This window comes from Parambassis ranga, chromosome 20, assembly GCF_900634625.1.
Source record: "Parambassis ranga chromosome 20, fParRan2.1, whole genome shotgun sequence".
NCBI classification, from domain to species: Eukaryota; Metazoa; Chordata; class Actinopteri; family Ambassidae; genus Parambassis; species Parambassis ranga.
Window position 1 is genome coordinate 11701464 of NC_041040.1, and position 56893 is coordinate 11758356.

A 56893-nucleotide genomic window follows, 5' to 3' on the forward strand; every position below is an offset into this window, starting at 1 on the left:
CAAATGTTTAAAACATAACCAAAGCACAGTCCAGACAAATAACAGAGAAAACATCAAACACATCTGATATTGTGGCAGTGAAATAATTTTACTGACTCCTGTATGTATACAGAGCAATGTGGAAACTGTTGTAATTTCTCTTTTTTTGTTGCAGTACTTCAGCTTCCCAGCTCCCGTAGCTCCATACAAATGTTCCGTCCTGCCTCTGAGCCAAAACCAGGAATTCGTGCCCTTCGTGAAGGAGTTATGTAAGTAACCACATAATGATATGTTCCATCACTGTCTTATTTCTGTGAAGGTACTAATCTGTCCTTGTTCTTTTTTTTCAGCTGAGGCATTGACCAAAAATGGGGTGTCTCACAAAGTGGATGATTCCTCAGGCTCCATTGGGAGGCGCTATGCCAGGACAGATGAGATTGGAGTGGCGTTTGGTATCACCATCGACTTTGACACTGTGAACAAGACTCCTCACACGGCCACGCTGAGAGACCGTGACACAATGACGCAAATCAGGGCCGAGGTATGGTACCAGTTCTCCTCCTGTAGCGTTTTTAAATCAGTCCATCCACACAAGGATTTTACTACTGAGTGTAATGCTGCAGGAGTACTGTAGAGGGCGCAGCTCTATAAATAACTACAAATAGTGAAGGGAAGTTAGCAGGAATGAGACTCAATTTTACAATCAAATTTTTGTAAATACAGCAGCCACAGCAGCGTTCATGTTTCATTTTAAAAACACCTCGGTGTCTGTTAAGGCTTAATGTATTCCTGTTTGATGCCAACAACTACCAACAGTACTACTGCTTCTCATCAAGCCTATAAACTGGCCATTACCAACTAATAAGCCAAAGTCACATATTAAATCCAGGACTGACACATAGTTCCATTTTTATAATCCTAACCTGCTCGGAAACCTTGCTGAGTACATCTGAAGTGCCAATTTCACACAGTGTCATCTTAAGTAAACACTCCTCTCTGTCTGCAGGTCAGCGAGCTGCCTGTGATCATCCGGGATCTGGCTAACGGCATGCTGACCTGGGCAGAAGTGGAGAGCAAGTACCCCGTCTTTGAAGGACAGGAGACCAGCAAGAAGGACACGGCTGAAGAGTAAAACTCACTCGGCTGCCAGTCGCTTCATTCAAGTCCACAGACTCATTACGAATGCACCACCAGGAAGAATACAGCAACTGTTTGGTGATAAGCTGCACAGTGGTGCACTGTGCCCTCCTTGTGTTGGACACCACTGCAATCACAAAAAAGTCATGTGTTTCTCATATCTAACAGTTGTGGAAAAGCTTGCACAGGATTGTTGTGTCTTTGATGAGCAACACTTCATCCATGTATGACCATGTCAGTGTGTTTTAAAAGGGAGAACTTGTAATCAGGTTGTTGTGAGTGGAAGGAGGCTTCCACCATTCCAGGTTTCAGATTGGATTAAGATATTTAACAGTTTAAATAAAAACAGCCAGCACTTACTGGACACAGGCATACAGCTGCAGCATGTTATTCCAGCATTAAGCTCCTTTGCTTAAATCGAATGCAAATACATTTAACAAGAAGAAATACTCAATGTCTTGCATGAAAAGTACAACATCAGTAAAATTAAGTATGAGTATGTTTTCAATTAAACCAAAAGTACTGTTTGGGGGCTTCTGACCTATGTAACATCAGATTATTAAAGTGAAGCTACATTATACACAGGTTTGTATACGAGAACAGCAGCTAAATATTCAGGGGTATCGGCTGATTATAGAAAAGAAAAAATAATTATGAGACATGTTGATTAAGTTTCTCAGTCATCCGGGTCATAATACGTAGAGAAGATAGAAGCAAGGCATCTGGACCAGTCCAGTGCAGTGAGGAATGCTCTGATCTGTACATTGGAGAAACTAAACAACCACTCCACAGAAGAATGGCTCAGCACAGGAGAGCCACCTCCTCAGGACAAGACTCAGCTGTTCACCTTCACCTCAAAGAGAAAGGACACTCCTTTGAGGACAACAATGGTCACATTCTAGACAGAGAGGAAAGGTGGTTTGAAAGAGGAGTCAAGGAAGCCATCTATGTTAAGCTGGAAAAACCTTCCCTTAACAGAGGTGGTGGCCTCAGACATCATCTTTCTACCACATACAATGCAGTGATTCCATCCATTCCCAGGAAGTTTGCACATACTCACAGCAAGAACAAAGGGCTGTCAACCAGTCCCCCTCCGGCAGTTTCATAGTCATTAGCCAGTCGTTAGACTCACCTGGCCCAGTCAGCCAGATCATCACAGGTAATTATGGAAACATTTAGTGCAATTGTTTGTAAGTTTTACCCAGACCCACCCACTGAGGTCCTCAACCACATATAAACCATGTTTCCCCATAAACAGAACTGATGAAGCTGCTTGGATGAGCAGCGAAACGTCTTCAAGAAAACTCTACAAGTCCAGACGCCTCTCTTCAACCTTCTCTACGTAATTATGATACACACATTTGTTTTATGATTTTTGGACTTTTGCTAAAACCAGAAGAGAGGTTTAAAGGTAAATCCCACTATTATGGATCTGAAATTTGAACCTGACACTGCTGTTTTACACAAGGTTTTATTAATCATTTTCTATAATTACTAAATCTGGTAAACAGGGCATGAACTAGCTCCCTTATTTATTCAAAAATTACTAAATTGTGCTCCCCTGATTTTTTTCTTTCAAAACATAAATGTATTACCACATATACACCAAAATCATATGATTATAATAAGCAGCCTAAAGCCAAATGATAAGAAACTGATATTAACACACACACACACACACACACACACACACACACACACACATACATACATACATATTTATATATATATATATAAAAAGCCAGAGAATACCAGCTGTCAGTCAATCAACCAGTACAGACTGGCCACAAAGAAAAGCTTTTAGTATACTTTTTAGGATTTTATACAAATGGATGGATGTAGAGTACACAGGGCTGCTAACATACTCCAGTGTCTCTATATTGGCAGCAAATAAGTAGGACTCTAAATCATGATTCCTTTATGAGTACGACGTATTAGGGCCATTGTAAGAAAACAGTTCTGAGATTAATCTCAGAAACTGACCCTGACTCACGTTGCAAAGACGTCATCATCATTGAATCCCACTGGCTGGTCAGTGCATTAGACAGCATACTGTCTAACGGACCTCATACTCCACCTGAATGTCCAGAGCCCTGCCTCTGTCCAGTCTGCAGCAGCTCGTGGTAGCCTACACTTCATTTACATCGGTGTGGCTTTTCTCTTTAACAATCCCAGGTTCTTGCAGTGTATTTTCAAAGTCCGGCAGCTGAGGGCGACATCATGAATCTGGTCTAAGCAACAAGTGTCTCCTCATTGATAAACCCAGGTAAAAAGTCGCTTGTTAAGTTCTTCCACTGCGACCTTGACAGCAAGAAACTTCTCTCCAGATTTGCGACTTTATAATGTCAGAGAATTTTCTGGCAAAATGGCTACTTTAATCTCAGAAATTCAGAGATTTTTCTCGGAATATTATCTCCTTCTCTTCCGGGTCAGTATTTAATTTTTTAAAATTTTATTTACAATGGCCCTAATCCGCCGTCCTACAGCAGCACAGGTCTATAACCTGTCTGACAGGGACAGGGTACGTAAAGCAACACTGTGGAGGAGTTATTCTGATGAACGCTACAACTGTTTTTCCTACACGCACATTTGTTGACTAGCAGCTAAGGACACCTGCAAACTCCTCTGAAGCTGGAGCTGAGTGACCAAACATGTTCAGAACTATGTCAATCACCTAGCATGTTAGCTTCTAGCTAGCAATCAACTTTACTTACTGGTCCAGCACTAACAGCATCACTCCGGCATCTCGCCTGGTCTTTCAGCTCTGGCCGGGCCGAGATGAATCCTTGCTGGAGCTTCCTTTTCTTTACTTCGTCTCCTCAGACATCAGCTTTACTCTTTGTGGATCATCCGAGTGAATGTTTGTGTTCGCGCTGTGCGTGAACACGGTACCTACAGGTGTGCGCATGCTCAGGAGTCCGTCGTTCTGTCTCCGTGGTAAATTTCAGAGCGTTGCATGGGCAGACATGTTATTAGGAAAGGCCCATTTTAAGGGAAAGGAAAGTTACTTTACAGATAAATTGTGTCATGTTTGTCTTTAAGATTTGTGTCTAAATTGTGAAACACCCACACTGGACAGTTGTGTAGTGATATTTTGAGCCATCATGCTGCAGCTTTGTGCTCTTTCAGTCTGGGATATAGACTGAGACTAGAACACATTGAAAAAAATACAATTAGAATTCTATTTATAAGCAGCTTTTAGCTTTTTAAATCATGTTTTTCTTTCTTTCTTTCTTGATGTTGCATGATAAATGTTCGGCAGAGAAGGCGAGCGCGATGGAGGATGTCTTCACCCAGGTGTGAGTCCTTCTCCCAGACACACACAGAAACACTGACACATTGGTCACATTAATGCTCTGATGTGGTTCTCGTTCAGATGGATAACTACACTCAGCAGGAACTCGCTGGATCACCCTGTTTATCAATGAATGTAGTTTGTAACTTGGTGTTTGTGTCTGCAGGGAGTTCAGCTCTGAGACAGAAAGTAAAACCTCCACCCTCACCAAAGACATGGTCAGTGTGAAGAGGCTCCAGAAAACCCTGCATGGTAAGAGGTGACGTCAAACCAGCTTTGTAATGAGCAGAACAGTGTTTTTTGTCCTGGTTTGGAAAAACAGCCGTCTCTGTTTTCTTCTGCCACAGTGGAGGAGCTTGTTCCCAGTGTAATCGAGCCCTGCTTTGGCATCGGTAGAATCATGTACTCTATCTTCTAGCACTCATTCCGGATCCGGCAGGGGGGGCAAACAAAGGACGGTAAGAAGGCTTCAAAACAGGAAGCAGATCTGAGAGTGATTGATTTAACTGATTCCAGTATTTCAGCTTCCCTGCTACTGTAGCTCCATACAAATGCTGCACCCTGCCTCTGAGCCAGGACCAGGAGTCTGTGCCATTTGTCCAACAGTTATGTGAGCATGATACTAATATCTAGATAGGGGAAATACTGCAATGTAGACTGTAATGTAATTATATGGCCATAAAGTCTGCTGAGGCCCTTTATGTCCTTTCAGCTGAGGCAATGACCGGAAACAGGGTGGACGACTCTTCAGGATCCACTGGGAGGCGCTGTGCGAGGTCAGACGAGATCGGCTTGGCGTTTGGCATCATCATCGCCTTGGAGGTGGAGAGCCAGTACCGCATCTTGCTCAGCACCTTCAAACTGTTTCTTTGAACAACATGTTTTGTGATTATATAATGGATTTATATAAAGAAAAATGCAGGACAGTCAAGGTCGTATAGATCAGATTAATGGTGCATAGAGCTGACATTTTGTCAGATTGTACCATTACATCCATACAAATAAATAACATGTATGTGGAGTAACTGCATGAGGGGATTCAAATGTGTCACACAGACTGAAAGCTGCAGCTGCAGCCACACAGCTGAACGCTGCTGTATTGTATTTTCAGACACTGTCACTGTACTCGTCGCTGCATGCTGTTTCAGTTAGTTGTAGAATCTGAGACATGAATGATTGGCTACAGTTCAGAATCGCAACAGGATTAGACGTTCCTAAAACAGACCTGACACCCAGGAATATGGAAACTAGCAACAGCAGATAAAACACATGAACAGTGTTGTTTTAACAGAGAATAAAAATAACTACAACAACTCCTGAACTGAGTGCAAATTATAATTTACTGATGTCAAACCTGCTGCATCATCAATACCCTGGAAGGAAGGAAGGAAGGGAAAGAAACAAGGATGGATGGAATGTAGGACAGAAAGAAGGGAAAGAAGGAAGAAAGAAAGGAGACTCCTCTAGACATGTTTCTGATCATGGTTGATTGTTATGAAACAATTCACTTTCTCTCTCTCTCTCTCTCACACACACACACACACACACTGAAATGTGGGAGTTGTTATTTCCACGCATTAAAAGTCTGCAGGTCAATGACTGGGAACGTCTATAGGACCTGTCAGACCTGTCAAACACGCACTGCACCTGTCCTACCTCAGGTCGTCATGTTAGACATTTACAAATAATAATTTGACAGCAGTGTTACATACATGACGCATTTTTTTGTTGTTGTTTCAAAAGACGCTAACTTAATATCCAACAAAGCTTTACATTTTACTCACGTTCTCTAACCTGATGGGATGAACCCTCTCACAGTGATTAAACAGCTCCTGATCCGCCCCCCGTGTGTCAGTGGTCCATGTATAAATACATCTCGTCACCTTCGGCCGGTGGCAGCTCCCTCTCAGGGAGTCAGAGGGACCCGCAGCGCGCCCCGCGCTCCGTGGACGCTCCGTGGACGCTCAGCAGATGTTACACTTGTCTCTCATGTTTTCTCCCTTTTTTATGTGACGTTAGATTTGGTGTTTTTCTAGCTTTTGAACACACTGTAAAGGTTTGTTGAACAACTTCTTCGGGCTCGCAACTGCTGCATTCAAGGTCAGTATCACAACAGGTGGTGCGGAGGACAAACTAAAGAGCGTGACCGTGTGGCATTTCCACGGCAGGCATCTCACCCAGAAAAAAAAACAAAAAAAAAAAACAATGAGAGATTCATTTACGTTTGTTTCATTCGGCGTGAAAACAAACAAAGAAAATGGTTTAATGGTTTAAATGTCTGTGTTAAAAAGCAGCCTACTCACAGAGGGCTGAATAAATTCAGTGGAGAGAGTTTAGTTAAAAATAGCTTTGTTGATATCTTCACCTCTGTGGATTCTCATCAGACCAGCTGTCCTCTGTTCTCTGCATGATAAAAGACAAAAGTGTCCAATAAACCATCAGATAAAAGTCCTCACTGATCAGACATTATTCAGTAGTAGTAGTGGAAAAAAATAGCTCAAGTACTAAGTACACTTCTGGTGCTGTATTGTATTATATAAATATAAAATAAAATAAAATCGATAACTTTATGTTGGGTCAAACTATCCATTGACGAGCTACAATAAAGTCTGATAGAACCTCATCTCATAGATGTTTGTGTGGATATTTCTGAATCCAAGTCCACCATTTTCTTCTTCTTTTACCATTAAAGCAGCAGCTGGGGAGGCTGAAACTTAACGAAGAAGAAGAAGAAGTTTAGGTGGCACACTGTCCTCTTACAAATAAAACTACTCACCAGTTTACAAATGGACCGGAATACTAGCACAAGTACTTGGGGAAGGATATAAAATGATTTAGTTTTTACACTACAACATTTTCACTTAAAGAAAAGCGTTAACATTTTAACATGTGGGTCTAAGTAGACTGACTCACTTTTGGAGCCAGCCTCAAGTGGCCACTTGAGGAACTACAGCTTTTGTACTGTCTTCATTTGACCTTGATCATCTGACTTTATTTTGAATATTTCTGCAAAATCAGCATGTCCATCAAACAAATCTAATAAAATATGAATGCAGTCAGAACACAGTAAAAGTGTCATGGCTGTTTACAACATCACAGGAAATGCACGTCTCTCTTTACTTTCCACCTCCGACAATGTCACATGCAGCAGGAGCAGATGTTCGCGCCTGGCCGTTTCCTAAATTAAGAAAGGCCACGTTGAGAAGTCTATTTTAGTTTAGGAATAATGGAAGACATGTCTCTCATATAAACATAGCTGCTGGTTCAGGACACAGTTTAATAGTCCTCCTTTCCTGGGGTGATACATTTTAAAGACACCCTGTGGCCCAGCTGCTGTCGGTGCAGACACCTGCAGATGAGGCATGGGCCGCTCTAACTTGTGGTTTTCTTGTCTGCATCAGCATGGGGATCAAAGCTGCTCTTCCCAAGTATGAGATCTACTTCTACAACACAGTGCTGTGTCTGGCCATGTTCTGGGCAGCCAGCTGGATCTTTGAGGTGTCCTGCAGTGAGTATGCAAACACACACACACACAAAGATACATGCTGGAATCTATAAAGTTTCTATAAACTACAATCAAACTGCTCCTCACATCAATTTCCTCACTGGCTGCATCCCACTTTGCTATGTTTGTTGTCTTTGTTATTAATGCATTTAAAAAAAAACGGTTATTTTGGGGTTCCATGTAAGTTTAGATATCATAGAGACAGCACAATGTGCAGTATATAGCCACAGTGTCACTGTGTGAGGGTGAAGACTCGGAGTTATGCAGACCATGCTGAGGAGATCAGGTGTCAGTATTAATACCACGGAGCACAGGAAGAAAATAGGTCCTAACAAAGGTTTGAATTCAAAGAGAGTTTTTTTGTGTATGTCACCATTTTTCAGGCAATGCGAACAGAAAGACCTTTAAAACCAGCGTGAAGCCTGGATGGTACTACTTTGGGAGGAAAATGGTAAACAGAGAGAGCTCACAGTTCATCAACACGTTCATCACAAATGTAGAAATGTCTTATGTTTTTTATTTACTCACGGCTCTGCAGGATACGGCTGACTTTGAGTGGATGATGTGGTTTTCCACCTTCAGGGAGCACATCCTGTTTGCTCTCTCTGGTCATGTGCTGTTTGCAAAGATCTGCTCCATGCTGGCTCCACAGGTGAGAATAATGATGGATTAACAGTTTAAATTCTAACCTGGTCCTGTTGATTACATGTAGTCAATAAATTAAACATTAAACAAAAAAATATGGCTGCAGGATTAGGAGGAGAGATAACAGCTGAGGGTTTCTTGATCTTTTGTGCTGTCTCGCACACAACTTACGACAAGCCCGTCACCGAGACCTGGTCCCTGCAGTTCTCCAAAAGACACACAGATGATCCAGCTGCTGTCATGCTGGTTGGTTGTTGGATGACATCAGTGTCTATAGACACAAACACAACCAAAAAGCATGAGAAATGAACATTAACCCTTCCCAGAAATGAGTTAAATTGACATTAGGTTAAAGTTTCTCCCACCGTGGGGTGTCAAGTATTTAGTGCCATTTTAAACCTTCTTTGTTGCAGTTTATTATAACAACATTGCACAGCAGCTTTTTATGACGCTAAACAGCGGATGATGAACAGGACCAGGGGGACCGACACAAGCTTCATCCCTTGTCTTGGTAACCTGCAGCCTCACTGTGTGGTTTGTGTCCCCTCCCACAGTACAGGTCCTTGGTGTACATGGTGTATGGTCTGCTGGCTGTCTGGACCAGTATGGGGTGGACCTACGTCACCCTCATCCTGTCACACTGCATCCTGCTCTACAGCATCTCCTTGGTGAAAATCCGCTGGCTCTGCTTCGTCACTGGTCTCTGCACCCTCGCCACGTTCAAATGTGAACCCTTTGTGTCCTGGCAGGTAATCACCAGGCGAAATGCCACACGTGTCGCTCTCACTGTGCGGGTTTGTAACCGTTTCCTCTGCACATATATAGGCAGGTTTTGTGGAGGGCGACTTTGAGCTGCGTCACATCCTCTTCTATGGAGGTTGTGGGTTTACAATCATGCGCTGTATGAGCTTTGCTCTGGAGAACTGTGAGAGGAAAGATGGGAATTACAACATCCTGGAGCTGCTCAAGTACAACTTCTACCTCCCGTTCTTCTATTTCGGTCCCATCATGACCTTTGACAAATTTTATCTTCAGGTGAGTTAATCAACAGCAGGCTGTGGAGAGCAGCCTGGCTCTGTCTGGCCCTCTCTGTGTGTTGAGACATGCGTCTGCTGCCCTCTGCAGGTTAACAAGTCCGACCTGACCAGGAAAGAGTGGGAGGTGTGGAACATCAACCTGCAGGCTGTGATCTACCTGGGAGTCATCATCGTAGTGGATGTCCTCTTCCACTTCATGTACATCCTCAGCATCCCCACCGACATGAAGCTGCTGAAGCACCTCTCTGACTGGGCTCTAGGTGGGAACATCAAAGATATGCTGCTTTATTTACACCCTGGAAGCATTAAGGGAGCTATTTATTCACGTATGTGTACTTGTGTTGTTTCCAGTGGGCCTGGCTTACTTTAATCTGGTGTATGACTGGGTAAAAGCTGCTGTTATGTTCGGAGTCATCAACACCGTGTCCAGACTGGACCATCTGGAACCGCCCAGTCCACCAAAATGCATCACGCTGCTCTACGTGTTCTCTGAAACGTGAGTGGTCACATCTGGAGCAAAGCCATGTTTTAAACGTGTGATGCTAACCCTGGTGTTATTTTGCTTGTAGCCACTTTGACAGAGGGATAAATGACTGGCTGTGCAAGTAAGTGTCAACACAGCTTAATGTTCTGAGTAAAACACAGAGGTTCTGATGGAGCGTTCATCCACAGGTATGTGTACAATCACCTAGGAGGAAAGCATGAGAACATGGTGGAGGAGCTGGTGGCGACACTGTGCACCTTCGGCGTCACCATCCTCTGGCTGGGTCCCTGTCAGGTGGTTCTGCTCTGGGCTTTCTTCAACTGTTTTGGTCTAAACTTTGAGTTGTGGACGGCCAAGTTTTTCTCCATGGAGCCATTTGCCACTTTTGAGGTTTGTTGGTGGAGCTTTGTTTTTACAGTCCAATAAAGATGTTCATGTGTTTGTAGAATAATAATTATCTGTTTACAGATGGCCATGTCTGAGGCAATGTCCCGCCGGATCAGAGCCGTCTTCAACACTTTTAACTTCTGGTGCATCGTGCTCTACAACGTTCTGGCCTTGAACAGTTTGGACTTTGCCAAGCTGGTCACCAAGCGGCTGCTTCTCAAAGGTACTCATCTACATTTGTCTTTTTAAAGAATTGAATTTCTGTTAACAACAAATGAACATCTGTCACAGGCTTTCCCTTTACTACCATCATGGTCATGTTCGTGACATACTGCTTGGTCCAAGTGATCAAGGAGCGAGAGAGAAGACAGGCCCTTATTGATGATCCTGATCCTCTCCCTCCTCCTCCACCTCCAAGTGCTGCCACCGCATCCACCACCACCACCACCATCACAGCTACACCTTCACCGGCACCTGCTGCTTCACCTGTCACCGATCCCAGCAAGGAAAAAGCAGAGTAGATACATGATGGCTCAGTGTGAAGTAGTGCTGTAGAAAACCATATTTACTGTAAATAAATCTAACAGTATTTATACCTAAAGGAGGATTTGTACCTTAATAAAAAAACATACGTACCCATATACTGCAGGAAGAACACTGTAGGCGGACTGTGATTTTCCTGTTAATCTGATAATAAACAGCAAAGACTTTCTGAGCTCTTTGAATGTGACTGAATGTTTTTTTTTACACTACATGAGTCAGTCCTGCTGAGAGGTGTTTCTCTTGGGTTACATCAGCAGCTGGCCATTGAACTCCTGTTTAATCCTTCGACACTGGAAACACTTTTAAGACCGTCCAATGGAAGAATTTCACCTGTGGTGAATCCATACTCGAACCTAAATGGTACAATAAAAGGTATTTAGTGACATTAGAGGGCGGATTCACACACATATCTATATCTATGTGACTGTATATTTATAAAATAAAACAACTTTGGGTAAAATCCACACAAGCTTTTACAGGAATAAACAGCTTTTCACTTTCCAGTTTAGTTAAGGAGCGAGTAGTACATTAACATTAGCATTTAGCTTTAGCAAATGTGGGTGTGTATCATTCTCTAAGAAGGCTAGCATAAAATTGCTTGATTTACTTCAGATAAGCTGAAAAACTTTTATATTTACTTTCAAATGTTGGTCTATGTATAACAAAATTCACAACACCAATACCACAAGTAGGCCTTCCATTTATAATGTAAAAGTTACCATAGTTATTTCTATTTCTATATGTCATTGTCATTATTTTAGACATATGTGTTGTTGCAGTGTCACTGATGGAAATGACACACAGACCTCTGACTGTGCTGGCGCAGCATGTGTGGAGCAGGTTGCTGCCATGTTCATGTAGTAACACGACAAAATGGGAAATTGATCATGGTCACACTAAACATTCACCTCTACAGCTCACCGTGACTCATGCTGGACATTTTTCCCATGATGCAATGTGTCAGCTGTCTGAGAGTTAGGTGGGTAGGGGTGGGGTTGGAGGCGGGAAAAGGGGACAGAAGTGTGGATATTGCGTTTCAAGTTCCAGAATAAAGCCCTGCGCTCCACACTGAGTGTCCGGTCTATAAATAACCTTCCAGTTGGAGCTCAGTTGAAGGGTCAGGACAGCTGAGGAAGAGGGCTGTCCGGGGATTCAGCTGGTGAGCAGGCTGACTATGCGTCTAACTCCACCAGCCAGGCTAGAAAGCAGAACTACTTTGCTGTGAAGAAAATCAACTTTTGAAGATCCACTGAAAGGCTCCTCAGACTCCTCCTGCCCGGACCATGGCTCTGCCTATAAACCCCATGGACGAGCCCAGGATGTACCAGCAGACTCTGCTGCAGGACGGCCTGTACGACCTGCTGGAGAATGACAAGCTGGTCGACTGCGTGCTAAAGATCAAAGATAAGGAGTTCCCCTGCCACCGGCTGGTCCTGTGTGCCTGCAGCTCATACTTCCGCTCCATCTTTCTGTCTGACCTGGACGAGAGCAAAAAGAGGGAAATCGTCCTGGAGGATGTGGAGCCTGGTGTCATGGGTCTGATCCTGAAGTACTTGTACACTTCCAAAATCAATGTGACAGAGCAGAACGTCCAGGACATCTTTGCTGTGGCTAATGTGTACCAGATCCCTTCTATTTTCACTGTGTGTGTGTCTTTCCTTCAAAAGCGGCTGAGCCTCAGCAACTGTCTGGCCGTCTTCAGGCTCGGCTTGATGCTGGACTGTCCCAGGCTGGCCATCTCTGCCCGAAACTACGCCTGTGACCACTTTCAGCTCATCTCCAGAGATGAGGAATTCATCCAGCTGCTCCCCAGCGAGCTGGCGGCCATTTTAACTAATGACAATCTGAATGTTGAGACAGAGGAGTCAGTGTTTGAGGCTTTGATGAAGTGGGTGTCCCGGGACAAAGAGAGAGAGAAAGACCTGCCGGGTTTGCTGGACTGCATTCGCTTGCGTCTCATAAATGAGGATTATATGAAAGAAAATGTGGAGAAAAACAAGCTGATCTCGTCCAATCCAGAGCTGCAGCAGAAGCTCCAGCTGGTTAAGGATGCTCATGCTGGGAAGATGCCGGAAGTTAAAAAAAGTAAAAGCAAGAAGGAAGATAAAGGAGCAGAGAAAGAGGGGGGAGACAAGGAGGAGGAGGAGGAAGAGGAGGAGGAGGAAGGCCTTCTCCCAGGCATCCTGAATGATAACCTGCGATTTGGGATGTTCGTTAGGGACCTGATACTGATGGTGAACGACGCAGGCGCAGTGGCGTACGATCCAACAGGAAACGACTGCTTCTTAGCATCACTTTCAACACAGATTCCCAAGAACCACACCAGCCTGGTCACCAAGGAAAACCAGATCTTTGTGGCCGGAGGATTATTCTTTGACGAGCAGAACAAAGACGATCCGCTGTGCTCGTACTTCCTGCAGGTAGGAGACATGACGGAAAGAATGAACAGGCTCTCAGGCTGTTCTTAGATACTGCAGAGATGGTGTTGTGCACAGGTAGCATTACTATAGTACAAACAGTATAGTAAAGTATCTGGTGTAACCCATTCACAAACATGTGACCCCTGTGACCTCAGTACGACCCCGCCAGTGCCGACTGGCTTGGGATGCCCCCTGTCCCGTCTCCTCGCTTCCTGTTCGGACTGGCTGAGGCGGAGAACTCCATCTTCGTGTTGGGTGGGAGGGAGCTGAAGGAGCAGGAGCAAACACTGGATTCAGTTCTGGTCTATGACAGACAGTGGGTACAGTGATGATGCATATGTTGAAATGATTTGACCTGATAAACTAACCTCTTCCTCCTCTGATAGATCCTTTAAATGGGGCGAGTCAGAGCCACTTCCTTACCCGGTCTATGGACACACAACACTCTCACACAATAACATTGTGTATGTGATTGGAGGAAAAGGAGACAACCAGTGAGTAAAAGCTGCAACTGTTAATACTCATGTGTAAGAAGTGTGAGGATTAAACAGCTTATCTTCTCAGGAGCTGTCTGAAGAAGATGTGTGCTTACGACACCAGGAGGTTTGAATGGAAGGAGCTCGCTCCCATGGTGACTGCACGCTCCCTATTTGGAGCCACTGTCCATAAAGATAAAATATACGTGGCAGCAGGCGTGACCGACCACGGCCTGACAGACTCTGTGGAGGTTTACGACATCGCTGCCAACAAGTGAGTTCCTCAGAGTCAGTGAAGCCAACCGTACAACACGTCTTCATCTTTTTCACCATTTATTTGCACCATCGTAGGTGGTCAGACTTTGTGGAGTTCCCTCAGGAGCGGAGCTCCCTGAACCTGGTGTCTTTGGCCGGCTGTCTGTATGCTGTTGGAGGTTTTGCCATGATGCCTTTAGAGGACAGCGACGAGGCCGTTCCCAAAGAGATGAACGACATCTGGAGGTAGATGAGGACATGTTTACATTCACTCGGCACCACATGTTGTCATATTTAGTGAGTAAAGACTCCACTCTTATCTTTCATAACTAGTGTGTGTGTTCACCTCCTCAGGTATAATGAGGCGGAACGCGAGTGGATCGGGATCCTCAGGGAGATCAAATACGCCTCGGGGGCCACAGTTCTGGGGGTCCGACTCAACACCCTGCGTCTCACCAAGATGTAAAAAAAACAGCTCTGGTCCCTGTTTGTCAACAGAAATCTGAGGACAGATTCAGCGTCACAAACATCAAGATTCAGTGTGTTGTGTTTATTTTACACAAAGCTTTGGCTGTTCTAATTTTTGAATATGGCTTCATATCACAGAAATCTTTTGATTAATAACATTTTTATATGCGTTTCTGCAATTTTAACATGATTGAAACTCTAACAATCACTTGCCTCCTGATATTTTTTTGCACTGTATGAATGAAATAAAAAATTCACACCACCGACTATGAAGTGTCCTGACTGATGAAAAATGTGTGGATTTCCCAACAGATGGCAGCAAAGTCACAACAAAAACACAGCACACGGCTCCGTTTGCAATAATATATCTAGACTGTTTAATATTGAAATGGTTTCATTACGCTCTGCTGTGTTACAGACGGTAAACACTAGTCAATAATACAATAAAAGACAGAAAGTACAGTCTAATGTTATTAGCACCTCTAGACACTACTGTCCTTGTACTGTTTTTAGTATTTTTATAGCTGAATGTGACGACTACTGCCTATACATGGGCTTTGTACACCAGAGTTAACTAAGACATCGTGTTTACATTAGAAAGAATCAGTAAATAAGAGTACACGTTATGATTTCTTGAACACAGCTGCAGTGTGAGTACGTATGGGAAATGCACTGTAGGATAATATGCATTTTGACAAAGGCGTTTGGCGCCTTCTGTGTGGTTACAATCACATATTTTTGCCCAGAAAAAAACAGGGAAAGTAGTTATTAAACAAATGTATGAAAACAGTTGACTGAAGTTTCAAACTCAGAATGATTAGTGCTTGTTTTCTAATGTTTCTTTAGCTTCTGAGCCCCAAAAGTAACAAAAACTGCTCGAAATCTGAACGTAACAGGAAGGTTTAACACATGTATGGCGTTAGTGGAGCCATTTACGACATTGTGTAGTGAGCCTGACCTCACTGGGTTTACTGACAACACTGATGGTATCACCATCAACATCTACAGGCTTTACCCAGAGAACTTTGGGTCATTTTGAAAAGATAAACACAGACTCCAAACATCTTAGAGCTTAATAAATACTGCAGCCCTAGTTTTTACTGTTTCTAACCTTGTCAGTTTTGAGGCTCCAGAGTTTTTCTAAAACCAGGTAATACAAAAATCATTTAAAAAAACATAAACTTTGAGTTAAATTCTTCTTCTTAGTAGCTGTTTCTAAAACGTGACAGTAATATTCCCAACACTTTTTTCTTGAAGGTGAAGGCCACAGAATCAAATTCTTTTGGATACACACTTCATTTTTAGCAGCTAAACCCCCTAAAAAACCTGCACATCCCATCAGAGACCTTAACTTCCCGCTCTCTGCTCTGCACCTTTCTCAAAGCTTCATTATGCAATGCAGAATGCACTGTCACTGTGGAGTCCAGGCACCCACTTAATCACTGACAAACCCTCCTTTAAGGACAAGGGCAGGTCCACCTTATGCCTAATCTAATACAAGCCTTTGGCTGCTAGCCTTAGTAAAGGAGAATTTGGCTAATTAGAAGACGTACAGTCTACCTATAGGACTACTGTGCAAAGGTTCTCTCCTCAGCGGTTTGAAGTTCACGGACTTTAAACTGCAAAACAATGAATTATACAAGAACAGCTAGTTTTATTCCTTTTCAGGATGAGGGGATTAATAACAAATAAATATTTCCTCTCACAGCTCGATGACGTGCCGCTATGAAGCCGGCACAGGCGGGTTTGTCTTATAGCAGCTGGATTTAGGGAAGACTACGTAATCCAAGACAAAGGGTTAAGATTCTAGAGAGGATTCAGACTTTTATTGCCAGATTCTACAGGTACTGTGTGCTGCACTACGTGCACAGTATAGTGCGTAAAGAGGGACGTTTTTAAGTGACACTGTAGCATTCGTCTGTATTTACAGATGTGTTGGACAGCTTTCCATATGTCTGTGGATGCTCTCATTCATCCAGGTCATAGTCATGTCCAAGAGTTTAAAGGCAACTTTAACTAATTTGAATTTCCTCTTGGACGTAGCTTTTCATATACTCAGTGACAGGATGCAGTTAAGATTGATTCATTTACCACTACACAGGTCTGGAGACCCTAATTCTACACAGATTTCTTAATCTGACTTAAAGCAGGTACCTACATGTGGAATTATGTTTACAGGATCTGATCAAACATTAATTATTAAGTATTCTTTTATTTCCCTTTTATTTAAATATTTCAACACCTGCTCAGGAAACTGCATGTTTGCTTTGATCATTTGCCAAGAAAGAATTTAATGAAAACCTGTATCCGGCTTTGATCCACACCAGCTTACTGTAGGTATGATTGATAAGTCTGTGGCCTAAAATAAAAGCTTGTTTCTTGTTTTGTAATTTGTGCAGGGATGCACATTTGAACTCACCCAACAATATTCAGCTGATCAGACTAGCAGACGAGCTCAGTAGTCGCCATGCTGATGTATTCAAAGTGAAGGAGGGGATGACACTGAAAAAAGAAGCTTTCCTTAAAATGATCTCCTTCTACCCGAGGCCACACACTTATCAATCAGCCTGTGTATAAAGTGCTCTTACAATCAATATCCTTCTCATTTCTCAAAGTGGCAACTCTCTCTTTACAGTCTCATCTGAAACTCCTTCAGCCGGAGCAAACACCTTCAGGTAACCAATCAAACACTGACTGAACAGCTGCTGCACCCGCAGGGTGAGCGGGACACTGTGGACAACAGACTCCACCTGCAGGATGAACTACAGTATTCATTTTAGTACATTTTTTTAAAGTACAGGTTCAAAGGTTTGGACATAACTTCTCTGCTTTTCACCCTGTTTCTGAATACACAGCCCCACAAACAAATTGAAAGTGCATAAATCAGTAGTATTAACTACTTCCCTCCTGCTTTACCATCAGCTACTATCTCTATATTCAACACAAAACACATTCAGATCCCTCCATGTATAAGGCAAATACACAATCTGTAACCACAGTATCTCAGTATTGGCTGTTGAGTTAGTGCTTCTCCAAACAGGGAAAAACTTGGTGAGAACATTTTGAAGCTTTTTTTCTTTGCTTATTCAGTCATAGCTGAAAAGACACGCTGTGAATGATAATGTTTCCTTAGTGTGGGATTGCAAAGAACAGCAGTCCTTAATCAGCCATGATGAATGATTTAATCTTAAAATTGTGCAACTGTTGTCATTATATACTGTATATATGGACGTGTGTGTTGGCTTCATCTTTTCTGCAGGTTCAGCTAGGAGAAACATAATTATGTCCATCTCCTGGTTGTATGGTCATGAATGATAATAAAGTTCACTGTGACTTTGAAACCGTTGGCAATTACCTCCTAAAACTGCTCCAAATGACTAAATTCCAACTCATTCTCCGACCCCGGAGCTCGCTGTCCAGCTAAGGCTAAATTGGATTTAATCGCAGCCTGAATATAATTCTATTACAGTCAACAGCTTCTAGACTTTTCATTTAAAGGGCAGTCTTCAACCCTGTACAAAAAGCAGCAAACTAAATACAGAACATGTGTCTGACACATAAAGAAAAAAATGTACCGTTATTAAATAAGTTCTGACGTGGCCCTAACTGTTTGGCAGTTTAAGAAACACATGTTTCTGGGTTGAGCTTAGAAACAAGACAAAGTGAAGGTACTTCAGTCTGTCTTTTAAATAAAAACAATAAACAGCTTCATAACATTTACAAAAGCATATCCACAAACTCCAACTTTCTGTAGTACCAGCCAAGACACATGTGGGGGCACTTTCAACTGACTCTCCAAATGTAAACAAGAGGAATTAATCACAAGGAAGAAACACATCTTAACAGTATTTACAGGTTAATGCTGCACTACAAGTAGGCTATTTTAGATAAAGTGAGCAGGAGCATTGATAGTGCACAGAGACGCTTTTTCAATACAAAACTTTGAACTGTCAAATTCTTATTTGTCTTTATGCTGCGTGTGGAAGACTGACACCACTCATATGTCTGTTCAACACAAAAACCACTGCAAAACACTTGTTAGCAGGCTAGCTAACGTTAGCCCAGAGGTAACAAAAACTCCCATATAAACATAAAATAAAAATAACTTGTTACTTCCAGCTTGTTTAGTCCATACAAAACACAACAATGTGTGTTCATACACATACCGTGTTACATAAAGAACTTATGAGATGGTCGGTGGAGTTTTGCTGAACTTTGCCTAACTGATTTCGGTTCACAGGCATTTTGTAAACGATTCAGGTTTTATTAACAGTGGTATCCATTTCTGGGTTTGATTACAAAATTCTTTTAAAGGGGACCTAGTATGCTAATTTTTAACTTTATATTGTTATTCATAGATTTTGGAGTAGCTTTGCACAGCTAAAAAAAACACCTTATACTGTTTATGCAGCTGGTCATCCTCCACCTAACACAGGTGATGTGAGCACCTGTCTTGTTAAATAATACATTTCCAAAAATCCATTTTAGGCTGCTGTATATTTGTAAGTTCAAACTTTTGTTATAAAACTGGCTACAGCCATGTCTGTAGGTGCCTCCAGCAGCTATAACATCCAGCTAACATTAGCTAATATGATGTTGTTAGATCAGGACCAAACCAAACATCATGTCAGCGTGCATTAAAGAGATGAATTTATATGAGGCTTTTACATCATTTTTTACACCTTATATATCTAATTTCATTTGATCATTTAATACTGTAACGTGTGACAGAAAATAAGAAAAAGCATAACAGGTCCACTTTGACAGTGATATACGAGTAATGAGCCCTTTTAGTGTTGAGCTCTGTTGTGCCAACTGTAATCATCAGTGCTCTTTAACAGATTTAGGCATTGGAACACATCGCAGCGTTTATCCTTTCACAACATAGATTACATCTTATTAAGATGAAATGTGCCCACTTAATTCAGCTACTGAAGCATGTCTCTATCCCTACACTCTTTAATATTCGGCGTACTAATTACACAGACCGGACTTAGTCGGGGAGTAAGCTGTACGTAACATTAACATTAAACCTACAAATATACAGTAGGTGTGAGTACATTAGGTTTTACTAACAAGTCACAGAAAAGTGCCGTATCGTCGTCATCGCAAAGCCAGAGAGGAACGCGCTTGCTTAATGTAAGCAAAACTCGTTAACTAATGACAGCCCCCCCCCCCTACCTGAACAGGGGAAGCTCGAGTGCTGAGGATTCTCAGCTCCGGTCTCTGCCCTGCATCACACACGCACACCATCACAAACACCACACACTGCATTGCACGGCCGACTCTCCACACTTCACGATTTCTCTTATGTCCTTTAGAAACTGACGTAACGTGCCACGAATCACACACTATCACAGTTATAAAAATGAAGACAGTTAGGAGTACATTTTAAATATCACTGGAGTTAAATGTAAGGTGCAAGGATCGATTATAAATGCTGTATAACATTACCTAAATATAGCAGGTGAGCTAACAGGGTTTGGTTACTGGTAATGCCATATACATGTATATGCTCAAAGACAAATCAGCATTTGGTTATTGCTGGGTCAGACCAGGCCCACTTGCTACATGTTGGTTGAGAAGGAAAAATAGATCTTCTCATCATAGTGTGGCTCTTGCTCAACTTATGACCCCCCCCCTCCCTATAAGATTCAGGAGACACTTCCTCCCATTTTGTAAAAAGACGCTACAATCAATGCATTGTGCAAGGCTCCGGAGAGACATGAGCAGAGAATATCTGATGAAACCAGGACAGAGCTGACGGAGTGAATGAGCAGAGGAGTGACATGTCCGACTGGACTCTGAGGTTTTCTTTTGTATTTAACAGAGTAAAAAAACTATTTCTCATTGTGGTAGGTGTGTGTGTGTGTGTGTGTTTCTCACGAGGCCTCCGTGTAGCCTTTTCTTCAGTTTTTCTCTGTGTAAATGTCAGTGAGGTGCTTCTCTCTCCCGCTGCAGGAGTCCTCTTAAAAGCTCGAAGAAAAACAATGAAACAAAAGTAACAAAGTGCTTTCAATGCTACAGATCTGTTAGTTGTTGGAGTTCATCCTACCAGCAGAGAACAGGGGAGGTGGCGGGGGTAAATGCGAGGTGGGAGGTAGCCCCCCCATGGAGTGCAGCAGGGGAAGAGACAGCTGGGTGCCGTGGAGTGGGTGGGGGCTGGAGGCAGCAGCGGGCGTGGTCACAGAGGTGGCGGGCAGTGCCGTCTCAATCTGGACCTGACTGGAAGAGTCCACAGCGGGCGAGGTCAGGGGCCGGTCAAGGCTGAGGGGGTCATTGCCGTCTGCGACCATGGGGTTGCTGACACGGAAGCATTTCTCCCGGTGGGCTTTGAGCATGTTGGAGAAGCGGAAGCGCTGGCCGCACACCTCACACGGGTAGGGCTTCTCTCCGGTGTGGGTGCGGCGGTGGCGCTTCATGTTGGGCCGGCTCGTGAAGCTCTTCCCACAGATCTCACAGATGTACGGCTTCTCTCCTGTAGGAGGGAGAAACACACCCACTCATACTCAACAGCCGTCATAAAATTTAATGCTTTTCCAATCAATATTTTTATATCAACTATACATCAAATGACTGCATCTGATGTGAACAGGGTTTCTAGTACAGACTGCTCTTACTTTTACTGTGATTGTAAAGAAGCATCATGCCGAAATAAAACACGCTGCTGTCATTCAGCACCAGCACAAAACTGAACTCACCAGTGTGTGTCTTCATGTGTTCATCGAAGTACTGTTTCATGTTGAAGTCCTTTCCACACCACTGGCACATAAACTGCTTGTGTCCGATGTGGATGCTCATGTGGGAGCGCAGCTGGTATTTGTACTGGAAGCGCTCGCTGCAGTTCTGAAACAGCAAACAGTCAACACTCTGACACAAAATCTTTTCATACGTTGAGGTCAGGAGTGCACTGGACTGGGTCTTATTACAGCCAGTCCAAAGGGAAATGGATCCATTAACAGAACACAATGAATTATAATCTTAGCTATAAAACACATTGTGACAGATTTCAGTAATAAAATTAAATATATTACCAGATAAAAACTGTGGTTTTAGGCCCTGCAGCGAAATTTAAAACTGTTTTATTACACACTGAAAATAATTACAATTTTATGACAGACAGGCAAACTGGAATTTCAAAACCTACAATGGCTCAAAGGTGCTCGAATAATCAGAACATTTTTGTCTGTCGTAAACAGGAAGATATTTACATAAGTATATTAATGCTTCGATTCTTAGCTTAGCCGTTAGCAAGATACTCTCACATATTGTCACATTTAGATCTGGATGGAAAATTTAAATGAACAAATATATGTATATATAAGTCCCAGTTTTGGGTGACACTCCTCGTGTTCATGAGGTGCAGTGGAGCAAAAAAGGAGCTCAAACCTCACACTTGAAGGGTTTCTCTCCTGAGTGCTGAAGAGAGTGAACCTTTAGGGACATGCTGCGCTTGAATGACTTCCCGCACGTCTCACAGGTGAATGGCATGTCCTTCGTATGAGCTACACACACACACACCCATGCAGAGACACACACACAGGGTCAAAGATTAGCTAGTGTGACATTTTTTTTGCTTAATTCAAATCTTCTGTTAAGTCTCCACATGACTTTACACAAGCAGTGAGGTAAGGCCTGTCTGGGAAATCAGATCTTTATCTTCCCCAAAAAGTGGAAAAGGAAAGTAACACCCAAAACAAATCCGGCATAACAATCAGAGGGAATTGAAGGAGGGTTTTACTGCCACTCACCGACCATGTGCTTCCTCACATGAGCCATGGTGTAAAACTTCTTCTCGCAAATCTCACAGGAGAACTTCTTCTCAGCGTAGCCATGGACGATCTTGTTGTGCTCGTGTAGAGACCACAACTTCTTGAAGGCCTTGCCACATGTCACACACTTAAAAAAAAATGATGACGTGATGATTACTAGAATTATTAGCTCTGGAACAAATATAATCCAGGTGTGTGTGTGTGTTTACACAGACACTTGAACATGCACTGTAGCAAAGAAAAGCAATTAGAGGCAGCAGATTAAAGCGGCAAATGATCTTCAAAACCACAGCAGGCGTCCAGCTGCTCCGTGCAGAGGGGGTAATAGTGGAGGCAGTGAGACATGTCACAATCATTACCGACTAATCTTAAACAGTGGTGTTGTGATCGTACCTGGATGCTCTTCTCACAGTCGGTCTGCTGGTGCAGCAGCAGCTCGCTCTCCATCAGGAAGCGTTTTCCACAGTTATTACAGATCTGCATGCGGTTGTGTGTGACGTTCATGTGTTTCTCCAGGTACCAGCGGTTGTTGAAGATCCGCGGGCACTTCTTACACGGGAAGTGTTGTTTCTCCTCCAGCCTCACCTTCTGGCCCAGGCCCTCAGCGTCCAACGTCCTCTTCCCGCTCTGGCGCTGGTTGGCCAGCGTGGCCTCAGCAAGTGTCTGCCGCATGGACGCCGCCGTGCCTGCCATGGCCAAAGCTCTGGTGCCCCGCCGAGGTCGATCTATTATGACTGGCTGCTCCAAGCCTGGAATGTTAAGGGTGTTCTCCTCCTCTTCTTCATCTTCCTCCTCTTCTTCCTCTTCACTGCTTTGCCCCAGTAGGTCTCCCCTCTTCAGGTCGTCATCATCCTCTTCTCCAACCGTGTCATCGTTCTCCACGTCTTTCTCCTCATCGTCCTCTGAGTCTTGCTCGTTGTCATGGCAACGACCAAACATGGTGGCGGTCTCTGAGGCTGCAGCTGATTTGCCCTCTGATCCCTTAGACACATTAAGTGTCTGGTTGTTGAGGTTCACTTCGACAATGATCTGGTCTCTGTTGAAGGAGGCGTGGCCATCTGCTGCCTTTGACTCCTCGCCGTTGCTCTCCACTTTACACAAAGCAGCCACACTGGTGACGCCACTGCTTCCTGAACCTTCGTCCTTCTGGAAGTACTGCTTAGTCTGAGAAGCCACCTTGCCCACCTCCTCCACTCTGACAGAGAAGGGGCTGCTGCCCTCTCTCGTGTACACCCTTCCCAGCTCTGACTCCTGTTTGATCTCCCGGTACAGCTGGCTGGGGGGCATCGCCACAGTCGTGGGGTCGCTGCTGCCAAGCCCTTCCTGATTGGCCATATCTACGCAGGTGGTTCTCAGCGAGTGGCTGCTGATGAGGTCACGGCAGGAAGCTGCAATGTCACTCATCTGAAGCAGGGTAGCGGCGTTGAGCACGTCACGGACAGTGCGGCTGCTCACCAGCAGTTTGGAGGTGTAAATGAAGTTGAGGATTTGCTGCAGGCCCTGAGAGGTCAGAGCATCCAGTGACAGGTCCACCCGCCGCAGCTGTTTGCTTTGGGCAAACAGAGAGTGGAAGAAAGGGCTGTAGGCTGCCAGCACACCCTTGTGGGCCGGGAAGGTGCTGTGCTGACGCACCAGAACGATGTCAACGTCACACAGGTCAGGCTGGAAGAGGCGCTGCTCGTTCAGCCTGTCCATCAAACAGGTGAAGTGCAGAGCCACATCCTCCACCAGAGAGAACTCAGCAGAGGGGAAGTCTGTGGTCTTCTCCACTATGAGCTGAAGAAAGGAGAGAAAAAATCAAAAGGGTGGAGATTAATAAGCATTCAGTGGCTGTTTTGAAACTTTCTGACATGCAGCAGCTAGTGGAGTAATTATTTATTTATTGACACATTTTCAAGCAAATTCTGTAAAAACACAAACAAGCAAACACTATGTCACTGTGTAGCTGGGTAAGCTAGCTGCTACCTATTAAGTTTATAGCTCAATTAGCAATCATCCTGCTGCTAATGTGTTATTCAGTGACATGGAGAAACCCTTTGAAGTAACTCAGGGGGCCTAAATGGGGATTTGTGTTTTTATAAAACCTCCTTTGGAGATGTTTTCTTTGTTTAGGGGATCGATACGTGCAGCTCGTCACCCACAGAACTCAAAATCGATAATCAGTGAGCTCATTTAAGACTCAAGGTGAGACAGCGTTCAGAAAAGCTATAGGTCAGAAGCGACCATCCAGTGCAAACAAGCTAAATGCTGTGGTTATTTGGCTTTGGTTTGGTTTTAAACGTAAACATTAAAGCAATTTACTCATCCACTGTGCCTGCATGTGCACAGATTTTATTACTGGTACTTTCAGCTAGTCAAATAAACTGCAAATCTTCTACCATACTAAAAACATAAACAAAGCCTTTCAGCACTTTATATTGTGTTGCTAAGTGCACTGCACAAAGTCACAGGCTGCATGCAGGCTCCATGATACAAGTCAGTGAAAAATCAAAAGGTGTAACACTCAGCGCTCTGTGCAAGGTCCTCAACTTCCCAAGGTGGGTTTATTTTAGCACAGGAAGGGCAAGGTTTCGATCCAGACGGGATGTGAGTGGGGACAGAGCAGCAAACACACACACACATGCACACGTGATGTGCAATCATGCACAAAACACACACACACACACAGCAAACACAAACACAGTGTCTGGGCTCTCTGCAAGGACTGAGTAGACTGTGCATTGGTATTCAATGCCATTTCCCCCCTATTAGCCTTCTCTCTCCTCACACCCACTCACTACACTGTCCCTGAGGAATGACGAATTATGCACACGACAAAACACGTCCGGAGAAATAATTAGGGAAACCATGCTGAATAAATACTAACTAACCCTCCAAACAATTAATGGGAATTATAATTCAGGGAGTCTCTTTAAGGCTGAATTGATACAATCCTTGTTTATAGGGAACATAATACAGCTTTATTACATCTCTACACCTTCACATTGTTTTTGAGGTACGTGTGCAAATGTACGACAAAGCAAAAACAGAAAGTGATAAATTAATTTAGTTTTTAGACAATAATAATTATAGTATGCTTGTAGCTTAATGAGTATGAATCACTCAACAATGTCTGCTAATTGTTCTTTGAATTAAAAATATAAGTATGCTGTCTTTTCCTGCTGCCTCACATTCTCTCTTTAAGATGAATGAAAATGACTTTTCATTGTTCAGGCAGGAAAATGGATTTGCATTTGTGCCTAACCTTGAAAATGTGTTCTGTTTGAAGAATTCAATTATAGAGTGTTAGATTTATTCATAGTTTTGAGCTGCTAAATTGGACTTGGAGCTAGAGGAGTGGAGATCGGGTTATCTCTCTCCATGCAAGGCTACAGACATTGCCCAAGGGCAAAACGTGGCAGCCTTAATCAGATCGAGTATAAGTTGCAGACTGGAAGTTATGCTTCTTTTAGCGATAGCGATCTGTCTCTTCTTCGGTATTCATATAGGACAACGCAGTCAAAGATTAAATTCTGGAAGAGATTCAAAACATTCAGGGCTTAAAATAAACAGCATGTGATTTTAATTTGTGGTTTCAATTTTCAATAACGTAACTTGTGTCTGAGGCTTAATTTCACTGACTTTCCTTGCTCAGGCCCATCATTAGTGGATCTGTAAATTAATTCCCTGGGATTTGAACTGTATGATTTCTTATGCACCTATCAAACAGGACCCCAAATGAGTTCCCAAATGACTTCACTACTGTCTGAAAGACTCTCTATGCTGCACAGCTGGTAGATTTGTTGCCTTAATAACAAAAGAATGTGCAAACACAGAAAATATTTCTGCACACAGATTTATCTGATCCATGTGAGTGCGGTGTAAGTCCCTCTACCAGACGGTCTCTTAATTGCTTAGAACAAACACATCTTTATTTATGATTCCACCATATGGCTAACCAACTCTAGACTGCACAACAACACCAGCTTAGCCTGGAAGAACTCTCTTATGTCTTTATGCAGCTACTGTAAGCAGATTATTGTTTTAAATGCCCCTTTAAACAACTTCATATAAGACTTGGTTTAATCAAACAAGTAGTTTCAGTGTCTGTACCTTTAAATGCAAACAAGCTGCTGCTGAGCACGCCCCTTTCAGGAAGAGCTTTTCCACCCATGGCATGGACACTCTAAAGATTTTTATCTCCCTACGGTCATGTTGGCTTGTTTTTGAATAGTAATATTATATGGATACGTTCAACTCATTTAGTCATGCATGTGTCCATGACCAGTTATTAAGGACTGATGTAAAAGGTAAACATACCCAGTCACAGAAAATCTTGCATATTAGAAAGTTAAATGCTAAATACTAAAGACTAAAGTCATTTAACTATTAATGTTTATCTGGAGGTTTCTGAACTACAGAGGGATTTGAAGCTGTGGCTAATGACTTTATTTTCAACCAGACTGATGCCTCATAACACTTTATTCCAGTAGCAAATAGTTAGCATGCAGCTACTGGATTCACAAGATGCATCAAACACCAACTTGTCATATTTCATCATACTGCAGCCAAACAAATTGAGTGAGTACTTTGGTTTGAAAGACTAATCTGACTCCCCAGATCTCTGTCTGCCATTACCCCCCCCCCCCTTCTTCCTTGGAAATGTCACAGAGAGCGCTTGTTTGCTGTCATTAGAGGGAGCGCCACCTTTAACCAGCCTCTCAGTCAGATGTCTCCCAATACATTATTCATATGTGGCCTGACCTGTGACAAACACACCGCAGGGGGATTACTGACGTGCCCAACAAGAGGCGTCATTTAAACTATCTTCAATCAAAGCTGCGTGCACCCTTTACACACACACACACATCATTTTATCATTTGCCAAACACAACTACACTATGTAAGAGGATCCTGTTGCATCACAGAGACCTCGGAGTTTGTTTCACACGGCAGCTCTCAAGGCTCATTCAAAACATGATTCACTTTGCTGGAGAACATTTATGTAATCTTTACATCACTTAGAAAGGGGAAGGTGTTGTTATTGATCAGGGCAGCATTTGCTTTGAAACACTTAAATATTGATTTTGTGTCCTCCATTCCTTATCTAAATAGTTAATTTGGTTAATTGAGCGTAAAATCTTTATGCTGCTGCAATGCTCAAAGACATGCGGAGTAACTCTGGAACTCAGCGTGCCTCAGCACTCAAGAGTGTTTTCATAGAACCTCCATTGATAAGCCCATGCGGAAATCATAATCTCAAGATCATCTTTGCATTGCAGTGATCATCAGGCCAGACTTTATTAGTTGCACTTAAATTCTGTGCAGCTTCAGTGGACTGTTGTGAGGACATAGCAGCCACTTCCTGGTTGCTAGTTGAAGTAATTCTAAAAATGTATACCTAAAAAGTTGGAAACATAGATTTAAAAATAGAACATATTGAAGACGGTTGGCCTTATTCCTGCTAAACACTGGCATGATACTGTTTAAGTCAAAGCACCAGTGTGCCAGAAATCAGTACACAGCACAGCTAGCAGACTATTAGTTATACTTCCCCCCCATTCAAAATAATATTAATTGGCCTGATGGAGAGTCTGTAATTGAATGTCAAACTCTGAAAGGCAACAGCTCACAAAAATACAAATCCTGTTTTTATTTAACAGCTCTAATAGGCAGCTATGAGAGAGGAACAAACTCAAGGGTGTGTCAGATGTCAAATTTATCCAAATGTAGATAGATGGTGCATTTGGTAAGATAATGAGGCACTTAAAAAAAATCTGATGGCAATGCTTTCATTAAACTCTGACAAACTTTACCACTAATCTGTGTTTTTTTTTTTTTGAATCAGCTGTGATGAATGATACACAGGATAACAGCTTGGCCCAAGATTTTCGTAGTTGCTTCAGTTATCTTCAGAGTCTGATGTACAAGTCAAGCCCACAGTTAACCTGCCAGTCAAAGTGCTCAGCTCAGCCATGTCAGGGCAGACGGTATTCTCTTGGCACAGCCTCAACTCCTGGACCAGAGCCGAGCTTAAGGATGAAACCCCTTCTCTCTGATTTGACTTTCACTTGTGAGAATGCTCCTTCTCTCCCACACCTTTTCACTGCAACTAGATTTACAACTCTATAAAGTCTCCACTGCAGACTGTGGACGTGCTGTGACCTCTGCAGAGCTGCCATTTTAAAAGTCTGTTCAGTGTTATGTTAAAATGATGCAAGGCCTATTGCAGGTGTAGCACATGCACACAATCATTTTAACCTCTTCAATCTACAGTAATACAGTTACTATCTTGCACACATTTCATTGATCCAAACAGCATCTACCCTGGCTGTCTTGTTTGCCTGCTGACCAGTAAACAGACTGAGCCATTAACAGAGGCCAATGTCAGAGCACAGCACAAAGTCATGGACACATCAATAGTGTGAGGGAGGGCAGGTTGTATTCAGGCAGGAGGGAGTCCCATGGGGGAGACACTGCAGGGGGTTAAAGCTTTCTCTCTTTCTGCCTGTAGACTGCTTAGACTGAACTCGGTGTCCTCTTACATCAGCACCTCTATCTTTCTAAACTCAAACTCATTATCATCACGATGATATGAGTTTATACAAATAGATAAAACAAGTTTGAGTTCAGTGCTGCTGACTGTGATGGTACTTCCTCCATTTTAGGTCAATAATAACTACTTAAAATATTAATGCATTAAAAAAACCACTCATATCAGCGTTCTAAAAAACTAGCATGCCATATGTTATGGAAAAATTCCATAAAAATACTTTTAGGTTTCAGATGGGTTTGTGTCCCATCCACTAACACGGACCAGGTGAGGTCTATGACCTATAGTGCATCCAGCCACCGGGGGTAATCGAGGAGTTCTGGCCTCACTTTGGGGGAGTTGTCATGTCAGCCATCTTTAAGTACAGTTTATGGTCTGGACAGAAGCGGATGTTATATACAATCCTATAATTTAAACCTTCTGAAAACCTTAGTCTGCTGTAACTGATCAGCCTCAGGTGAAAGTAAGCTAAAAGACAAGCTGCTATTGAGGACCATCACCATCAGTTATTGCTACAGATTACACGGATGAATTAGACATGGATGAAACTGCAAAAGAAGATCCAAGAGTCATCAACTTGGGTTCATTGTTTTCCATGGAATAGTCTAGTTCCCATCTAAATGTGAGTCAAACCTTTTGAAAGCTTGTGAAGAAAAGGTAAATCAGGTGTACTTTCACCAAGTAGCTGGAGTGGATAAACTATGCTAGTTTTGCTGGAAGATGGCAGTATATATACCTATATATATACCTGCAACATGACTGTAAAAGACTGGAAGCAAATGCAACTCTCTACCATCCAAATACCAAACTGCCCACATGGTCACCTAAAAGTGAGCAATACAGAAGAGATCCACACACAGCCGTCCACACACATGATGAAGACAGTAACCTTATCGTGCCTGGACCCCCTTGTCACCTGCTGAGATGGTGTGGGGTAAAGTCGTGACATACTACATCCACCCACACAGCACTTCAACCTACAGTAAAAAGCACACTCAGCAGCCCTCTTCACAGTGAGGTCTCCTGCTGAGGATCCCAGCACAGGGCTCAATGTGACTGACACCCGGAGGAAGGAGAGTGGGCACCGTGTCAGCCCTCATCTCTTTCACTGGCATGGAAATGGTAGGAGAGCAGTGCCCACCCCTAAACACACACACAAACATCCCTGAGTCATCATCAGTGCAGTCAAGAGTGGAGCATGACAGGTTTGAACACAAACTCTCCACAAGGAGATCACCCAGTTACAGCAGCTAGTTTGGTCTCCCAGTAACATGTGAGTGCTGCGGTACGTGGCGGGAAATAGATCAGCTCACGCGTAAACAAAACCCAACAGAAGGGGACAAGGGCATGTCATTTCTGGCGGAGTCCAATCAGACAGCCATTAAAAAGTCATCAGGGTAATGACTGACACTGTGTCCTCTGTGTGCTCACCAGACCAGCCCCTGCTGCTGACGCCAAACGACAGGTTTAGTCCCTGAGATGCTGAGCCAGAGATGTGAATCCTGATTCTCTGGGTGAGAATCATTGCAGGACCTAATCCTCGGGTGTTATCTTGTCTAGGATACAGGCTGGGCAGGACTGGCATGGATGGAAAGTAGTGTGCCAGCTGCTTTCAGTGTCTGTGTCTCTTCATGGATAGATCCTGAATGGCCCTACCAGGCACTGGGGCCCAAGAGCTCAAAGGGGGGCTGCCCTGCCAGAGAGGCAAACAACTATAAGGACAAATAAAACAGTAAAACAATTATAAAGAAACTATTACAAAGATACATAAAAATCCACAAAATGACAGAAACACAAATCATCCACAAACAAGACACAAAACTACCACGAAATAACAACAAAGAGACATTAGTCCAGCATCAATAAACTACAAGTTCACACAAAACAAGCATGACGCTCTCATGCAAGAGTGATGAGGGCCTTTCACATGTCTGCACCCAGGGGCCCATTGTCTAAAGATGTCTCCTCTGTCTGTCTGCACTTCCTCCTCTGCTCACTAAATCCAATCAGCACAGAGACCCAGCACTGACCTTGAGGTATTAGAACATACAGTAACAGATGCACGAGCACATCCACCCAAACACCTCTGTGCATACACACTCATTTTGATCATGAATTTGTGAACATATTAGCAAACAGGAAATTCAGACATTCAGCATATGTGATGACACTGCTGATCCTCAGAGATGTATCTTCATCTGTGAGTGGATTCATATTAGCATCGTGTTGCTCTTAAACACAGTAGCCAGATTGGTAATAGCACATGTGACAAGGTCTCGCTTTTAACAAGCCCCATGGTAATCATTACAGCACTATGATAAAAAATGCTAATAAAAATCAATGACTAAAGGGGGAGCCACAGCAGCGGGTGGCAGCGCACTCACTGCTGAGGTCACACGCAGCACAGTCACATGCACAGCCCCATAATGTGGACTTTAATACTCACTGGGAAGGCACTGTTTATCGGATAATAATGGTATTAAGGCTGACATATACACCTTGTGATATTAAGCGATTGGATTAGAGAATCAGAAAGAACTAGAGGCACATGAGCTGCAGATGGAAAATAAACATGATCAGAGATGTACTGTAAAGTCTGAATTTTAAACACTTGGAGCTTACATGCTTGAAAAGAAATACAATAAGTTGTAGTTGCTTTAATCTTGAGAAAATCAAGCTGACAATATTTACTTTATTAAATCTAGCTTTGTGACACCAGACATCATCAGAAGATGGTGAAAACAAGCAGGTGCTCACATCCTGCAGAACTTTTTTCAGGTTTGATCTGCAGGTTATTGTGGCTAAAGGACATTCCACCAGCTTAAGGTAAAGACCTTAAGATAAATATTCACAACACTAAAGACTAAAAAGTCAGATGAACTCTTAGCTCAAATCTAAACTGCCTAAACACATGTAGACTGAATGACATTTCAGGCAACACGTACAACAAACCAAGAGGCAAATTACTTCCCAGTTTGCTGCTGGTTATTCTCTTCCCACCACTTTAGCCAATTATTTCATTCCCCTTAGCCTATTAAAACATTTAACTTGCTTAACCACACCATTCACTGCTGGCTGCAATTAATAAAGACAATATTATCAGCATTAGTGCTGTTCTAATCCGAGACATCCAATCTCAACCCTACACTGTAGGCTTTTCCCTGCTCTAATCTGGCAGTTTGGACTTGCCCCAGCCCAGCTCCAACAGCCTCCGCCATTAGATTTAAATACATTTCCATCTATATGTTAATGCAACCACAGGTGACAAGCCAATCTACAACTGATATGCGTTTACCCGAGCATGAAATTGGGGAGCACAAACAAAAATAAGGATGAGAACACAGCAGGAGCAGCATCTCAGAGACGTACAGTACATTAAAATTTGACAGGATTGCCTCAGCTGCAAAGATGTTTTTGTCACTTGTCACTTAAAAAAGCGGATGACAATGGTGTGTTTTTATCAGTTTGGCGAAGCTGAGGACAGTGTGTGTTTCAGTGATGCTGGCAGAAGACATCACTGTCTGGACTTGAGATGACGAGCGGTTGGATAATCAAAGAAACTGCCTAGAGGCGGAGGGGGCCAGCGATGAGGTTAGAGCGTCCGCACTGAAGCCCTGCCAGGAAGTTTGTGTCTGGGCCAATGAGCTGGGAGAGGAAGCGCTGAGTCAGGAAGCCTGGCCAAGAGAGAGGGGGCCTGTGGTGCTGGCATCTCCTTCTCACACACACACACACAACAATGCTTCACACACCACCACTCTGCTGGAGTCATAACACACTGTTCCCAAGCCAGCGCTACACACGCATGTGCACAACAGGGACACACAAACACACACCTGCTGTGCGTGCATTCATCAGTAAACACAGGGATACCTGTGGAGTGTGGAGTCGTGCAAACAGAGATATTTACGTTTCTTAAAAACAAACAACTGAAGTTTCACAAAAATAATTCTGAATGTGTCCACATAAATGATACAAAGAGTGAAAGAAACACCTGTGTGGTGATCTATTAGAGGCTGTGATGTGCAGCAGAGAGCAGGTGCAGACATACCCAAGGGCTATTACACAGGATGAAACTGTGATATCTTCATTATCCCTTTCATAGCTTGACACAAAGAAAAGAGGCTAACACAAGACTCCGAAGAGCTCCTTATCAGAGGAATCTCTTCAGTGTGTGTGTGTGTTTGTGTGTGTGCAGGCAGTTGATATGTTTGATGAGAAGGTCAGAAAGGACAGGGAGAGAAAAAAGGTAGAGGAGGAGCATCAGCTTTCTATAGTCGCAACCAATCAGTGGACAGCAGAGAAATGATGAATATGAGCTTAAAGGAATACTTCAGTATTTTCACAACAAATCACTTTGATAACTCTTGTTTACAGTGTGCAGCATGTTTGCCTAATCTAACACACAAACTGTACTAACACTGTCTATGTCTGCCTACAGCACCTCAGCAAGCTGCTGTCTTACAGTGTTACTTAACTTCCAACTGGTACGTCAACAAAACCGAGAAATCGGCCAATACACACAGCAAGGGACAGAAAAACAGGGATTATTTCAAGCCAATAAAGACCAATTAGCATGTAAAAGTGGTGAAGACACAAAACACAACTTCTCCTATAGGTATACAGTATGTCCCATCGTGTTAATTGATAAGATGTTAATTATCATTTATAAAATCATATAGATGTGTTAATACTGCAGGAACTCACAGCAGATGTAACACATGAGCCTTCATGTTTACACTGCAGAGAACCTTTGCATCCAAAACACTCCAAATCTGTCTGGACCTAACTGTTGGGATAATAAACAGGCACAGCATGTACCTTCTCAACAGCTCTCTTCTGCTCTCGCCTGTGTTAAAACATTTAGTCAGAAGGGATTACCAAGCTGCCACTGTGTAGTGGGTACAGTTGTCCTTTCTACCTAAAGATCTCCTACAGATGAGGTCCCAGCATCGGATGTCCCTAAAATGTCGTGCAAGTTCTTGATGTGGGAAAAACAAAGAGGCTGAAAAATGAAGCCAACCTAAGATGCCCAAATTGCAGTTCATCAAATAGCCACTAGAGGCTGGCTCTGAAAGAAGAGTCCATGTGTAACTCAGCATAAAAACCATGTTCACATCTTACACAGTGGTGATTTCTGTACCACTCACCTGTTAAGGCTTTAAGTTATGCATAACTAAGCCACTAACTATGCGCTTACCAGCGAGAAACTGCAAAATGACAGTGGATAGAGTTTCTACATTAAGCTTCAAATCTGAGGTTTTAAACTGAATTTATAAAGGTGTGGAGGTGGTGGGATGTTTTTTCTTCTGTGCATTTGTCTTTGTAACGTGTAACACTGATAAGCAGCTACAATGGATGATGATGTTATCCCTGTATAAAACCCAAACATTAATCTGCGCCTGTGACTAAATGTCAGACAAATATTTGTGATGACTATCAGATCAAGAATTCCTGCTTTACTGCTGAATAAGTCTGAAAACAGCATGAAAACTCATTTCCAGCTGCTTTAAAGCTCCTCCTAAGTCTCTCTCTCTCTCTCTCTGGCCTGAATTCAGCTAAAAGCTATAAGAACACTTTAGCTGGGCCCCTCTCTTAATATCTGCAAATGTCTGACAATGAAAGGCTAATAGAAATCCTCCTCTGAAAAGAAAAAGCTGTTTGATAAAAGTGCCTCAGGGTTAAACTACAGTAACTGTTTTCCTCAGATACAAAGACATGAGAAACAATAAAAACGTGGATTTATTCAGAGAGCCAACCTGAACTTTCTTCAAACAATCTCCTGCCATTTGAACCAGTAAGAACAAAAGAGACCTTACATAAGCACAGTGAGTTTGACCTTGCTGTGTGCACGGCCTTGTCCACTGTTCTTAATCTCAGAGGCATAAATTAGCAGCACCTACAGTACGGTCCGAGTTTCCAAGGAGAGTGGCCTCCTACCGGGGGCCCGAAGATGTCTGCTGGAGTTTGTTGCCCGGTCTCAGGATTGGCTGCACTTGTCACAAAGACTAAAGACAGTTTCCCCACTCAGCACCCAGAGACAGTGAAGCCTCAAAGTCAAGGGTGGGCAAGAATGCCCTGAATAGGCAGTTACGTAAAAACTCACAGCACCCTGAGAGGATAGAGAAGGAGCTGCTCAGGACCGCACAGAGCCCACTGAAACTGTATCACAGAAACAGCACAGTATAAACACCACAAGCAGATTCCCACTTACACAATTATTTACATACAGACCGAGAGCTTTTCATTTCAATAAGAGCACGAAGGATTATAAAGTAAACAGCCCCTGAGCACAGACAAGTAAAATCCCCAATTCATACATCAGAACAGCAAGAAAGATCCCTTTGTGAAAGTTTGTGGCTGCTCTGGTTCATATTGTATCATTTTGATTGTCTGTGGCTCTTTTTCTAATTTTAAGTCACGTTGTATTTCTTGGCTTCTCTGTACTCATGTTTACATAAATAATTACTCGGTGTGAGTAAATATTATATGTGGTCACTTTATATCTCCACTTACTCAATTTGTGGCCTTTTGCAGCTGCTTTTTTCCCTTGTTTTGTGTCAAGGCGTGCTTGTTTCATTGTTTTATTTTTGTTTTCAATTTTATGCCTTTAAAAAAAAAAGACCTGTTCAGTTATTTTTTTCATGAATGGAGCAGTATATGACACCGCCTGGCTATAAATGAAAAATAATAAGGACAACTGCTCTTGACATCTGCAAGTAAGTTCACAAATGATCTGGGTCATGTTCAGTAGTGGTATGTCTGATCAACTCTCCGCACTGTATTGTAGTTTGCGCTCTGGCACTTGCAAATAATAAAAAAAAAATTAATAAATAAAGAAAAACAGCCATAACCAAACCTCACTCTCTCTCCTACTCCCACCAGAAGCCACCCAGCAAGCACCAGGGCTAACCCTGCTGACCTGACCCAGATATTAACCCAAGCCTCCAGATGTGAACGCGCGCTGGGATTACTCCACCACTGCATCGAGCTCCACATGCTTTCCTAATGAGGCATCCTAAAATGACCCTGGAGACAGAGCGGGCTGTCTGCCTCACTATCTGCCTCGCTCTTTCTACAACTCCCCGTCACAGTCATATCTGCTAATGCAGGGGAATAAAAAAAAAAACAGGGTGAAAATACAAGTTATCTACAGTGACATGGGATGTTAGTCAGAAAACATGAATCAGACACTTCCCTAAAGCAACAGCAGCATATAAAACACACTATAAAATCTCCAACCATTACACCTCTTCTTGAGTACCAATAAGTAAAGTTTTGAGTGACATCTCTGCTGAAGCACACCGAGCTGATCCTCTGATGTATGCATGAAAGTCAAACTTGTCCTGTCTGGCTTGGGAGAGGAGTAAAAGAGGGGCCAGTTCAGTTAACTGTCCACATTAGCAGCAGTCATCTCTGGCAGAAGCGCCCTGATATGAAAGAATTTAACTCCTTCTCTGCATCAATGTAGCTATTGTAGCCATTGCATTCTTTCACAGCAGCTTCACATTTCCAACTTGTGCCATGTCGGCAAGTTACAAACTTCACTGCAAACCACACACACCAGCCAAACACCGAGCACACGTATGACAACCACAGGCGAGGAATCATGATGAGGCGCAAGTGTGTAGCAAGTTTCATCGGCCTGCTAAGTAGCTCAAATTTGCAAGAGATCAAGAAGGGACACACAAACACACACACACATACATACACACAAAAAAATAAACAAAAATGCAGCGCTGCTCAGTAGCCTACCATTTTGATCCAGCGTTTCGAGGCTCGAAGGAGTCCCAGAATAACTCCTTTCGCACCAGTTTTCCCTTCGCCATGAAAATGAGCGTTGAATTGTCACATTTCTTCAGCTTTTGCCTGATCCTCAGTCCTTTTCCCCCCGTGCTGCTGTAGCATTCAGACAGACAAAAATGCAGAGGCTGCTTTTGCAGGAGGAATTGGTGATTGGAGCTCGGGGATCATATGGGCTTTTTGTCAGACGTTTTTAAAGGGACACGCTACTGTTAAACGTGGAGTTGCGAGACAGGCGCATTTCTTTGTATACTGTACGTGAGTGTTTTGAAGTGAGGAGGAGGAGGAGGAGGAGGAGGACGGGGAAGGACACACGGACATATGGCGCAAACCTGCGTGCGCTCTTCCTCTCACTGTGCGCTCCTGCGCCACAGTGACGTCAGAGGGCAGACAGATGCGGAGGTCATGGAGTTCACTCATTTCCCACATTACTTCAATTACACGAAACATGGATTATTATCGGAAAATAGCAACATATTTACACCATTTATCCACTTTTAGAACCATATTTAGTTACAGGTACAAATTAAACATCAAATACAGTTGCTGTCTTAAAGCCAATTGAATGCTTAAATATTTTACTCACTTAAATTTTAAACCAGTTGTACTTTAGTTTAACATTTTTCTGGTTATACCATAATGCTTACTGACAGCAGGTCAAATTTAGCTGGTACCTAGCTAAGTAGGGATGAGACCAGCTAATTTATAGCATAAATACATATTTTTTGGCTAAATAAATAAAGTAGATGTATATGTAAATGTTACTGCGTGTTAAAACTGCATTATGAACACTGTAATTCAAAACTGGTTGTAGTTTAGCTGAACACTTGCTAGCCAAAGTGTTGCCTTAGCAGGTTACCGACTTGCTAATCTGCTAACTAACCGCAAATCAGCCTTTTAGCATATTAGCTAGCTAGCTACGCTGGTTTAGCTCAACACATAAACAGTGGAGAAAAACCTATTTATAATAAAAGACATTGTAACATATTTCTAGCAGTTATTCATATCCAGTAACATATGCACCTAACATGTCATGTAGAAACAAGGTGAGGAATAGGCCAAGAAAACACCAAATGTTCTCGGTTTTATGTTTTTCCCTCCAACTCGATGCTATGCTAACACCTCACCTTTACAGTGACTACTTTAACCTAACCGCCTGTTTACTGATTATTTTCATGATTACCAGATGAATTATTAGGTCTGTAAAACTGTGCTGTAACTACCAGTAAGTCTCAAATAACCAACTATTATTCTAAAACTAAGACTTATCTTAAAATTGATCCATTAACAGTTTGACAGGTTTGCTATAAAATGAAAGTTCTCTGATATTATGGGGCCCTGGGCTGTCCCAGCTGATAACTCAGTCCAGTCCTGCGGCCCCCACAGGACCTCAGTCACCACTCACTCTGCTGAGCAGAAGTCGATATGTTCATAACAAGGTGGGAAGAAAATAAAATGTGGAGCAGGTCTCATTTATCACTGCATGTCCTGCAGTGTGACAAACTTCAGTTACTGAGGCTCCTGTGTATGGAAGTGTAAACAGGTTTGTAGTCCGGAGTTTAGCTTTAAAGGTCTAATTCTGTTTAATATGGAGACACTAAAAAAAGAGGAAACCTGATGGGATGTGACAGCAGGGTAGTTATTTTGCAACAGCATGAGTGCAGCATCCACATTAAAAAAAAAAGAACCCAGACAAACAAAAAGAAAGTATTGATCCAGGAGAGATTGATTGATATCTATCAGTTGTGTTGATTATTATTAAGACATTTCTGTGGATGAGCCACAGTGCAGTTCTGAATTAAAAGCTAGATGGCGCCATTGTGGAGTGAGAAGATAAAAAAGAAAAACAATCTCAGGATGTGGTGGTGTTTATTAAGCGTAAACACATTTGTTTGAATAAAACATTTGGATACAGTTTAAACATTCATAGTAATGGAAATAAAAACGGTTACAGAAAACAGTCACTTTCATTCAGTGAGGACTTTTCTGTCAAGGAGGATCAGACCATTACACAGCAACAGTGTATAAAAGACAGAAGTAAAAAAGATACACAAATAGATAATAATCTATATTATTTATGGTTTATCTCACATTTTTATTGACTGTAGCATATATTTCTGTTTGACTGGTTGAGTTGTTCTAAGCTGTTTTTAGCCTATAGTGGTTGACTTATTTACATTCAGTAACATTCATTTCCTCAGGAGGACATCATCATCAACGAGGATCAGGATGGAATGCAACTCTCCCTTTTAGAGCGTTAGCTGCTGATCAGTGGGTATCTGTTATTGTGCAAGCACAGTGTCCAGACTGTGTGGCCGTGTTGTCTGCAAGCAGACATGAAGCCAGCAGGCCGCCTGAGGTGCAGCTCAACTGTACCGACTGCTGCGACTGTGACTCCTGCGTCTGGAAGAGCTGCGACTGGAGGAGCGGTACGACCTGCACACACACACACACACACACACACGTTGATGAAATATTGTAGCTTTTCAGGCACTGTATGAGATCATCATGTGCAAGATGTAGACAGCAGATATCTATTTTAGAGGCATTAGGTGGAGAAAAATGTATGTCAGTGAATATATTTGAATAGCTAATAGACAATAAGTGAATGAAGCGAGAGCCTTTTAAATGTGTCACTATAATCTAACACCGAAGCAGAGCAGGGTGACCTGCTGCGTTGTTGGTGTCCGTCAGTCTTACCAGGACCGACGGTCTGAGCTCCTGTAGCTGTCGCTCCTCCTGCGCCCTCGCCTCCTGCTCGCGCTCCGACTGCGACTGGAATAACTGTCAGAGGAGTCTGACCTGCAGTGACACACAGCCAGATGATCACAGAGATATTATTTAGGGAATGTCTTCTGAACGGTGTGATTATTACACCATACTGTTGATTTGTTTCTTGGTGACACAGCCCAGAATGACTTATTATATTCCTGGTGGTACACAACAATAAATCCTAATGACACACTTTATTAGATTAATGCTACCTGGACTGAGACCAGCAGCATTAAATGAACAAATGGATTCATCAATGCAAGGTGATTAAATCATTTAACCTTTACTTTAATTTCAGTCTTCAGGTGGATAATGTGTCACTGTCAACTAAACTGCTGCAGCTATTCCGTCTTTGCAGAATATTCTGTTTGTATTGATTTATATTATTTTCCTAGTTCGCCAATTATCCTTTTAATAGATTAATTTGTCAGTCCAACTGTCCAGGACATGGTACCTAGTTAACAGTCATAAAACATGTGAAGGCAACATCTAGTGATTTGTGACTGACAGACCTGGACCTCCTGCGGCGTTTATAGGAGCGACTCCTGGAATGACTTCTACTGTACGTCCGACTGATAGCAAGAAAAAAAACACACACAGGTTGGTTTTAAGATCATACATTCATGAAAATAAAACATCATGCATGGTCTTAGGAAGGTTGTGCACATTGTTAAAACAGCATGAATGTACTTCAGAATGAATAGTGTGAGTACAGGAGCAGCTTTTTACAGGTCGGTGTTTCATGGTGTACCTGTGACTCCTGTAGCTTCGGTACGTGCTGCTGCGGGACCGACTTCGCCCTCTCCCACGTCTCCTCTGACTCCTGCTACGACTCCTGCAGGAATGATGTTGTTATAAATTACATTTTACCCCAGCTAGAACAAAAGGGTGTGTGTTTCGGACATTTGGCTCCCACACTAAAGCTTCACATCCATCACCTTTATTACTTCACAACAATCTTGATGTACGTCCAAAAAGCCTGTCCAGCATTAGAAAAGATTTACTGACAGAGACCTGCTGCTCTTTTTATTTAATCAGTTACCTGGAGGAGTAGCTGGAGCTGTGGGATCTGCTTCTGGACCTGCTGTAGGAGCGGGACCACCCCCTAGAATGTGACCGGTGAGTGGAAATGGAGCGCGACTTCCTGGAGACAGACCTGGACTTCTTCGGGGACCGTGTCTTCCCCACAGAGGGGGATCTTTCCTCACTCGAGCTCTCCTGGTTTCTTGGCCTCTGGTTAAGCCGGGCGGTCTTACGGACCTCATCAAATAGAGATCCTGGTCTGACCCGACTTTTGCTTTTTATCTCCATCCTCACCCCCTGCGTGTTGACGGTCTGGCTCTCTTGACTTTGGACATTCTTCACAGTGACTGGTGGCACATTCACATTCTGCAGAGCTGTCATTCCTTTCAGGGGCTTCCACTTTAAATGAACAACAGTGGCAGCAGATTTGTTGGCGTTTGCTTTATCTTGCAGCTCACCAGCTGTTGTCATGGAATTAACAGCAGACTCTTCCTTGTTATGAGGTAAATCATTATCTGCGTTATTTGAGGACTTTGAGGTAGAAGCGTTGATGTGGGAGTCACATGTGTCTGTTGGTTCCATGATTTCAGCGTCATGCTCTGGGGTACAAATGTCCATATCATCTAATGACTCCTGTTCTTTCGTATTCGACATGTGAGAACTTGGTGCATCATTTCTGGTGGATGAGTCTTGATTAGTATCAGTGTGTTTTGAGGTTTTGTTGATACATTCTTTTGCCATCTGCTGCCCCCTCTCTTCTTCTTTAGTGGCATTCTCATTCAGATGGATTACATTTTTGTCTGGCGTCTCAACACCAGGATTTTCTTTACCTACTCTGCTCAGACTGCGTCTGTCCGTTTTGGAGTCATTCTCTTCCTCCTCCTCTCCAAACTCTAAAGGTGGCTGCCAGTGAAAAGTCTCTTTCTGCTTCTGATGTTTTCTCTTAGATTTCTTGGATTTGTCCTTACTGTGGTGTGATTTATTCTCACCCCTCCTCTTGTGTTTATGCTTGCGTTTGGTTTTCTTCTTACTCCTGTGCTTCTCTGGCTCTGCAGCTTTCTCTGGACTTTCTTCCACTAAAGCATTCACCGCCTCCGATGTCTTTCTGGAAGTCTCACAATCTGATTCTGAACTTGCCTCCCCTTCCTCCTTCTCAGATATGGCTAAAATCCTGGCTGTTGCGTTTTCAGAATCACTGTCTGAATTCCATCCAGTGAGAGCAGACTGCTTCTTGTCGAGGACCTTGCCGGCCTGAGCTGCTTGTTTCTGCCTTTTTAATGGGTTAGCGCTGTTACTTTGGCTCACTTTATCACTGTCACTATCCCATTCAGACTTGCTATTAAAGCTCTCGACTGGTTTTGTCTGCTTTGTCTCAGGATTCTGTGAGAGGCCTTTCTTTTTTATTTTCTCCACAGAGCCACTTGTGTCAGGACTACGCTCACTACCCACCCTATTCTCTGCATCCTGGCTGACTGTAAGGGAAATGTACTTGTCTAAATTTTTTATCTTCCTCAGAGAGCTATAATACTCCTTCCACTCGCTGTCTAATGAATTCTTCTTGTCGCTGCTTGTTTTTCGGGAGTGTTCGGAGTCTGACTGGCTAAAAGAAGGCGACCTGCTCTTGTAATGATGAGCGGATCTGGACCGGGACCTACTGTAACTTCTACTCCTTGAGCGGCTGTAGGACTTGCTTCTGGATGACCTGCTGCGTGAGTGGCGTGCAGGTTTATGTGCTTTGTTGCTTGTGGGGTCACCTGGCAGAGACTTTGGGATAACTGAAATCTGAGCTTTATCTGTGACACCATCAACTGCTTGTTCTGTGGCAAGAGTGTTACTGGGAGCTACTTTAGATTTAATCTCCTGAACGTGGATGTAGGAGGGCTTCCAGGGTTTCTGACCTGGTTTCCAGCGCGAGGGAGGAGGACTGTCACTCAGCGGGATCACAGGAGCACTTTCAGGAGCTGGGGCAGTTGGCAGTCTGGTGATGGTTGTGACCTTACTCTCTGAGGGCTTGTCCGTCACATGGATCATGCCATCTGCTTTAAGCTTGCTTGTTTTTCTCTTTCTTGGAGATCTGGAATAACTCCTTTTTCTAGAGGATGATAAAGATCTGTACCTGGATCTTGCTCTTGACCTTGCTCTTGACCTTGATCTTGACCTTGATCGTGAATAGGACTTAGATCTAGATCGAGACAATGATAGGCTTCTGGACTCAGAAGGGCTTCTGGATCTTGAGTAAGACCTTGACCTCCCTCGAGATCTGGACTGACTGGATGTGTAAGACCTTGAGTAGGATCGCGAGTCTCTTAAAGACCGCGAGGACCGCTGTCTCTTCCTGGCTGATGAATAACGGCGACTTGGAGGAGAACGAGTTGGAGAGTGGGACCGCTTGGACTCCCTTCCTGAAGACCATTCACCATCTGACTGGTGATCTTCTTGAGGTCTGTTCTTGGAGCTCTTCTTTTTGCTATGTTTGCGCCTCTTGGCCTTCTTCTTGCGTTTGGCTTTCTTCTTCTCTTTTTTCTGTTGGCGACGCTGGCTGGATCTCTCAGAGCTGTGGTCAGAGGAACGTTCCGCAGACCGGGACCATGCAGAGTCACTCCTGTCGTCCCATCTGCTTGAGGAATGGTCATTCAATCTGTTAAGTCAAAAGATGCATGATGGAAACGGAGGAAAATTCCTGTATTTTAATTTAGACAACAAAATATCAAACCATACTTGTCTCCTTTGCTCCACCTTTCTATGCTCGGGGGTTGATAAACTTTGGTTCTCTTCATTTCTTCCTTCCAGTGGGGTGGAGTTTCACTGCTTCCACGCTCCTCCACAGATGCTGAGCGTGATTTGGACCTTGTGGGAGTGTGATATCTCTGCAAAAGTGAAAAAGTAAATGGGTGATGTGCCACCAGAAGCTTTAGCCAAAGTTTTATTTTCATTGCAGTTAAAAAAAAAAAAAAAAATCCTACCATCGTCCCTCTGCCTTTGATTTTTCGCCCAGACTTTGACACTGCTGGTTTCTGGTCAGCTGAAAGAGTTATTTCTTCCTTCTCAACTCTGAAAACCAAAGATCAAACTTCAAAAAAGATCATCTTTTACTGTATTTACTTACTGGTGTCTATCATCAAAAAGCTGACATTTCTGTCTTATATTCCTGGGACGGCATGTCCCGCCGCAGCAGGAAGCGGTTCTCCGGCACAGGTGGTATTTCCTCTAGCCGAACAACAGGCTTCTCCCTCTTCCCACCCTGCTCTTCCACTTCATCCTCTCCTTCCAGCGTCTCTCTTGTCTTGGGACTGTGAGAGCAGAACAGACCATGCAAAATGTATTTTTTTATACAAAAAAAATAAACCTTTTAGCTTTCAGGTCCTCATGTCAGAACAAGAGGAGAAGTTTACCTTTGTTGGGAGGGAAGATCATCACAGCTCTTCTGATTCTTTGATTCTTTGATCCTTTTCTTTTTAGACCGTTTACTTTTTGTGCGCCTCTTGTGCTTGTGATGTTTGTGCTTTTCATCTGTTTCACTTTCAGCATCCATTGAAGTGGAGAACTGGGAGGATGAGTCATGGGAGCTGAGGGACGAGTCAGCAGAATGGGAGGATCTTTTCCGCTTGCCTTCAAGCACTGGAGGAAGAAAAACAGTGTATGTTATTAAGTGAACATATGCATTTTTATAAGAATAAAAACTGTTGTATTAAGTAAAAATAAGTCAAGAGGGAGTGCTCAAATGCCTGGAGTGGTATGACTCTGCTACAATAAAGGCTTTGTTTGATTCTTCCTGGTATGTTGGAGGCCAGCTGAACTCCACAGAGATCACCTCATTAAACAGAAGATCAGGTTACATGACCTACACTGATGCAAGGCAGGGGCAAGTGCTGGCATTCAAATGCCAGCCTCTTGCAGAATGGACAAAGGTACAGTTACAGGCAACAAATCATTCCTCACTGGAAACAAAAAACACAAGATGTCACCTTTACACTCTTTAAATTTCCATACAGTAGGTCAGAATTCAAAGGTTCTGTCAGGAGATAATCAAGTTTCTCCTCTAAACTGATCTTACAGAACAACAGCAAAATGTCTCGACAAGTTTTGTCAAATACGACTGTAAACTCTTTGCTGAAAATAGGCCTCACTCCTGTACTCACTCCTGTTTTGCGCTTGCATTTGCTAAAATCTAAAATACTCTGCTGTTTTAGAAAAGTCCTTAGGCCTTTTTTTAAGATGGACTTTGTTGTGACCCAATTTTCAAGAGTTAGGAGTGAATAAGGGGGCCTCCTTTTGGCCTTTTTTTTCTCTGTTTGTTGACAATGAACTAGATGAATGAACTAGAATATTTGGAAAAAAAAACAGATCCATTAGTGAACTCACCATCATTTGCAGACTTGGTGATCAGCTGTCCACAGTCCACCACTCTCACATCAGCGTAGGGTCTGCTGGCTGAATCAGTCTTCAGCCCTTCAATCTTCTTTATCACTTCAAAGCCGGAGATGACAAGACCAAAAACAACATGGACTCTGCACAGAGGCAGAAGACATTTCAAACTGCAGCAACAGCTACTGGATATTTAACCTAAACTTAATGCTTGATGCCAACTTAATGCATGGAAACTTTGTCTCCCCCCGCTGGTAGTGAGAATAGTTACACAAACACTGCTACCAGCCAAGTTTTTTGAGAGCACTTTTCTAATGCATTATGGTTCACCAGCACAAGCACATTAATTGTTTTCAACACATATACACAAGTATGATTTGCAGACCAGGTTAAGCAAACAAATGTTAGAGAATATACAGACAGAACTGAAGTCACTATAAAGTGTCAGCAGGTGTAAAATTTGGTCAAACATACCCATCAAGATGAGGTGCCGTCTTAGTTGTACTGTTTACATTTCATTCCATCAGTAAGCCAGGAAGGAGGCCAACCAGTAGTTGTAGTGGTGTCATGAAAAATGGAAAGAAATGGGAAAGAGAATGAGAACACAAACAGCCAGGACGAACTGTGGGTGCTACTGCACCACAGGAGAAATTCTCAAAAAAAGAATCTGTAAGCCCCACCCTTAAATTTGGAAAGCACTTAAAATTTTACACTTAAAATATTATTAATTATGTGATTGTAATCAATCAAATCAATTCACACAAATATTACACTTCCTTTATTCATGGAGGATGTTTTGAACTTGTTTCAGTTACCAAGGCAAATAACATGAGTCACCTCAAAGCCATTTGTGACATGTGTAAGCAAATCAAAACTGAACTGTGCAGAATGTTTGCAAATACAAACTACTCAATGATAATACAGTCAGGAGAGAGAAACACAGCCTTTGAGACACATTACCTTGGAAGAGCAGGATGCTAGAGTTTCTGCAAATTTTACACAAAAACGGCAAGAGAAAAAATGTAACACATTTGTAGGTAAAAAAGAACGAATCCAATGTTTCTCTGTACTTTGAAATCTAACTGCACACAGAGAGGGGACTGTTGATGGTCACACTCACTGACAACTACTCTACAGATTCAAAACAGAAAAAAGGGACAGAAAGCAAAAACTAAAACTGTATTCAGAGTGACAGTTAAATAGCTTTTAAACTGCAATTAAGTTACTCACATGAAGAACTGTGAACCGTTTGTGTGCTTCCCACGATTGGCCATCGACAGCAGGAAGGCTCTGTCGTGTTTGAGAGTGAAGTTCTCATCTGTCAGGAGCAGAGAAAGAGGGAAAGACGAGTCAGAGAGGAGAGAGAGAGATGGCTCGCCTTTTGGAGTCTGTGGAATTATTCAGGGGGAAACACTGATATTAATCCATCAAACCTTTCACTGTCCACCAACCTGCCCTTCCATTAAGCCAGCAGTTTGTAATGTTAATTCACACGTTTCAGGACCTTTATACTGAATACCACGTTGGTTTCTGTTCATTACATGTGAAATATGTTTATCAATGTAGCATTTCTGGTCTCTGTGCCATTGTTGGGCAGTCAAATGAACCATATAGGGAGTAAATATAAGGTCTGAGTCCTAAAACAGTAGGCGATAAATCACAGCAGTCTCACTCACCCACTATCTGGGTGAGAGTATAGTGGAGACTTCCTTTTGTTTTTTTAAACTGACTTCTTAAATTTGTACTCCTCTTGGACAAGAATTAAGGATGGTAATACTTAACCTATTGCAATACGATTTATTTTTGTGAAGTTCTGGAAAACTGGAAAAGTTAATGTGATTTAGAGTTGAATATTTTTAAAAGAATAACATATGTACTATATATTTTACAATAAGGTGGAGCTTCAGTCTAAAAACATACTATCTTAACTCTCAACTGCCTATGTTTCCATGGTAAACAACATTTACTTCTCATGGCGGTATCTTTATCTCACTGCGTCTACATCCATGCTGAAGTGTTGCTAATGAGCAAACACAACAGTCTGTTTCTCGCTTCACGTCATGGAGGTCATGTTTATGGTACTGTAGCTATAAATACTACAGATTTCACATAAAAAGTAATCTGAGCAGCCAAAGGCCATGGAGGGGGGCCGAATGAATGGAAACCCTTCAATGCAAATGTGCGTCTGCACTGCTGTCACTGACTGAGGAAGGTGGTAGGGACGATGTTGACATGGTGTTACTGAGCTGTGTACATATCTTACCTTCTCATTTTGCAATAGACCACTCTATAAATAAAAGAATATGTTGAAAATTTTAGGCAGGAAGATTGTAGCTTTCATTAAAGAGAATGCCTACTCTCCATGCTGACTTGATAAAGCCCACTAGTGTTACTAAAATAGGAGACAGCACTATATACAATGGAAAAGCAAAGGAGTTTAAACACAGGAAAACAGTAGACACATGCAATAATAAACTCATGCAAAGTATTTTAGTAACACACAGCTGTGACATATCAATATATAAAGGTTATTAGATGATTGTATATATCCAATACCTTCAAAGTAGCCACCATATATAGACTCTCCTCCTCTTCCATTTCCTGCAGAGATTAATAATACTAATGTCAATAAGCTTCTGTGTATTAAATTTAATTATATCTATGTGTCCACAAATCATGCATAATTATGGGACATGTTTGAATTAGCTGCCACACTAAACAACAAACAGCAGGTTTTCTGGATTCCTGCCATAAACACCAACAACAAAGCCATAGGGCATGGTGTTCACACTTTGATCACATGTTAGCAGCTTTTATCAACTTTCTGGCTTTTTAACTGTGGGTTATCATTAGTGTTGTTAGCTGTGAAGCCACGCAAAGCATCATCATTACTGAAAAACATTTTCTACCTAGACAGCATTAAATTCTTTTTATATATAACAAATTAGATACACAATCTTTTTCACAGCAGCAGTGTTTTGCTTTGTTGATTCTCACACTCAGAAAAACCAATATGTGAACACAGACCAATTAATTATAAACTTCAAAACAATCTAGATGGATAAATAGCACTGTGGGACACACATTTAATGTTAGGGTGAGCTTTCAAAGTAACTGATGCGATGTTACCTTCGGTGAAGTCGCCTCCCTGAATCATAAAGTTTTTTACGACTCTATGAAACGTGGAGCCTTTGTAGCACAGCTTTTTCCCTGTGATTTTCCCAGTTCCCTTCTCACCTGCAATGCAAACATATGCATGTTAACCATGGAGCTCTCATCTCACATAAAACGAGAGACTTAATTCCACACAGGCTGCTTTTGTGTGTATTAGATGTCCTGAGGGTGGGGTGGTGGGTTTCAGTAACTACATGCCTCTGGCCAGACATCCTGTTGTTAATACTGTGAAGAATTTATTAATAAGTCTTCACCTTAACTGATACTGCGTGAGTACAGAATATTAGAACAAACCTATTGCCCTCTGGATCACCTTTTTCTCTAGGGTGACTACAGACATGAAGGCAGAAATTTAATAATATGTGTTGATGTGTTTAAGGTTGCTTTCATCAAGGAGACGGTTGCCGGTTGGAATGGGCAGCTTAGGTTGCTAATCTTGCAGTATTTTGCTTCACTGGCTTCAGCATTGTTTCAGGGTTTGGTTTCTTATAGTGCGAGCTGATCCTGTCCTAAAAGGACACATTAGTGTGTGTGTGTGTGTGTGTGTGTGTGTGTGTGTTACTGTGCCATGTTGTGTTATCAGTGCATATGCACAGTCAGGGATACATTAAGCAGCCATCTCCCCTGTCTGCCCTAGCTATAGCATCACATTCTCATCAGCCAGGTGGGCTGAAAAATGAGAGGGAGGATCAATCTGCTGAGTGTTTGCAGATTTATGGGTATCTCTGGGCAGGACCACCGCCACTGCAGTACACTCCGTTCTGCGTCGTGGGATGAAATATCTCAGGAGGCGAGACCAGGACCCGTCTATCTATCTGGTGACTCCATCTGTCACTGAACCATTCACACTACAGCCACACCTTCTCCCCCCTCAAGATATTACAAGACCACAGCGGGAGCTGGAATGTGGCAGTGTCTCATTTTCACTCCTCGCTGTTCAATCACAATTAATAATTCATTAATTGATTGATTTGTGCCACGTGATGTGGTAAACAGAACATTTTTCAAAAAGGCTAAATGTTACAGAAGCATGACATTTGGGTGTAAATTAAACTTTACTCACCAGTACACAGACAGAGAAAGTTTTTGCTTGTCTTGGGACAAACATCTGAGAAAAGCTGAAAGACTATCCGCCCAACTACAAAACACAGAAACAAAAGAGAATCCAGTCAGGTTTGCATGTTTATATGGAGCCTCTGTGTTATTAAATCAATCCATGCAGAATAGTATTTAACAGGCAAGGGATACAATTAATAATTGCAATTAAGTCCGAGAGTTGCTGCACTGCACACTTGTAACTGGCTTCCTGCACGTGATTACAAGGATCCTGTGGTGAAGCTCAGACGTTATAGAAACTTTTCCATAGCTGGCACCATATCCGAAACCACTGTTATAAGTGTGTTAAGTTCTTCACTGCCCAAATATTAGCTGTACACAGTCCCCTATCAAAAAATTCAATTCATTCTAAGAACTTGCATTATTTTCTCAGCTCAGATGGGTCAAACCAGTCTGCCGAGCTGATTATGTGTGTACCATTATGTGTTACACTTTCATTTTCAACAGAATGAAAATCAATACAACAGTATTGTTGCTAGTGTTCAGCTGCTGCTGATTATTTACACCCCCCACAACTTGTGAATTTATTAGGATTTCCCTTACCTGGCTCCCGGTTGAGCTCCACATCAAAGTAACACTGAGGGCGGTCTTTCACCCCCATTGTGATCAAAGTCCAGGTGACCTAAAATGTGAAGAGAGCACAAAAAAGCTAGGCAAAAAAAAACTGTCTTCTCTTTTATCTTAGTTTAAACCTAATGGAAAAAAGCATATTGAGAATCGTGCAGGAAAACAATGTGGAGAGACTAGACGACAGCAAGGGAGGAAGAAACGGAAAGGGGAGGAGAGAGTGAAGGGAGGGGGAGGGAGTGAGAGGGAGAGAGAGAGAGAGAGAGAGAGAGAGAGAGAGAGAAGTCTTTGGGGAAATGGCTATGCAAATCCAAGCAGAGCACACACAACAACCACTCTGCTGTACATTCCAAACTCTGTCTTGTCCACCAGACATTAATGTGAATCAGCTTTCAAACATACAGCTGGCTCTGAGCCTGATCAATGATAAATGTATCTTAAATGAGAGTTGGTGATCTTTCTGATCAATAACATGTAGGAAACATGTAGCCAGGATGAAATTCTGAATTTGATCTATGTAAAAATCTGTCTTCTCTAAAACATTTTTAAACCTGGTGGGTGTGGGATTGTTGGTGTCTGTCACGTTTCGAGTGTTCTTTAAAGATGTATATGGCAGGTTCTGAATCTCATTCTGGGTTTTTACTGTTCACAGTCAGCTCTATGTTGTACACAAACCAACAACCAACAGTCTGCAAGTTTGAGATGTAAGCCCACACAGCTGCTTACAAACATTATGAAAGACTCAGATGTGAACAGCTTTTTAGATAGGTACAAGTATTTTTTTCCAGAAAGTGTTCGAAAGACATAAAGTATACACAGCTGCACAGGGGAATATTAGCAAAATAAATATTTTGATTAAACATGTAAACAATGTTACACCAGAGCAGAAAACGGAACAGAACAACTGTCAGCTGCAGCTCTTATAGCACATATTTTGTGTGGTAAGTGGAAGAGTGTTAGGCATACACAACAAGTGGTATGAGGATGCACTTCATTTCACTCCAGGGTTTAAAAGCAGCTTTCATTTGGTAAAACAATTATCAAACAATACGAACATAAGATGAAAGCACACATGCTCTAAAACAGTATCAGCAGGAAGCTATTTCAAACAGCTGCTATGTACGTCGGCTATCACACTGCCTTTTTTGGTAAATGAACTTCTGCAAATATCTGTTTCTGAGTCTGCTGCTGAAACATGTGCACCCCATTTACTTTGTGTACAGTCAACATCCACACTGGAATTTCCACTATTAGATGTTGTCACACACCTAATGTTATTCTGCTTTCTAAAGAAAGTAAAGTAAAGTAACACATAGCACCAGAAGCAATATTGTAGTCTATATTTCACAGTTCAGGTACTGAGTAAGAGGGGGAAAATAAAGTCCAATAAAGTCTATGCAGCAAGCTCTGGGCCCCATCACCTCAGCATATGTTACCACTGAACAACCCCAAAATAGAGCTGCATTGTTGTAATAGCATAAGTCTAACCTTGACTTGTCAGACTGTAAATTTTCCCAGCTAAATATAGAATTATTCAATTCAACTTTGGAGGAAGTCCAAACTATACATACTTTTGGAGTAGTTAACTGTTTAGCATGAGCTAAATATGTTTCTTAATCAGTATTTACTAAAATTCAACATATACACACATAAAGAACCCCAACTACTGTCGATCCAAACTGCTCATACATACAGAATTGATAGTTATAAGTCCAGTAATGCCTCCATACATGACTTGTATAGCGTTAGCTGTCAGCGTGATACACATTTGTGTCGTTGCTCGGTTTTATACTAACATCACATTAATAAGACACCACGGTTTGCTTACCTGACTAAAGCTTCATTAACACATTAGCGCATTCAAAATGGTTGAGCTAACAGCTAGGAGCTAGCTAAAAATCACGTTAGCTTCCCATCAGCTCCAACGACAATATTTTTTCTGCGACGTTAAAAGTCATACACACTTCCTTCATGTAATCAAACGTTGCAAATTATGCGACTTACCTATGTACAGTAGCTAGCTTAGTAATTAGCTAGTCACTGACGGTCAACAGTTAGCATGTGCTAACTTCCTTTTCAGTGGAGATGAATAAGCTGGTGTCTCCACAGTTTTGTCCCTCACGGGTTCCCGTAGGAGATTTGTTGTGGTTTTGTTGCAAACAGAATTCAAGTTAGCTCGGTGGCCAATTTACGCTCTTAACATCTAATGTCTGTGTTATAACACGTTATTTAGCATCTCTCTGTTAATCGGTGATTGCACTAGTAACATATATTTGGAGCTGAGACTGGCTTCCTGTCTGTGGCGTATTTCGTTGACATGATGCTATAGTTAGCTAACCTACTGTAGCTTAGTAAGGTGCAGCATGAAAGCCATGATAATGAGGTAAGGTGTAACAATACGTTATTACAACCTTTTCAAATAAAATAAGAAGTTTACAGATTTTAATGGGGCGCTTTATTAAGGAGAAACTCACAGACTGCAGTTCTCAAACATACGCAGATAATATTCAGCCTGTTATACCTAGCTGAAGCTAATGCATGCTAAAACAACAATAAAACATGTTCAGTGAAGACAACAAAAAATTGGTAAATTACTGTAATTGTTCTGAAAGGTGTTGGTTTAAATTGATCATATAACATGATTTATGTACATTTTTATTAAAAATTAGTTTACCCTACCTCACTTATTGCAATACTCTGTCATTCTTTCTACCAATCTCCAAAATATTATACAAATAATTGTATATTTGCATTTATTTGTTTAACACACTTAAAAAAAAATTAACCACAATTAGCTTAACAATCTGACTTAAAAATAAAATACTATGATACTGTAACTTGTTTTCCGCCCCCTGCAGGCAGCGTGTTCTTCATGGACCCCGTGGATCATGTCTCTGATCCTGTTTGCCTTTGTGGTCCGGGTCAGGGATGGACTCCCCCTGTCTGCCTCCACAGACTTTGAACACAACCGAGAGCTCCAGGAGAGGAAGCAGCAGCTCAGGACTATCAGCAAGGCACTGGCCCACTTCCCGGACAGGGGAACCATTAAGGGCCAGCAGCTTAATATATAGTAAGGCCTCATTGCACTCTCTGTAAATGCAAAAACACACAATACACACTGTAGTGTGTATCTGATGTTGTGAAGCAGAAGACAGACACCGTGTTGACCATTTGAGCACAGGGGGCATCCATGTCACACTGCGTCAGGCTGTTTGTTTACTAAACACCTTCTCTCCTCTCACCTGTTCAGCTTCGTCTCTTCAGAGGGTGTATCCTACATGACCGTGTGCCACTGCAGCCTCCCCGCTGCTAAAGCCTTCTGCTTCCTGGAAGATCTGCGCTGGGAGTTCACAGCATGCTTCAATAGCACTGTTGTTGCCTTGGCAGCTAGGCCATATCCATTTTTGGAATTCGGTGAGGGAAGAAAAATGGTGTCATGTTTGGCTTTTACTTTGTATTAGCATGCAGTGGACAGAATGAGAAGCTTTATCATGTAACATTACAATTAATTACATTCATTTGTTCAAACCTAACTGTTGATAGACAGCACAATTCAGAAGCTGAAACATCAGTACAACCAGAGCGGCGGTCCGGCCTTAGAAGTGACTTTGGCAGAAGTTCAGGAGGAACTGAGGATTCATCCTCCACAAGTAATTACCCTGGATGAACTGGCACTCACTAATGGCATTGCAAATGGACACATGGAGCAAGGTCCTGGATCTGGTAAGACTAATAACCTTTAGAGTTTATTTAGAGTGTTTTTAGGTTGACATGTTCAATTTGTTTTTTGTTTTTTTGTTTCACAGGTCAAAATCTGAGACTTGAACCTGTGAGCGCTCCAGGCATCCTCTCTCTCGTCCTCAATATTATGTGTGCGTCTTTGAATGTGATCCGCGGGGTGCACCTCATAGAGAACACCTTCCAGGTAAGAAGGTAAACTCTGAAAGAAACAGGTGCAGAATTACACCTGAATAACAAAAGTGTTTTTTTCCTTTGGACAGGATGACTATGAAGGCATTTGGAACGTGGGGGCATTTCTCCTGGCCTTCGTCTGTTGTGTTTTTCAGGTAAACAGCAGCGTACATGTCAACACAAATGTTCATTGTTCAAACTGAAATGCGCTCACATCAAACTCCTCCTGCCTCCCCACAGTGTCACCTCTACCTGTTCCACTCATCTCTGAAGAAACTGAAGTCCTTCACTCTGCTGAGCATCATCATCCTATGCAACCTCTACCTGCTTGGCATGAGGAACGTGTGGCAGCTCCTTTTCCATATTTCTGTCGCCTCCCTTTCCACCATCCTCACCCTCACTCGCAAACTCCAGGACAGAGCCAATGACTGTGGAGTTTGAGGAGCTGTGCTGCGTCACAACAGCTTTCAGTGCAAGTGAGAATGAAATAAGTGACTTAATCTATGTCAAGACTTTTTAAACAAAGAACATGATTTTTGTGTCAGTCTAAATAATTGAATTACGAGTTCATATCTCTTGTATACTTGCACTTTGTGAACATTGTTTTCAAAACTGTAAAGAATATACAGTGAAATGCAGTGATTTCTTAACCAGAACACACAATAAGTGTGTTTTTCCGAAACATTTGACAGCAGATGGAGTGTTTTCAGTCGCAGTTGCTGACCAAAGTTTTTCACATTATGTCAAAGTGTGAACTGTTGAAGCTACTTAATGATTTTGTAAAATGCTTCCTCTCAGCTCAGTATTCCACCTGCTGCCACACATTTATCATCCTCCACAGAATCAGTCCATATCATTCAGCATCAGTTTATGTACACGGATAATCTGATGATACATAGGAGAGTGACGTCGTTAGTGTAGGTTGCTGCTTCTTCAGCTAGTTCTTAGGCCACCCTTACAGGTGTCAACATAAAGCTAGGTGTTGCTTCATGCCTTACAGTTAGTTAAGGTTAGTTTGTTTAACCGATTCACCGCAGCGTGCTCAGCGGCTCATAGCAAAGGGTCACATCTAAGGGCTCCAACATTTAATGACTTCATTAGGGAGGGATCTTGGTCTTACGGGCTTGTGATGTGTTAAAGCATATTATGGCTGCTTTCTCACACCTTTATTTTGTATGATCCAAACAGAGTTAGAATTTTAAGTTGCATCTTTTTCTACTGATTTCTACATTGTGCAAATGTAAACTGAGGTAAAGAGTATGAAAGCACTGATTTTTGCTTGTATTGTAATTTGATGGAAGAGACTGCACTATTAGCTTTAGAGTTTATGGTAATGGTTTTTGAGGATATCGGGTTTATTGAAGTGATATTTATGTTGTTTACCTTTTTAAAATTCTGTCTTTGTGTGGTTCTACCTGTAATGTAAAACTCATTAGTGCTGCTAAACTGCCCTCATAGTTTTTTTTTCCACTAAGTTGCGCTTGGTGTCAGTTTAAGCAGTTTAAGTTTTATATTGTTAGAGAAACAAGCATTATCTTGGCTACGGTTTAATTACAAAAGGTGATTGATGTGTTTCCAGCTGAGGTAAAGCAAACAGAAAGTTGTCCACGGCATCATCATGACTGTCAATTGACCAATGAGCTCCTTCCTTATCTTTAGGAAGAGGAAATAATAGTCTGACGAGACAAATCATGTGAATACATCCACATTCCTCAAGTGGCATTGGCTTCAAACTTTCTGCATCAGTCAGAGCTGAATGGCTCTCGACTGTTCAGCTCTGATCTGTTTCTATCCCAGGCTATGAACTTATCAATCACTCGCTGCATATAAAATCCATCCTTTATCCTCATATTTGTTCCTTTATTTGACAAAGGAAATGTCACAGTGCATCCAACAATCCAAACGTCCTTTACTGTAAAATATCATTAGGAAAAGCCATCATCAGTTCAGTAGTGCTGCTATAATTATAATAATAATGTTTGAGCTCCCCGTTAGGCCTCCGATACAGTGCTGAGAGTTAGTTAGCGTAATTTGACTGGTGAGTAGATTAAACTGGTGATGCTGTCATATTTTTGATACAATGGAAGTTTCAATGTCTTTGGGTTAGTTACACTGCTGACCAGCTGAATTGTAAAAAATACAGCATTTTAAAATTGGTTTTTAAAAGTTGGAGTCAAGTCATGTGGAGCATATTTTAAACATAAATTGAAGGATGTTTACTGTGAGGGTTTTTAACGTACAGTAGAAATGCACTAAAACATGTGGCAGCCATTTTTTTTTAAATAAATCGTGCAGGTACACAAGTGTCTCCTGTGTGTATCTAATCTCACATACAGTTGATTCTGTGGATCTGTTTATAATGGTGGGACAACTGTAAACATTCATACATTGTAATTGCCAAAAACACCAGTGTCTGCAGGGCTTTATTTTTCCTGCTGTGGTAAAACTGACATTTCATTAATAAACTTTGTTTTTTTCCATTTGTTGAACTTTTCACTCTTTGCACAAAATTAAATTAAACCTGGATTTCCTCTCAGGGATCAATAAAGTAATCCATTTACCTATCTATGCATTCTCTCAGCCGTCACTAGATGGAGCCCTTACACAATGCTGCTGTGTGTGTGTGGGTCTCAGCTGCTGCAGTGGAGTTCAGTGTATTCACATCAGGCCACCTGCCAGACAGTTCTTATAAATGAAAGTGTTTTGTAGCTGTTACAGCACTGCAACACTTAGCTAATCTAATTGTGATTATTTGGAGGAGGGCTCAAAGGTGGGAACACAATGCACTGAATTTAAATGAACAGTTTATGACTTGTCAAACTTCTCCTGTTTTCCCCAACAGCTTAAGACCTGACGTCACCCTGCAGCACAAAAAGCAGAATAACCTTACTTTCTCCATATCCAGCTGTAAGCTATATATGTTTATTTAAACAACTGATCAGTAATGCGTGTCCTCAGTATGTCTAGAAACACAAAAAACAAGAGGAACACCCTTCAAACTCTGACTGTAGTTTGAAGTGACAGTGTGCTGACACCGCAGCATGTTATAAATGTGCTAGTACTCCATCTTGGGTGTTTTATTATTGACTGAACATTTGCTCCAGCCTCCCCACTGATGAGAGTGTTGTTATAATGCAATTCCTTCACATCAGCCTGCTCATCCTGAGATGCATCAGTCTTCTGTGACCTTTGACCTAAAGCTATATCATCTCAATGTGGTTTCCAATAA

General features: G+C 42.3%; 6 protein-coding genes across 11 annotated transcripts in view; 4 read left to right on the forward strand and 2 right to left on the reverse strand.

The window, feature by feature from the left end:
• The window catches only part of gars1 (glycyl-tRNA synthetase 1), a 5899-nt gene extending 4411 nt beyond the window's left edge, over positions 1-1488 (forward strand). The window contains exons 15-17 of the mRNA XM_028433441.1: positions 155-248; positions 330-520; positions 986-1488. Coding sequence (XP_028289242.1) covers positions 155-248; positions 330-520; positions 986-1111 — 411 coding nt within the window. The 3' untranslated portion in view covers positions 1112-1488. The remainder of the gene's footprint in view (positions 1-154; positions 249-329; positions 521-985) is intronic.
• A 4806-nt stretch (positions 1489-6294) lies between these two features.
• Positions 6295-11194, forward strand: hhatlb (hedgehog acyltransferase like, b). The gene is made up of 12 exons (XM_028433007.1): positions 6295-6511; positions 7813-7919; positions 8300-8367; positions 8455-8568; positions 9116-9310; positions 9387-9596; positions 9687-9858; positions 9950-10094; positions 10168-10203; positions 10271-10472; positions 10551-10692; positions 10761-11194. Exons 2-12 carry the CDS (start codon positions 7814-7816, stop codon positions 10988-10990), a joined length of 1620 nt encoding a protein of 539 aa, XP_028288808.1. The 5' UTR covers positions 6295-6511; position 7813; the 3' UTR covers positions 10991-11194.
• Positions 11195-12066: 872 nt separating this feature from the next.
• klhl40b (kelch-like family member 40b) lies at positions 12067-14900 on the forward strand. The gene is made up of 6 exons (XM_028432983.1): positions 12067-13432; positions 13588-13748; positions 13819-13926; positions 13997-14182; positions 14260-14409; positions 14518-14900. The coding sequence occupies exons 1-6, from the start codon at positions 12296-12298 to the stop codon at positions 14627-14629; spliced, it is 1854 nt and encodes a 617-aa protein (XP_028288784.1). The 5' UTR covers positions 12067-12295; the 3' UTR covers positions 14630-14900.
• zbtb47b (zinc finger and BTB domain containing 47b) lies at positions 14849-36839 on the reverse strand. Of its 2 annotated transcripts, XM_028432980.1 has the most exons (7): positions 36688-36839; positions 22797-24179; positions 22383-22530; positions 22021-22136; positions 21333-21477; positions 20687-21109; positions 14849-20607 (listed from the first exon to the last, which is right to left on the reverse strand). In XM_028432980.1, exons 1-7 carry the CDS (start codon positions 36688-36690, stop codon positions 20327-20329), a joined length of 2499 nt encoding a protein of 832 aa, XP_028288781.1. In that variant the 5' UTR covers positions 36691-36839; the 3' UTR covers positions 14849-20326. The 2 variants fall into 2 exon arrangements, with proteins under 2 accessions (XP_028288781.1, XP_028288782.1); XM_028432981.1 differs by having other exon boundaries at positions 20484-21109.
• A 1748-nt stretch (positions 36840-38587) lies between these two features.
• Positions 38588-51896, reverse strand: nktr (natural killer cell triggering receptor). Of its 5 annotated transcripts, none has more exons than XM_028432449.1 (17): positions 51757-51896; positions 49729-49807; positions 49133-49207; positions 48025-48132; positions 47452-47496; positions 46126-46213; positions 45370-45399; positions 44893-45038; positions 43923-44148; positions 43662-43820; positions 43494-43581; positions 43249-43397; positions 40550-43144; positions 40259-40342; positions 40020-40079; positions 39436-39537; positions 38588-39171 (listed from the first exon to the last, which is right to left on the reverse strand). In XM_028432449.1, the coding sequence occupies exons 2-17, from the start codon at positions 49784-49786 to the stop codon at positions 39102-39104; spliced, it is 4083 nt and encodes a 1360-aa protein (XP_028288250.1). In that variant the 5' UTR covers positions 49787-49807; positions 51757-51896; the 3' UTR covers positions 38588-39101. The 5 variants fall into 5 exon arrangements, with proteins under 5 accessions (XP_028288250.1, XP_028288248.1, XP_028288249.1 ...); XM_028432447.1 differs by having other exon boundaries at positions 40550-43168; positions 51757-51895; XM_028432448.1 differs by lacking the exon at positions 51757-51896 and adding an exon at positions 51581-51711 and having other exon boundaries at positions 40550-43168.
• Positions 51897-52001: 105 nt separating this feature from the next.
• Positions 52002-56076, forward strand: sec22c (SEC22 homolog C, vesicle trafficking protein). Its single transcript, XM_028432452.1, has 7 exons — positions 52002-52135; positions 52611-52822; positions 53003-53166; positions 53296-53475; positions 53559-53677; positions 53754-53819; positions 53905-56076. Exons 2-7 carry the CDS (start codon positions 52641-52643, stop codon positions 54103-54105), a joined length of 912 nt encoding a protein of 303 aa, XP_028288253.1. The 5' UTR covers positions 52002-52135; positions 52611-52640; the 3' UTR covers positions 54106-56076.
• Positions 56077-56893: the final 817 nt, after the last annotated feature.

Excerpts from the sequence above, each read along its gene's own strand:
- hhatlb (XM_028433007.1), top strand. The coding sequence starts at position 7,814 with ATGGGGATCAAAGCTGCTCTTCCCAAGTATGAGATCTACTTCTACAAC. Across the intron at positions 10,095-10,167 it reads CTCTACGTGTTCTCTGAAAC|CCACTTTGACAGAGGGATAA; the intron begins GTGAGTGGTCAC and ends TTTTGCTTGTAG. Across the intron at positions 10,473-10,550 it reads AGCCATTTGCCACTTTTGAG|ATGGCCATGTCTGAGGCAAT; the intron begins GTTTGTTGGTGG and ends ATCTGTTTACAG.
- klhl40b (XM_028432983.1), top strand. The coding sequence starts at position 12,296 with ATGGCTCTGCCTATAAACCCCATGGACGAGCCCAGGATGTACCAGCAG. Across the intron at positions 13,927-13,996 it reads GGAGGAAAAGGAGACAACCA|GAGCTGTCTGAAGAAGATGT; the intron begins GTGAGTAAAAGC and ends TTATCTTCTCAG. Across the intron at positions 14,183-14,259 it reads TACGACATCGCTGCCAACAA|GTGGTCAGACTTTGTGGAGT; the intron begins GTGAGTTCCTCA and ends GCACCATCGTAG.
- zbtb47b (XM_028432980.1), bottom strand. Across the intron at positions 22,137-22,382 it reads TGTGAGGAAGCACATGGTCG|CTCATACGAAGGACATGCCA; the intron begins GTGAGTGGCAGT and ends GTGTGTGTGTAG. Across the intron at positions 21,110-21,332 it reads ACACATGAAGACACACACTG|GAGAGAAGCCGTACATCTGT; the intron begins GTGAGTTCAGTT and ends TCCCTCCTACAG.
- nktr (XM_028432447.1), bottom strand. The coding sequence starts at position 49,786 with ATGGGGGTGAAAGACCGCCCTCAGTGTTACTTTGATGTGGAGCTCAAC. Across the intron at positions 48,133-49,132 it reads CTTTCTCTGTCTGTGTACTG|GTGAGAAGGGAACTGGGAAA; the intron begins GTGAGTAAAGTT and ends TTTGCATTGCAG. Across the intron at positions 47,497-48,024 it reads GGGAGGCGACTTCACCGAAG|GAAATGGAAGAGGAGGAGAG; the intron begins GTAACATCGCAT and ends TAATCTCTGCAG.
- sec22c (XM_028432452.1), top strand. The coding sequence starts at position 52,641 with ATGTCTCTGATCCTGTTTGCCTTTGTGGTCCGGGTCAGGGATGGACTC. Across the intron at positions 52,823-53,002 it reads GGCCAGCAGCTTAATATATA|CTTCGTCTCTTCAGAGGGTG; the intron begins GTAAGGCCTCAT and ends TCACCTGTTCAG. Across the intron at positions 53,476-53,558 it reads GGAGCAAGGTCCTGGATCTG|GTCAAAATCTGAGACTTGAA; the intron begins GTAAGACTAATA and ends TTTGTTTCACAG.